Here is a 72089-nt window from a genome sequence, read left to right as displayed (position 1 = left end):
AAGGTGAAGGTGATTCAAGCCAAGCTTTTGGCTGCGCAGAATAGACAGAAGGATTATGCGGACCGCAATGTCCGAGATCTTGAGTTTGAGGAATGTGAGCAAGTGTTGTTGAAGGTCTCACCCATGAAGGGTGTGATGAGGTTTGGAAAGAAGGGCAAGCTTAGCCCGAGGTTCATTGGTTCGTTTGAGATTCTCAAACGCATGGGAGAGGTGGCTTACAAGTTGGCTTTACTTCCGGGTTTATCAGGCGTTCATCCGGTGTTCCATGTGTCGATGTTGAAGAGGTACCACAGCGATGGTTCCTATATCATCCGATGAGATTCAGTTTCGTTAGATGAAAATTTGTCGTATGAGGAAGAGCGCATTGCTATCTTAGACAGGGATGTCTGCAAGTTGAGGTCCAAGGAAATTGTTACACCTCTCGTTTCCATTGTAGGAAAACTGGCGGCTTCCTAGTTGATATGAACCCAACAAGCACAAGGCCTTTCACTAGAAGTCAAGGAAGAGAACTTCAAGAGTTGCAAGCCTTGTTCATGAAAATGGATGTCTTGGAGGAGATTGGAGAGAAGACATCGCGGATTTACAATGTTTGGGAGTTGGCATTGGAAGAGTTGCAAAGTGGCTAGAACCACAAAATGGCTAAAAGTGCAACTATGGGGTTAAGATTGCAATTGGAGGTCATACTTGGAAGTTATGGGGTTAGAATGGCTATTGGAGGTCATAATTGCATTGTATGAGGCTTTGGATGCAATTGAAGACCCGTGTGGGTATTTTTGCAAAAGAGCCACTTTAGGGCCTTTTGGTGTAATAGGCATCAGTATAAATAGTTCTTTTCATCCATATTTGGAAGACTTAGCTTGAATATTGTGTGAATTTATATTTTGAGAGATTTATTTAATAGATAGTTTGTTTGGTTAATTATTGACTAAGTGTAATTTCTTAGTTGTGCATTGAATTACAAGTTACATTCAATTCATATTAGGTTGCTCATTTGTGGAATCATTTGAGTCCTTTCTTTGAATTCAAATTACTTAGGTTCTTAGGGTTGAATCAAATTGGGAGGGATTGGGTTTGATATGCCCAATTTTGCCCATAGATTTACTATCCTTTGGGTCTAGTATCTATCCTTCTATCTCTTCTTTTCCAATTTTTCCAAGCTCTTTTAATTTTCTTTTGTTGTTTTTGAATTCTTAAAGTTTGCTTAGGTTGAATCTTATCATTTGGTATCAGAGCATAGGCTAAGAGATTGTTCTTACAATTTCTAATCGTAGGCTCAAATTCAAAAAAAAAAAAAAAAGAATCTGAAAATAAAAAAAATCGAAAGTACAATTGTTGTTGGATTTGAGTATTTTTGAAGGTAGATTTGAGTTCGTTGTGGTGGAAAACATCTGGAAACGAAATTTGAAGTCATTTGGGTATGGATTGAAGTTTCCACCATTAGAGGTTCAACAAAGCTTTAAGAACTCAAAGTGGGCCTTGTTGATTTGGATTGAAATTGACTTCAATAGGTATTAGGCTTTATTCTCCTATAAAAAAGGAACCTATATCCGAAAGTTGGAGGAAAAAAGAGTTGGAATTAAGGTACTTGGAATTTTGAATGTTCTTCATGTTCTTGAGGACATTCATATATTCATATTGAGGAAGAAGACCAAAAAGGAAGGTTTGATCTAAAATTTTCCAAGTCCAAGTGCAAAAGGTGTTAAAATGACCCAAAATGGTAATTACTAGGTTTTTGTGGGCCCAAGGAAGTCAATAAGGTCAGAAATTCGACCCAAGATCCAAGAAATTCGAATACGAGACGTCATCAGGCGAACTGATATGCGGTCCATTGTGCGGAACGTATAGAATTCTACAGGACGTCTAAATTGCAACGTCAAAATCCATCCAACAAAGTCGCTTACTGTGCCGCGTTGACGGTACAATTGTGCGGTCGTAAAAGTTTCTACGGACCGTCAAATCTTAGCGTAAAAATCAGTCCAGAAAATTTGCTTACTGTGCCGTATTGACGGTATAATTATACGGTCCGCATAATTTCCCGCGGAGCGTCCAAAGTCCACCGCAGAAAGTACAACATTTCCAGAATTTTGACGATCCACTTATACGGTACGTCAAAATTTATACGAACCGTATCAAAACTGATTCCCCAACCGTATAATTTTCTGGGTACGAGTTAACTTTCAGTTTATTTCTTTGATTTCCCATGCCTCAAATCTTGTTCTCAAATCAAAAATTTCTTGAGCCTTGATTGTAAGTGATCCTTATTCCTTAGGTAGGGAACAAAAAAAAAAGAGTATAGAATTTTAAAAAAATTCGTTATTTCAAATTGATACATTGGCTCAATTGAGGCTTCAAGACCCCTTTTTCAAGTTATCACCTACCCGGGCCTGAAATTTCATTTATTTTCAAATTTTAGCATTCCAATTTCTTGTGTCTCTCAACTAGAAGCCATTTAGTAGTTGTTCCAACTTGTGTTTACTAGTTCTTGTGTCCGCATTTCTTTCGTGCTAATTTCTTTCAACCTTTTCTTCGTTTTATCTCGTTGAAACTTTATTGGCTCTCGTCCGTTTTGCTTTGAGTCGTCCGTCATTCATCTAAACAAAAATCCATTCTACCACAAGGATAAGCAACGTGTGAATTTGATTGGGCGAGCGATTCATCAACAACTTCGAACGAGCACGAAGTGTGGTAAGGTTGAGAGTTCAATACGAGTGAACTGAGGCTTTTATTACTAATCTTGTTCGCTAGTTTTGCAGGTCATCATGTCTAACCAAGGTGATAGGATGCAAGAGGTAGTAAATATGTCATCCATAGCAAGTTCATTGGCTATGATCATGAATCAAATCTCGGGTATGCAAGCGGGTATGGAAGAGATGAGAGGAGAGATGAATGGTGTGAATGGGAAGTTGAAGGGTATGGATGAACGGATGGTGAGTATTGAGAAAGTTCAAATGGAGGGTTCGAGTAGAATGGGCACTCCCCGTTCTCGGAATGAAGGTGATGGGGATAAAACACAAGACACTACACTAACCATTACCTCGGGACAAGCTCATGCCTTGTGCAATCCCAACACCACAACCACCTCCACCCAAAGAGCTCCACTATCCCAAACAACCAACCTTCCATCCCAAAACTCCACTTTCCAAAACACCAATCGACAAACCTATCCCCACATTTACCAATACAACCCGAACGAGGAAATCCCTCAAGTAACCTTACAACATACACCCCAAGTCCAAACACAATATCCCTTTCCTAACAAAAACCAATACCAACGCCACTACCAATATCCCATGAATGAAGCGGAGTATGATGACTATCCACAAGGTCGGTGGTGGGATGATAACTGGCAAGGAGGGAGGCGTAGAGGAATGAATAACAGGGGGAGGGGAGGAAGAGGAGGTTTTGAGAGGTTTCCGGGCCATGACCTTAGATTCCAAGGTCATGTAGACCTACGGAGGGCCCAAGGTTATGAAGACCAGGGAAGATGGCAAGATAATGAGTGAAATTTGAACACCATCAAGGTGAACCTTCCTACGTTCCTGTCACGACCCAACCCCGTAGGTCGTGACTAGTGCCCGAGTTGGACACTCATATTATCTGTTAACTGTAGTCATTTGCAATTAGCATGTCATGATCTCATTTGTACATAAAACGGGTAGGACATTATTTTAAAGCTGTCAAGTTGTGTATGGCTTAGACACCTGTCTTCTGAGGAGTTGCACTTTTTAAACAACAACATATATATATATATTCCTACGCAAGCCGACAAGGCTGCCACGATATACAAAATAATAAACATACATATATATGCAAGCCGACAAGGCTGCCATTACGAATGGGTACGCCCCAAACATAAGTCATAGACATAAAACGCATCAACAACTACAAACAGACCCACACCGATGTCCACAGACCTCTAAGAGTAATGACTGTATCATATGGCAGGACAGGGCCCCGCCGTACCCAAACAAACACATATGAATACAACATAAGGGAGTTATACCACAAGATAGACTTCGGAACAAGGGAGCAGTCCAAAATAGCTGAATAGGTATCCTAAGCTGGCGGATCTCCGAAACGAGCGTCTGTACCTGTGGGAATGAACGCAGCCCCCCGAAGAAAGGGGGTCAGTACAGAATATGTACTGAGCATGTAAAGCTTGAAACATAGTAATAGACTTATATTGAGCCAAGGTATATAGGACTCAGTGCAACAACCAGAATATCATAAAAACTTGCCTTTGAACACATTTCGTCTGTATCATTCTCATATCAATGTCATTATAGAGTTTTGTAATCAAAGTTGCATAATCATTCTGTATATAACATATATAACGTGCCCCGGCCCTTTAATGAGGGACTCGGAAATTATAATCATAGCATCATAAACATAAACATATACGTGCCCCGGCCCTTTAGTAAGGGACTCGGTAATAGGAATACATGCCCTCCTGGCCACCATCTCCATATCATCATATCATCATATCATCATATCATCATACCATCATGTCATCATATCATCATGTCATCATATCATCATATCATCATCATATATATATAACGTGTCCCGGCCCTCTAGTGAGGGGCTCGGTGAATAATATAATAAATATGCGCACGAAAACGTGTCCTGGCCCGGGACTCAGTGAAGGATATAGTGATAAGCACGAGCAGAATAATAAGCAACCACATATAAGCCATTCATCTTTTGAGACTCAATAGATAAGCAACTAACCAGCTCTAAAGTATTGGGATAGTAATCATATTCAATTCTTTTCAACTCTCATTACAAGCCATAGCAAGGAACGTTTCAGCTTTCATGTACATGCATCAATTTCCATGATGTAGTTTTTGGAAGTCAAGTATGCTTCTATTCATGCCAATCTTTTAAGAGTAGGAACTTCTATACATCATTCATTAGTCAATCATATGGTAGGCTCGTGACAATAGCATTAAGGAAATATAGAATCATAAGTCATGCATAGAACTAGAGAATAGAATTTACCCCAAGGTTCATATCATTTCATACTTACGTCTAGGACATGCCAAAAGAAAGAAGGAATAGGCTTTACATACCTTTAGCGTTTAGTTGTATTCTAACTTGTACTTGCTGCCCAAAAACACTTATCATCAAGATATGAAGAACTACAATTAGTCTACGAGGGAATTCAATATGTATTTTGACGCTCACAATTCCTTTCTAACATTTAAACGACGTTTCGTTCGCACTCAAACCAACTAGCGTTACAAGCTAATATTGCTAATCGTTCTTTCATATATTAATCAAAACTTGTTTAAACATGACTTAGGGAACTTGGGCAGTCCCTACACCATTCAAACTGTTTCATACACATGGCTAAACAACACACATAGCATTTCCATTCTCACTTAGCAATTTTCCTGTTTTAACTTGCAACAACAACAACACGTTTAATGACATTACTTTCATGATTCTTGGAACTGTTTTAACCTCGTTTTCATTCTTACAACAGCCCACCATCATTTCAGTTTTAACTTGAATCAATGCACTTTACTTTCACTAAACGTTTGCAACAAGAATCAACATTCAACACACACAAATTCACTTCTAACATCAAAAATGTCCACGGTTTTGGACTGCCTATACACTTCAACATAATTCATTTCTTTAACACCTCAATTCACATATTCAACATGCATACAATACACCACAATGTCCATAACAACAACAATCAAAATGTGACACAAAACAGTCCATAATCTCCCCTAAAACAGTCCCCTCACAAGGCTACAACACCACTCCAACAACTTCATGATTTTCATCCATTTATTCATACTACAATACATTCCATCCATTTCCAATACATGTTCAAGAAGATAAAGCATGACTTCATTAGAACCTTCAACACAAGGCTCATTTTCATTTCAACAAAAACATTCCAATATCCAACATGCAACATCATAAACAAATTTCTACAATCTTTGTTCATTTATCTATGTTGATACATATTCAATCCATCAACAATATATGCCAAATGAAATCAGGCATGACTTATCCAATACTCACGGCTCATCCCCTACTCCAACCATAACAACAATCCAACAACAACATGCATGAACTATACACTCAAATCATCATGCAACACAAGAACAATAAGCATTCTTACCTTACAACTTGTTCTTCAACCTTAGCCAAATCTTCAACACTATTAAAATGCTACACCTTCTTGTTTATTTTCAACAACTACTACACGTTCCTATACACTTGATGAGGAGTAGATTTGAGGGAGAATTTTTTTTTTTTTGACCAATGTTTTGAAGCTCATTCTCGGCTAGCTCTTGGCCGAGAGCTTCCCTTTCTCTCTCTATGTGTTATACACTTTGAAATGTTGAAATGAGTTGTGGAATGTGGAGTGAATCAGATTTTTTACATTATGTATTCACTCCATATTTTGGCCATGTGTACTACACTAACTTGGGTCAACAATATTTGACCACTCCATTATTCTACACGGCCAAACATGGCTTTAAATAATGGGCTGATTTTTTTGTTCCCAATCCCACTTATTAATCTAACCATGGTTAATTTAATCCCCATTTTCCATTAATACTTTCATTCCAACGAAATTGTAGGTGAATTGTGACTCGAAACGAAACCGGAAGTTAAAATCTCTACTTCGTATCTTAAGATAGTCTTGTATTTAACTTGTCGCGTTTATTTTAAAACGTCCCAATGTATGAAAATATGGGATATAAAATCCTCCTCCCCCTTTAGAACATTTGTCCTGGAATGTCGATTTTATCCCGTTGGATTCTATAAGAGTTTTGGGAAGGGTTTTCTTTACTGCTAACATATAAATTGGGCAGACAATTAACACAATCAAGCAAGGGAGTTTAAATTACATGTAGATGTGGAAAAAAAGTGAGGATATTTCTTTTTCATCTCCTCCTCAGCCTCCCAAATCACCTCCTCCCTATTATTGTTCCGCCACAACACTTTAACCGACGCCACATCTTTTGTTCGTAACCTCCTGATTTGTCGATCAAGTATGGCAATAGGTTGTTCTTCGTATGATAGCTCCTCAGTTACCTGAATATCATCTGTAGGGAAAACCCTAGAAGGATCGCCTATATACTTCCGAAGCATTGACACATGGAAGACCGGATTTACTGCTTCTAAATCTGCTGGTAGATCTAACTCGTAGGCAACTTGGCCTACCTTACGAATAACCTGGTAAGGTCCAATGTATCTCGGGCTCAACTTCCCTTTCTTTCCGAATCTCATAACACCCTTCATGGGTGACACTTTCAAGAACACCCAATCGCCAACCTGAAATTCCAAGTGTCGACGTCGATTATCTGAGTACGTAGTCCTGACTGGAAGAAAGTGGGCTGATTTTGTCAATCTATCAACAATAACCCAGATAGAGTCATACTTCCGCGGGGTGCGAGGGAAACCTGTGACGAAATCCATATTAATTACCTCCCATTTCCAGGTTGGAATTTCCATCTCCTGCAATAGCCCTCCAGGTTTCTGGTGCTCTATCTTGACCTGATGGCAATTCGGACACTGAGCCACGAATTCTGCTATGTCCTTTTTCATACCATCCCACCAGTACAAACACCTAAGATCATGATACATTTTTGTCGATCCCGGGTGAATAGAATAACGAGCACAGTGTGTTTCCCCCATTACCTGCTGCCGTAACCCTGCAACTTCAGGTACACATAATCTGTCTCTGTATCGTAGTACTCCATCGACTGACATCTTAAATGGGGTCTCCTCCATCTGAAGTGCTGTATCTCTATAATGTACCAGAACAGGGTCCTCATATTGACGCTTCTTTATCTCTTCTACAATAGAGGGCTCAGCAACACCTCTCACCAAAACGCTACCATTATCAGAATCAGCCAAACGAACTCCAAGACTAGCTAGCTGATGAATCTCACGGACTACCCCTCTCTTTCCTGGCTGTACGCTTGCTAAACTAGTCATAGATTTACGGCTGAGTGCATCTGCTACAACATTAGCCTTCCCTGGGTGATACAGAATATCGACATCATAATCTTTCAGCAACTCCAGCCACCTGCTTTGCCGCAAATTCAGCTCCTTCTGCTTAAAGATATACTGGAGACTTTTATGATCTGTATAAATATCAACATGCACGCCATATAGGTAATGTCTCCATATCTTCAAGGCATGTATCACTGCTGCCAACTCCAGGTCATGTGTAGGATAATTTCTTTCATGTTTCCTGAGTTGTCGGGAAGCATAGGCCATAACTCTGCCGTGCTGCATCAACACGCAACCCAACCCAACACCGGAAGCATCACAATAAACAACATAGCCATTTGGCCCTTCAGAAAGAGTTAGGACTTGAGCTGTAGTCAACTTATCTTTCAATAATTGGAAACTCCGTTCACAAGCATCGATCCACTGGAATTTAGCTGCTTTCTGTGTTAGCCTTGTCAAAGGCGCTGAAATAGAAGCAGACTTTTCTACAAATCTCCTGTAATACCCTGCCAGCCCCAGAAAGCTACGTACCTCAGTAGGCGTCGTCGGTCTAGGCCAAGTTTTGACGGCCTCAATTTTCTGCGAGTCTACCCGAATACCATCTGCTCCAACAATATACCCCAGAAATGCTACTGAAGTCAACCAGAATTCACATTTAGAAAACTTAGCATATAATTTCTGGTGCTGGAGTATCCTGAGTACTGTCCTCAAGTGATCTGCATGCTCTTCCTCCGATCGTGAATAGACCAGAATATCATCAATGAATACAATCACGAACAAGTCAAGGAATGGCTTAAACAGCCTGTTCATCAAATCCATAAATACTGCTGGAGCATTGGTCAGTCCAAAGGACATCACTTTAAACTCGTAATGCCCGTATCGGGTCCTGAATGCAGTCTTCGGAATATCTGCTTCCCTTACTCGCACCTGGTGATAACCTGACCGCAAGTCTATCTTTGAAAAACATTTAGCACCCTGCAACTGGTCAAATAAATCATCAATCCTGGGGAGGGGATATCTGTTCTTTATGGTGACTTTGTTCAGCTGCCTATAATCAATGCACATCCGCAGCGACCCATCCTTCTTTCGTACAAATAATACCGGTGCGCCCCATGGTGACGTACTGGGCCTAATAAAGCCTTTTTCTAGCAAGTCTCTCAGTTGCTCCTTCAATTCTTTTAATTCTGCGGGTGCCATTCGGTAAGGAGGAACAGATATGGGTCGAGTGTCTGGCAATACATCTATAGTGAACTCTATCTCACGTTCAGGAGGAAGGCCTGGAAGTTCATCTGGGAATACGCCTGGAAATTCATTAACTACTGGGACAGATTGAAGAGTCGGTGCTTCTGCTTTCAAGTCATGCACACGAACCAGATGATAAATATAGCCCTTTCTAACCATTTTCCTTGCCTTGAGGTATGAAATAAACTTACCCCTCGGCAATGCTGTATTCCCCCTCCATTCTATAATTGGTTCCCTGGGAACTGAAACCGAACTACCTTGCCTCTGCAATCAACGTTAGCATAGCAGGAAGCCAACCAATCCATCCCCATAATAGCATCAAACTTAGTCATATCTAGCTCTATCAAATCTGCTTTGGTACAGCGATTACATATGACTACCGAACAATCTTTATATACTAACTTTGCTAAGACAAAATCCCCTACTGGTGTAGCCACTTCAAATAGTTCTATAGATTCAGATTTTATCCCAATTTTACTAGCAACAAAAGGCGAAATATATGATAATGTGGAGCCTGGATCTATCAATGCATAAACGTCTCGGGAGAAAATCGATAGTATACCTGTGACCACATTTGGCGACGCTTCCTGATCCTGCTTGCTGGCTAAAGCATATAGGCGGTTTGAAGGACCGCCAGAACTGGAAGCCCCTCCACGGCCTCTGCCACGGCCTGCTGGTGTTGGAATACCTTGCCCCATAGGGCGCATAGCAACTGAAGAAGAAGAAGAAGAACCCGCAATAGACCCCGTAGGCTGAGCTGGGCCACCTGCACCACCTCCAAATCGACACTCCTTCCTAGTATGGCCCTGACGGACACAAGTGAAACAAGCACCAGTCATGAAACGGCATTCCCCTGGATGGCGTCTGCCACATCGAGGACACGGGGGCATAGGTGGTCTCATCTGGCCTGAATTCCTGTGCATCTGGAACACTGAAGCCATGGAGCTTTGACCGGCTCCCGAATACCCCGTGCTATCAAACCTCCTACCAGTAAATCGTGAAGGTGCACTCCGTGCCGGCTGGGAAGGATATCTACTATACTGCTGTTGGGGCTGCCTGCCCCGAAAGTCGCCAGAAGAGTACCCCGCTGATCTAGCCCTCTTATGCTGACCCCTTTCCTGCTCCCTATCAAATCGGCGCCCTCTCTGTCGATCCTCAACCCCCTGTGCATGTGCCTGCACTCGGGCGATATCTATACCGGGCTGGGAAGCCATTGCCATACAACTATCAACCAAGTAATTATGCAGCCCCATTACGTAAGGATGTACCCTATCTGCCATGTCAGCTACCATAGCGGGCGCGTACCTTGCCAGTGAATCAAACTCGAGGCTATAATCTCGAACACTTCTACCATTCTGCTTCAGGTGTATAAATCTGTCAACTCTGGCTCGCCTCATCTCTGGAGGTAGGAAATGACCCAGAAAAGCCTCTACGAACTCGTCCCATACTGCTGGTGGAGCATACTCACCCCTGGCCAACTCCCAGGACTCATACCAATTTACTGCTATATCACGCAACTGATATGAAGCCAATTCAACCGACTCAGTTTCGGAAGCCTTGGTCACCCGCAACGTACGCAGCATCTGTCGAATAAACTCCTGTGGATCCTCGGCGGGCTTTGACCCATAGAACTCTAGGGGTTTACAAGTCAGAAAATCACGGACCCTCAAACTGTCGTGTCTATCCGAATAACCACCTCCTAACCCGTGTCTGCGAGCCTGTCCCGATACCAACCTGGTCAATAACTGTACTGCGTCACGCATAGCCCTATCTTCCGCCCCTGGCTAGGGAGCTGGAGGCTCGGGTGCTGGAGCCTCAGGAGCTGGTGGTAATTCTGTTTCCTGATCCGCAACTGCTGCTGCCCTAGGCTCCTCTGATAATGATGGTGTAGCGGAGCTCGCTGACTGAAGCCTAATCTCAGGCACATATTGGGAATAAGCTCTAGTGACCCTCCGGGTCCCACTGGTCTCTCCAACTACCGTCCTGCCCTTCTGGGCGGCCGTCGCCTTCTTTGGAGGCATCTCTGTAAACATAACAATCTGTTAGGGAAAGATTTATCGTGATAATACAGCTCTATCGCACGATCTAGAATGAGAAGGAAAGATGACATCCTAAATGTTCTGTAGCTTCCTGTTTATAAACATGGTGCACAACACATCGATAAACAAGACTCTACTAGACACGGTCTGTGGACACTCCGAGGATTGAACCGCTCTGATACCACTTCTGTCACGACCTAACCCCGTAGGCCGTGACTAGTGCCCGAGTTGGACACTCATATTATCTGTTAACTGTATTCATTTGCAATTAGCATGTCATGATCTCATTTGTACATAAAACGGGTAGGACATTATTTTAAAGCTGTCAAGTTGTGTATGGCTTAGACACCTGTCTTCTGAGGAGTTGCACTTTTTAAACAACAACATATATATATATATATTCCTACGCAAGCCGACAAGGCTGCCACGATATAAAAAATAATAAACATACATATATATGCAAGCCGACAAGGCTGCCATTACGAATGGGTACGCCCCAAACATAAGTCATAGACATAAAACGCATCAACAACTACAAACAGACCCACACCGATGTCCACAGACCTCTAAGAGTAATGACCGTATCATATGGCGGGACAGGGCCCCGCCGTACCCAAACAAACACATATGAATACAACATAAGGGAGTTATACCACAAGCTAGGCTCCAGAACAAGAGACCAGTCCAAAATAGCTGAATAGGTATCCTAAGCTGGCGGATCTCCGAAACGAGCGTCTGTACTTGCGGGCATGAACGCAGCCCCCCGAAGAAAGGGGGTCAGTACGGAATATGTACTGAGCATGTAAAGCTTGAAACATAGTAATAGACTTATATTGAGCCAAGGTATATAGGACTCAGTGCAACAACCAGAATTTCATAAAAACATGCCTTTGAACACATTTCGTCTGTATCATTCTCATATCAATGTCATTATAGAGTTTTGTAATCAAAGTTGCATAATCATTCTGTATATAACATATATAACGTGCCCCGGCCCTTTAATGAGGGACTCGGTAATTATAATCATAGCATCATAAACATAAACATATACGTGCCCCGGCCCTTTAGTAAGGGACTCGGTAATAGGAATACATGCCCTCCTGGCCACCATCTCCATATCATCATACCATCATGTCATCATATCATCATATCATCATCATATATATATAACGTGTCCCGGACCTCTAGTGAGGGGCTCGGTGAATAATATAATAAACATGCGCACGAAAACGTGTCCTGGCCCTCTAGTGAGGGGCTCGGTGAATAATATAATAAACATGCGCACGAAAACGTGTCCTTGCCCGGGACTCAGTGAAGGATATAGTGATAAGCACGAGCAGAATAATAAGCAACCACATATAAGCCATTCATCTTTTGAGACTCAATAGATAAGCAACTAACCAGCTCTAAAGTATTGGGATAGTAATCATATTCAATTATTTTCAACTCTCATTGCAAGCCATAGCAAGGAACGTTTCAGTTTTCATGTACATGTATCAATTTCCATGATGTAGTTTTTGGAAGTCAAGTATGCTTCTATTCATGCAAATCTTTTAAGAGTAGGAACTTCTATACATCATTCATTAGTCAATCATATGGTAGGCTCGTGACAATAGCATTAAGGAAATATAGAATCATAAGTCATGCATGGAACTAGAGAATAGAATTTACCCCAAGGTTCATATCATTTCATACTTACGTCTAGGACATGCCAAAAGAAAGAAGGAATAGGCTTTACATACCTTTAGCGTTTAGTTGTATTCTAACTTGTACTTGCTGGCCAAAAACACTTATCATCAAGATATGAAGAACTACAATTAGTCTACGAGGGAATTCAATACGTATTTTGACGCTCACAATTCCTTTCTAACATTTAAACGACGTTTCGTTCGCACTCAAACCAACTAGCATTACAAGCTAACATTGCTAATCGTTCTTTCATATATTAATCAAAACTTGTTTAAACATGACTTAGGGAACTTGGGCAGTCCCTACACCATTCAAACTGTTTCATACACACGGCTAAACAACACACATAGCATTTCCATTCTAACTTAGCAATTTTCCAGTTTTAACTTGCAACAACAACAACACGTTTAATGACATTACTTTCATGATTCTTGGAACTGTTTTAACCTCGTTTTCATTCCTACAACAGCCCACCATCATTTCAGTTTTAACTTAAATCAATGCACTTTACTTTCACTAAACGTTTGCAACAAGAATCAACATTCAACACACACAAATTCACTTCTAACATAAAAACTGTCCACGGTTTTGGACTGCCTATACACTTCAACATAATTCATTTCTTTAACACCTCAATTCACATATTCAACATGCATACAATACACCACAATGTCCATGACAACAACAATCAAAATGTGAACAAAACAGTCCATAATCTCCCCTAAAACAGTCCCCTCACACGGCTACACCACCACTCCAACAACTTCATGATTTTCATCCATTTATTCATACTACAATACATTCAATCCATTTCCAATACATGTTCAAGAAGATAAAGCATGACTTCATTAGAACCGTCAACACACAGCTCATTTTCATTTCAACAAAAACAGTCCAATATCCAACATGCAACATCATAAACAAATTTTTACAATCTTTGTTCATTTATCTATGTTGATACATATTCAATCCATCAACAATATATGCCAAATGAAATCAAGCATGACTTATCCAATACTCACGGCTCATCCCCTACTCCAACCATAACAACAATCCAACAACAACATGCATGAACTATACACTCAAATCATCATGCAACACAAGAACAATAAGCATTCTTACCTTACAACTTGTTCTTCAACCTTAGCCGAATCTTCAACACTATTAAAATGCTACACATTCTTGTTTCTTTTCAACAACTACTACACGTTCCTATACACTTGATGAGGAGTAGATTTGAGGGAGAATTTTTTTTTTTTTTTGACCAAAGTTTTGAAGCTCATTCTCGGCTAGCTCTTGGCCGAGAGCTTCCCTTTCTCTCTCTATGTGTTATACACTTTGAAATGTTGAAATGAGTTGTGGAATGTGGAGTGAATCAGATTTTTCACATTATGTATTCACTCCATATTTTGGCCATGTGTACTACACTAACTTGGGTCAAGAATCTTTGACCACTCCATTATTCTACACGGCCAAACATGGCTTTAAATAATGGGCTGATTTTTTTGTTCCCCATCTCACTTATTAATCTAACCATGGTTAATTTAATCCCCATTTTCCATTAATACTTTCATTCCAACGAAATTGTAGGTGAATTGTGACTCGAAACGAAACCGGAAGTTAAAATCTCTACTTCGTATCTGAAGATAGTCTTGTATTTAACTTGTCGCGTTTATTTTAAAACGTCCCAATGTATGAAAATATGGGATATAACAGTTCCAAGGGGTAGCAATTTGGAAGAGTTCCTTGAATGGAAATTGCAAAGTGAGCGCATCTTCCTCACGAACAATGTGTCCGAGGCCTTAAAGGCAAAGTATGCCCTTACTCAATTTGAGGGGTACGCTTCTACTTGGTGGGAATCCAAGAAGTTACAAAGAGCTCAACAACACATCTATGATCTCCCAACTTGGAACGACTTGATTGAGCTCATGGAGACAAGGTGGCTTCCACCCACATACCACCAAGATGCACTCAAAAGGTTGTACATGTTTAAGCAAGGGTTGAAAAGTGTGGAAGCGTTATTTGATGAGTTTGAGGACTTGCGGATGAAGTCCAAGATAGAAAAGCATGAAGAGTACACTATTATAAGGTTTGTAGCCAACTTCAATCGAGATATCTCTAAATCAATGAGGCTCAAAACCTATAATAGTCTTGAAGAGGCATTCCATGACGCATCCAAGGTTGAGGCGGATCTAAAAGAAGAGAGGTCCCTATAAAGACAAAAGCAAATCGTCTTCAACTTGGAACAAAGGCAAAGAAACGTGTAAAAATTCCACTTGGGATAATCCCAAGAGCAACACTCAAGCACCTCAAACCAAATTCGATTACAAAGCCAAAGGTGATGACAAGGCTAAAGGAGGTAACAATTCTAAGTGCCAAGGGAGAGGGCACATTGCGAGTGAGTGTCCCAATCGGAGGACTATCACAATAGTGAGGGATGTGTATCCAACCGATGATGAACATGAGGGCGGGGTTGGTCATGAAGAAGAGGGAGAAAGAAGTAAGTGTGAGGGTGATTCCGATGAAGAGCTTGAGATAAGGTATGAACAAGCCTTGAATCATGCTATCGTGGCTAGAAGAGCCATGGGGGCTCTAGCTAGGGAAGAGAGTGACCAAAGGGAGAACTTGTTTCATGCACAGTGCAAAATTGTGGATAATGTGTGATCATTAATCATTGATGGTGGGAGTTGCACGAATGCCGTTAGTCAATTTTTAGTTAAAAGTATGAAATTTGTTACATCCGACATTTTCGCTTATTCAAAAAATTCAAGATAAATTGACTTGTGATGAATAAGGCCACAATTGGGCCTTACTTGGTATGCATGTGTAGGTTATGAATTCAATGGGGTGGAATTACGAAAGGTGGCCAAGGGCAAAATTGGAATTTTGGAAACTTGTTCCATGAATTACCATATGTAACCAACCATTTTGGGCTCAAAAAAAATAAGTGAAGTGAGGCCCAATTTTAAGAGGCCCATTCGGCCAAGACCAACCCAAGGCCCATGGAATTAATTAATTTCCATGTGCTAAATATATATCATCCATATCCTTAAGAACATTCAAGAAAAAAATCAAAGAGAAAGAGTAGAGAGCAAGAGAGAGCATTTCGGGTTTGGAGAGAAAAAAAGAAAGAAAAGAAAGAAAAATTTTTGGAGCCAATCCTTTGGTTTAAAAAGTTCATCTCTTGAGAGATTATTGCTAAGCACAAGATTCTCTACAAGTTGATATAAAGATTGTGGCAAGAAAACAATTTCATCTTCCAAGTGTAGAACTTGAAGAAAGGTAAGGATTTCATGCTTTTGTTGTGTTAAAAATGATGTATGTATGTTGTAGTATGTGTGAATGAATGAAAAATATGGAAATTTGGTGTGTTGGAATTTGGGGTGTGTGGCCGAAATGCATATATGTATATTGCATGTCTATGGTGACTTGAAACTATGTTGAAATCTAGTTGTAGTGTGGTAGGAATTGTATTAGAAATGAAAGTTGAATGAATTAAGGAAAGTTGAGAATTTTGAGGTGTGGCCGTGTGGTGTGTGTTGGTGTTGGAAGGTGAATTGAATCTTGTTAGCATGTTAATTGTGTTGTTATGGAAGATTGGTTATTAAGTTGTTGAAAGTTAGGAAGGGATTGGAAAAGTAGTGACTTGATGGAAAGTTGAATGTTTGTGAATTTTATGAATATCTTATGAATATTATGTGAACATGTTATGGATTCCTCCGATGTGTGTCGTAATGATTTTGATGGATAATGGATATGAAAATAATAAGTTTTGGTTGGAAATGTAAGCTTGAAACGAAAGATGATTCGTCGTGTCGAAAGGTGGCTAATAATGCCATAGCGTATGATTTAGTGTTTATTGATGTTTGTTGTTGTTTGGATGTCTCCTCTGGGTTGTTGTGTTGCTAAATTGAGCCGAGCTAAGTCTCGGGGATGTCGTATATACAGAGGAAATGCTGCCAAAATTTCGGTAGGCAATTATGTGTAAAGTTAGAGTATTGAAAGAATGGAACTAACCAAATGGTAAACTTGACCATTTCCAGATTTTGGACGAAATTTGGATTGACGCCAAGCGAGCATAAGGCGCCATCAAGGTATGTGAAGCACTTCTCTACGTTCCTAGGCATGTTCTGGATGTGGTAGGCTCGGCCGCGAGCCTTAAGTCCGACTCCGTTCCCTGGAATTCGAGACGGAAAACCGCTCCAATTCCTTCAATTCAATTGAACCTATTTTCTTACAAATTGCCCTTAAAGTGAGATTTTGCACAAAATTTCCCCAAACGGAGTCGGAACACTTCCGATTGAGTATGGGTGACCTCATAAGGTCAACTATCAATAATTTACGTATGTAGCCTCGGGTTGGTCCGAGGTGGGCCCACAAGGCCCGATACTTCCGGTACGATTTTAAAATACATCTGTTTTGGTCCGATTTTCTCCAAAAACTTCTGAACTATTATTTTATGTATATTATGGCTATTTTTGTGTAATTTATACATTATGATCTCTGAACATCTGAGAATCCCATTCTGGTAATAATCTGTCGTGCCTTCCCAACTAGGATATGGGCGCGTGCTATGCATACTATCTGGATATTCTGATTTTGGCTCGCCGTTTGGCACCCTTCAGTTTGATTGAGTCTGTATGTTGAGTCTGTAGGTAGGTGGTTTCTCATTTATCGGTTCGTGTCTGTCTCAATGCATTCTTTCACTGCGACCCGGGCCAGGTTCTGTTATCGTGCATATTTCTCTGCATTGTTCACCGCGTCCCTCGGCGTACGGGCCGGGATCTGTATGTCTATATGATCGGTGTATGGGGATGGCGGCCAGGATGGCATATGATCTGATTTGATTCTGTCTGTCCACCGCGTCCCGTACTAAGAGGGCCGGGTTCTGTTACCGCGCCCCCAGACAGGGTCGGGATCTGTATGAATATATGCGTGTGCCATCTGTATTTATAAAGCACACACCTCTGTATGATTTTGTATGACTCTGTGCTACTCTGCATGCATAATTCTGTCCGACATACTACTGTCTGTCCGTCTGTGGTACGACTATTTCTGTATGTCCGTATGGCTTCTGCTTCTGTATGTCCGTATGAATTCAGATTCTGCTCGTCTGTCCGCATTATGATTCCGTCTGTCTGCCCGAACTATAATTCTGTTCATTTGTGTGTGACACGATTCTGTGTGTCTGTCTGGATCATAACTCTGTCCGTCAGTTTGATTTATGATTCTGCCTGTTATATTTCTGTGACTCTAGTTCGGACTATGTTTATATCTGTTACGTTTTTGCTTTACATACTCGGTACATTTTCCGTACTGACCCCCGTTCTTCGGGGGCTGCGCTACATGCCCGCAGGTACAGACGCACCAGGTGATACGCCGCCCGCGTAGGTTTCCGACTCTGCTTTTTGAAGAGCTCCTTTGACTTGGAGCATATCTTTTGGTATATATCTTCTGTCTTCTGTGTACTCCGTATGTTTTTATATTCTGGGTACGGCGGGGCCCTGTCCCGTCATATGACTCTGTATGTCTGTAGAGGCCTGTAGATAGATGTGTGGGTTACGGGTTTCGTCTGTATGTTAGCCTTATCGGCTTACTTGTAAATGTCTGTATGTTCAGGTATATATGTATATATACGTATGGTTGCGCGCGTGCCATATTTGTATCGGCCTATTCCCGTACTTCTGTTTTGAAACGAAAAAAAAAAATCTGTATGGTTCGAATTCGATCAGGTAGGTACGTATGGGTACCCAGTTAGGGTACCAGTCGCGGCCCACGGGGTTTGGGTCGTGACAAAATTCCCCACCCGCAAGCACACTAATCCCTATAAACTCCAATGATTTAATGAATGTGGTGAAATGAGGATCAACAAGCAAGCCATTATCAAATTTAGCATTGGCAAGCACCAAGATGAGATTTTGTGTGATGTGGTACCCATGCAAGCTTCCCATCTATTGCTTGGAATACCTTGGCAATTTGATGTTGATGCCCAACATAGTGGGAGAACTAACAAGTACTCATTTGTGGTCAAGGGGAAGACGTACATTCTTAACCCACTAACTCCTTACCAAGTGAGTGAGGACTATAGAGTGATAAGGGAGCTTCGGGAGAAGTATCAAAGGGAAGAAAGGGAGAAGAGTGAGAGGGAGAGTTTGTTGGTTATAAGTGGAGAGGAAACATCTCAAGATGGTTCCAAGAAATGTTTGTTGGCCAAACCAAGTAATTACTTAAAAGGGGTTGATGAGGGACACTTCATGGTGTGTCTTGTCAACAAGGACCTTCTCTTAAATGCTAACCAAGCTACTAGCACTTTGCCTAGTAGGATATCTTCTCTTTTGCAGGAATATGAAACATTGTTTATAGGAGCAATCCGGAAAAAACAAAAGAATTGCAAAGGCAAGTGGATGAGCTTCTTAAAAAGGGGCTAGTGAAGGAGAGTTTTAGCCCGTGTGCCGTTCTGGTGATTCTTGTTCCAAAGAAAGATGGCACTTGGAGGATGTGCATTGATTGTAGAGCTGTCAACAAAATCACGGTAAAGTATCGCCATCCCATTTTGAGGCTTGATGATATGTTGGATGAGCTTTGTGGCTCAGGTGTGTTTTTGAAGATTGATCTTAGAAGTGGCTATCACCAAATTCGAATGAGCCCCGGTGATGAGTGGAGATTGGCCTTCAAAACCAATTTTGGACTCTATGAGTGGCTTGTCATGCCATTCGGACTAACCGATGCACCTAGCACATTTATGAGGTTGATGAACCATGTCTTGAAACACTTTATCAACAAGTTTGTGGTTGTTTATTTTGATGATATCCTTGTGTATAGAAAATCAATTGAGGAGCATGTAGGTCATTTGAGGCAAGTATTTTATGTCTTGTTGCGTGAGAGGTTGTTTGCTAACATCAACAAATGTGCTTTTTGGGTTGATAAAGTGGTGTTCTTGGGTTTTGTAGTGAGTGCAAATGGTGTGGAGGTTGACGAAGAAAAAGTGGAGTCTATTAGAACATGGCCAACTCCTAAAAATGCAACTGATGTGAGGAGTTTCCACGGGTTGGCAAGTTTCTATAGAAGGTTTGTAAAGGGTTTAGTACAATTGCCTCTCCCTTAACCGAATTAATCAAGAAATATGTTCCTTTTGTTTGGGGAGGTGAGCAAGAGAAGGCGTTTCAAGAATTGAAATCCATGTTGAGTTCGTCACCATTGTTGCAATTACCCAATTTTGAGAAAACTTTTGAAGTTGAGTGTGATGCTTCCGGGGTTGGCATATGTGGAGTATTGATGCAAAAAGGCAAGCCATTGGCTTACTTTAGTGAAAAGCTAAAAGGGGCGTCATTGAACTACTCTACTTATGACAAGGAGTTGTATGCACTTGTGAGGGTCTTTGACCCATTGGCAACATTATTTGTGGCATAAGGAGTTTGTGATACGATCGGATCACGAATCCTTGAAACATTTGAAGAGCCAATCCAAGCTTAACAAGAGACATGCGAAATGGGTAGAATTGATTGAAGCTTTTCCTTATGTGATCCATTACAAAAAGGGGAAGGACAATGTGGTGGCGGATGCATTATCTAGAAGGTATGTCTTGCTAAACACTATGACTTCTAGAATGATGGGATTTGAAAGCCTTAAGGGATTCTATTATCAAGATCCCAACTTTAAGGCGATTTGTGAGGAGTTGACCCAAAGGAGGAGGGTTGATAGGTTCCAACTTGTTGATGGGTTCCTATTCAGGGATGGTAGAGTTGGTGTTCCAATGAGCTCATGGATAGAGTTGTTCGTCAAGGAAGCACATAGTGGTGGAATGATGGGCCATTTTGGAGTGGCCAAGACACTTGACATTTTGGGTGAGCAATTATATTGGCCCAAGATGTGACATGATGTTGAAAAGCTATGTGGTCAATGTTTGGAATGCAAGCAAGCCAAGTCCAAGACTCGGCCCCAAGGTATGTAGACTCCCCGTCCTACTCCTATTGGTCCTTGGATAGACATTTCTATGGATTTTGTGTTGGGTCTTCCAAGAACCAAAATGGGTCATGATAGCATTTTTGTTGTGGTAGATAGGTTCTCAAAAATGTCTCATTTTATACCATTCCATAAATGTGATGATGCATCTCATGTAGCATCCTCGTTTGTTAATCATGTTCTTAACTTACATAGAGTTCCCCGCACTTTTGTTAGTGATGGGGATTCTAAGTTTCGTAGTCACTTTTGGAAGAGTCTTTGGGGGTACACTTGGCACCAAGCTCATGTTCTCTACTTCTTGCCACCCTCAAACGGATGGTCAATCCAAAGTAGTTATAGGAGTCTAGGGAGTATGCTTAGAAGTATGATTAGAGGAAAGCCCACTTCTTGGAAGGGACGTTTACCTTTGATTGAGTTTGCTCCATTCCTCTATTGGCATGACTCCATTTGAAGTATGTTATGGCTTTAATCCTTTGATTCCTTTAACCTTAACCCCTTTGGCTAGTGATGTTGTTATGAGTTTAGAGGCAAAGCAAAGGGCGGCCGAAATGATGAAAATCCATGCCAAAGTAAAGGAGAGCATTGACAAGGTCAACACCAAGGTATCCAAGAGACAAAATCATGGGAGAAGAAAGGTGGACTTCTAACCCGATGATTGGGTTTGGGTTCACTTCCGAAAAGAAAGGTTCCCGTAAATGCGAAAAGGAAAATTGAGTCCAAGGGGAGTTGGACCATTCAAAGTTCTTGAAAGATCAATGACAATGCCTACAAGATCGACTTGCCAACTGAGTATAATGTTCATAATGTTTTCAATGTGAGTGATCTTTCCTCTTGTGTTATAGGTATGCCCTTAGATTCGAGGATGAATCTTCTCCAAGAAGGTGAGGATGATATGTACCCAACAAGCACAAGGCCTTTCACTAGAAGTCAAACAAGAGAAATTCAAGAGTTGCAAGCCTTGTTCATGAAAATGGATGCCTTGGAGGAGATTGGAGAGAAGACTTCGCGGATTTACAACATTTGTGAGTTGGCATTGGAAGAGTTGCAAAGTGGCTAGAAGCGCAAAATGGCTAAAAGTGCAACTATGGGGCTAAGATTGCAATTGGAGGTCATACTTGCAAGTTATGGGGTTAGAATGGCTATTGGAGGTCATAATTTATCACGACCCGACTCGGGGCCGCGATGAGCACCCGGTGCTAGCCCACCCGAGCACCCTCATAGCTTACTCTGATACTTACATCTAGGTGAGCCACATCATTATACATACATTTCCATTCATTCGTCAACTAGTCCCAATTGGACAACAGTACATTTATATCACCATAGGCATCTATGCCACATCAATGTACATGGGACAACGTGGCCGACAAAATGATACACAAAGCATAGGCCGACAAGGCCGGACATGTCTAACCATATACACATGACTACGAGCCTCTAGGAAGAGTATAACATATCACATGAGCGGGACAGGACCCCGCTATGCCCATAATTATATACACAAAATAATAAGTACCCAAAAGCTATGGCTCCGAAGGAAATGGAGCTCCGCTATGCAATCTCTGAATAAGCAGCTATGGATCAAGTCTGTCTCCCTGTGCACCTGCGGGCATGACGCAGCGTCCACAACAAAAGGACGTCAGTACGAAGAATGTACTGAGTATGTAAAGTATGATTAACATCAATATAGAAGCATCATAGACAATATATGAAGTGGCATAGGAGGGAAGACAATAATATCATCATCATGGCACTTACCTGCCTTTCATAGGAACTTTCCATTTTTCATGCGTATTTCATAATAGCGCTCGTATTCGTATACATGCCCCTATTCGCATTCAGATACATAGTCTTTTCACATTCATATTCATATTATATACATAGCCATACACTTATATACATACATAGCGTACCCGACCATAAGGTTCGGTGTTTCATACATACTTGGCAACCAAGGCTCAATGTTATTACTACCTGGCCCTACCAACGCTTCAGGGTTATCCGTACCATCTGCAGATGTGTGCGCGCATTACGTAATTATATACATACATATATATACATCCATATACATATATTCTACCTGGCATTATAAGCTCGGGGTGTCATTATAGTCCTTCATAGGCACATGTGAATATAATAGCCCGTAGGCACCTTTAGCATCATTATTATTACCATCGTCATCACTAACATCATCATTTTCGCTACATCTCTATCTTATACTTACTCGTCAAATGGGGTGCGTGGTACATTCGTAGCACGTATCGAGGATCGTGAGCTTATGAGCTCGGAGTGTCAATCACTTGAATACAACATACTCATATAGAGGATTTAAGAGTTTGGCCAAGGAACCATGCCTTATGAAAGAAGGGTTAGCCTTACATACCTTTGCGTCGGACTATTCTACACTTGCACGCTTCCTTCCAATGCTAGCGTCTATACCCTAATTAATATCATAACAATGGCCATTAGTCATTCACATTATACACATTATTTAGATTCCTTAATTTGCCTCTAATTCACCCATATTCATGGTCATAACATCCAACTTCGTCCATTCGTCTGAAGTGTCTAGTTCATGATCTTAGTACCATTTATAATACATTCATATCACAACACAACAACATTCATGATTCAATTCAAACTATTCCTCAAAATGCCACTATTCATCATTCATGACCTACTTGACCATATTTTCTACAATCCATGTATTTCAACTATTCAATACCTTAATCATCATGTAAAAATCATGAATCTTACCTTAGAAGTTGTAGGAACAAGCTTTGGTTAATAATACTCCACTTTGAGCAAAACCCTAGTTTTTCTCCATTTGCATTTCTTGACTTGAATGGTATTTAATGGCTTCCTTACACTTGCTTCACTTGTTTATGTTGTTGGTGACTTATAATCCTTGAAAACTTATGAAATAAATGTAGAGAGATGATTCTAGAGAGAAGTGGTGTAATGTAGAAAATGAATAAAACAAGTCTTGGTCCTCATATTTAATGAATTGAAATTCTGTGCTGAGGTGTACAGTGGTCGTCCATGGAGGTTTACAGTCCGTATTCCAGTTTACGGACCGTCCCCCGTGGTCGTCTTTAACCTTAAGCAGAACTAGAAACTTTGGCTGCATGCATGGTGATTTACGACCATGGTTTACGGGCCGTAAATCACTTTACGGTCCATCCACCAGGTCGTATTTTACCACTTCTCAACTGGGCAGAAAGTTTGAAACCTTGCATGGCAATTTACGACTGCCAGTTTACGGACCGTATTCCATTTTACGGTCCGTATTTTGCCCTTTACGACCACTGGGCAGTTTTTGCCAACTTTCAACTTTTCACATTTCTCGACTTTTCATTCTAATCTATCTCGTCCATATACGCACATTGCTCATGAAACATTATAAACTCGCACTCCTCGCACACATCACTAGTTCGTTTACTTGCGTACCAACGGAAAATTTTCCGAGGTGTAACATAATTGCAAGTTATGAGGCTTTGGATGCAATTGAAGACCCATGTGGGTATTTTTGCAAAAGAGCCACTTTACGGTCTTTTGGTGTAATAGGCATTAGTATAAATAGTTCTTTTCATCCATTTGGAAGACTTAGCTTGGATATTGTGTGAATTTATATTTTGAGAGATTTAGTTAATAGATAGTTTGTTTGGTTGATTATTGACTAAGTGTAATTTCTTAGTTGTGCATTGAATTACAAGTTCCATTGAATTCATCTTATGTTGCTCATTTGTGGAATCATTTGAGTCCTTTCTTTGAATTCAAATTACTTAGGTTCTTAGGGTTGAATCAAATTGGGAGGGATTGGGTTTGATATACACAATTTTGCCCGTAGATTTACTATCCTTTGGGTCTAGTATCTATCCTTCTATCTCTTCTTTTCCAATTTTTCCAAGCTCCTTTTATTTTCTTTTGTTGTTTTTGAATTCTTAGAGTTTCCTTAGGTTGACTCTTATCACTAGTTGAGTATGCCTTGAAATGGAGATTTGTACCCGAGTATTGAGATGCTAAGTATTTTACCCCGTGTATGGAGGTACTAGCAGGTATTCCATGTATATCACGGGCCTGTAAGTTGAATGGATCAAATTGACGAAATCTGAATAGAATCAGGAAGGTCTGCAGGCACAAGTCACGGTCGACGGACCGTCGATGTGTACCGTCCTTGCGCTTCTGCAATCAGACATTTTCAGGTGTGAGTCGACAGAGCCAGTCGACGGACTGTCGACAGGTCGACCCGCTCGTCGAACCGACTCTCTGGAATTTTCCGGTTTCGGCTATAAATAGACGAAGCATGCTCTTATTTTTCAGATTTCACTTTCTCTTTAAGTCTTGGAAGCTCTAAAATATTCTCTCATCATATTATCATGAATCCAAGGGAAATCAAGGATTAAACACCAAGGATTAGTAAAAAAATCAAGTGTATGGATGCTCACTAGGGTTTGCAGAGATCAAGAAACCCTTTTGTCTTGAAGTAGTGTTTTCTCCAAGTGGAGTATTCTCATCCAAAGTCCATTCCTACATCATCCAAGGTGAGTTTTATGTTCAATTCATGTTTTTTTTTTAAAGAAAACCACCAAAGTGGTGGATATTTATTAATAAAAAGGGACAAAAGTCTGTACAGAACTAGCCAAACAGCTAGTTAGAAAATAACAAGAGACAAAGATGCAGTGAATAAAATATATATAAAACAAAGCTAGAATTCATGTAGTCTTGACTTGCATCCATCTATCTCATCTCCAAGCTCTCACTTGATGAAGTGGATTCAAATCACTTGAAATTTTCTTCAGACTGCAGGTTTGTAGCCTCACGTCTTGTAATTTCCTGCTGCAAATGTAAAAGAACATATCTAATGTGTGCTGTCTTTGGTATATGAGCTGCATTTAGCCTCATCTGTTTAAGTTATCGAGCATGGGGATGAGCATGCATGCCCACTAATACCACCCATCCTGAACTTCTCAAGTAGCTAGACTAGATGCAGGAATAGCAGTCCCACAGCCTTGCATCATACACATGCTAAAGAAAACAATTTATAAGCAAATCAGTTGCTTGATCTAGTGTTTGATGCATATCTGATTCTCAGATTTGGAATCTGAGCCTTATCAATTTTCAATAGTTTCCTAGCCATAGAAGGTAGCTCCTGAAAAGTGTTAAATTGCTGTGTACCTGCAAAATCAAAAACATAGTTAGCTAAAAAATCTGCCAGGCAATTTCCCTCCCTATATATATGCTCCACTTCAACAGTCTGCCCTCTTATCAATCTGTTCATGTCCTTTAAGATCATAATAATACACCATGGAACTTCCCATGTTCCTCTAATGAACATCTTCATGGATAAGGAATCAGTTTCCACCAATAAAGGATACAAATGATGATCCATACAATACTGAATTCCTTGCTTGATGGCCACAGCTTCAGCAACCAAATTTTTCCCATCTGCAATCTTTTGAGCTGCTGCATAACCAGATCACCATTGTCATCTCTAATGCAAAAAGCCACTGGACTAGGACCTGGATTTCCTCTTAAAGCACCATCACTATTGCACTTATACCAACCACTTGCAGGCACTCTCCATGTCACAGTTGTGTACTTCAGGCTTGGTCCAAACTATTCAAAGTAATCTATAATATGAGGCCACTTATGAGGGATGTTCTGCTAAGCTGGATACCTTACTTTGCATAGCAAGTGAATGTTCTGAGAAATTTCATGGTTCACCCTATGCATAGACATTGAACCTCCATGAAGCTTTGTGTTTCTCCATTTCCATATTTTCCACATGATCATTCCTGGTACTACTTTTATGATAGGTTTCAGCTTATAATGATGTCACGACCCAACTCCGTGGGCCGCGACCAGTGTCCGTGCTGGACACCCGTACGTACCCAATAACCCAAACTAGCATATAAACAAAATATACAGATATAGAAGGCAATTGGCGTTACTAATTACCACAGATAAACAGATATAACGCGGGGAAGCCGATAAGGCTATCGCAGAACATATCAACCCAAGACATATACACAACCCACAAGTATGTCTACAAACCTCTACGGAACAATAACAGAATCATAAGACGGGACAGGGCCCCGTCATACCCCTGAATAACATATATATGTACAATAGAAAAAGTCTGTATCAAAATGTAGGCTCCGGACGAGAGAGCACTCCAAGACAGCTGAATCAAATCCTAAACGGGCGGATCAGCAAATCGGTCATCTGTACCTGCGAGGCATGAAACGCAGCCCCCGAAGAAAGGGGGTCAGTACGGAATATGTACTGAATATGTAAAGCCTGGAGTATAGTAATAAAATCATAATCGGAACAGAACGTACAGAAAATGAGTGTAATGTCAAGAATATCAAATGCATATTTACAAAACATAAATAGTGTATGCAAAATCATATGCCATATCCGACCCCCGTCAAGGGACTCGGTGAACCGAACGTGGTCGCCACCCCGACACTGGTGCCACAACACATCATACTCCAGAGTAGGGAATAACTCCGTAACATATCATATCATATCAAATGGCCATATCGTATCGTATCATATCATATCATATCCGAATAGGCGTACATGGCACAGCATACTCCACAACCCATGTACATGTATACCTGCCCCCTCACATCGAGACACGGCCAACAATGCAGTGGAATACGCTTGATAACATATCTTGGCCCGGGCTCAGTGAAGGAAACATTGAGGCATCCACGAGTGGAGTAGTGAGAAACTAAATGCAGTATAAAACATAATACATTTACAAGGGCTCGATGGAATATCTCGATAACAAACCCTAATAATGAAATCGCACGATAATCACAGTGCATGTATTTCGGATACCACAATAGGTTACGTAAAAATAATTTTGTTTTGGAATTGTTTCCATGTTCCAAAATAGTTTATAAGACTCAATGGAATATTTAAAACAATTGTGGTTTAGTAGTTAGAAGGGTAGCTAAAACTTTCCCTTTTGAAATCGCTTGAAAATAAGTCAATACACAATAGGAGAGGAATTAGGAATAGTGGGCCCACCTCGGGTCAATTGAGGTGGTGGGCTCAAATTATGTACATTAAGCCTATGGAATCATCTATGAAGGTGTTAGGGCAATCTCATATCCTCTTAGGTAATTTATAGGCATTTACACCATTCTTTCAACAAAGCATAGAACATATGATTCAATTCTATTAAATGAAAAAGGGTTAAATTCAAACTTGGATTTCTAGGAATAGAATCGTCCCCGAGGCTCGTATCTAAACCTATTAGGTCTAAGACTGTCACGACCCAGCCCCGTGGGCCGCGACTGGCACCCTACCTGGGTACCCAGACCGAATCACACGTTCATTTTCAAATCCAAACTTATTTCATAATTTTTCGAAATCATATCGAACATAATTTATATCGAGTATGTCTTAAGCGGTCGTGCCAAATCAAAATATCATATCAAATACAAACTGAGCGGCGGAATGGACATCGCCGGTCAAAAGTGCAAATATAAGCATAAGGGCCATTTGGGGCCGGCATAACAAACAGACCGCCTTAAGACCAGAAAACGGAATCAGACAAACATACATAGGACCCTCGCCCCACATATATGACTACAGGCCTCTACGAACTCAAAACAAAGACATATGGCGAGACAGGGCCCCGCCGTACCCAAATAGTCAAATATACCAAATATATACAAAGCAAAAAGAGTCTGTACCAAAAGTGGACTCCGGATCAAATAGGAGAACTCCGGAATAGCAAGAAGTGAAGCCTACTGCGGAGGATCACCGATATCTGCACCTGCGGGCATAAAACGCAGCCCCCGAAGAAAGGGGGTCAGTACGAAATATGTACTGAGTATGTAAAGCACGGAGTACAGAAATATGGATCAAAACTGAAAGTAAATCAAATGTCAAAGTGGAGTACAAATGGGTAGATCAAAATCTATATCGAAATCATATACTTATACATAATGCAATAAATCATGCAAACGCTTAGGAACGTGGTCGCCACTCCGACGCTGGCGCCACACACAGCATAACACCATAAGGTTTCAAATCTCCGTACATCCCCGAACACAAGCATAATCATAGGTGAGCGTATCGCATCACAAGCCATATCACAGCATAACTCCGAACGGAACCCGACCCTATGGCGAAGCCTCGGGAACCGTAACACAGCATACAGCCGAATTGTCATAAGGCGCACGAATCAAAACCGGCCCGGGAACCGGTGAACGAAGTCATAATAAGGCACGAGCGGAGTCGTGAGCAAACCAATGCAATTCGTACTTCAGAATAGTTTTCCAAAACGAAGTAAACCCATAAGTCATATCATAATGCAAAATAGTCGGGTACTTAGCCGATATAAAGTTTCATTTCACAAAACATTTCCAAATAGTACGTATAGCTCAAAACGTAACTTAGCGTATTATAATGTTCAAAATACATCTCATAGGAGGGAATTTCACAATCGAAAGTATCGTATCCAACTTTATTCACAAAGATAGCCCAATAAGGCAAATAGGGCGTTTCAGGGTAGCGGGCCCACCTCGAGTCAAAGTGAGGTGGCGAACTTATCTTTACGAACATTTATATGCCAAAGGTCATACATGGTCGTTTCTAGGTTACGCGACCACATTTCGATAGGTTTCGGACGAGCGGTGGCATTCTAGCCAAAATAGAGCCCTTAGGCTTCAATCGAATTGAATGGATAGTAACTTTTCTGTGGATCGGGTTTCGAGGAGCAGAAATGCTCCGGAAGTTCTCATATTCGTCTAACACACTAAGCTATGCCAAATGAAGGAGTGGGAAGCTTTACATACCTCACAGACGTCGTAAGCTCTCCCGAAAGTCCAGTCCCGTTTCGTCAAAAATCTGCAAATGGTCAAAGTTACCAATTGAGATTCTTAGGCTTAAAAATGCCTTTAACTGCAATTTTGCCTACCGAAATTTCGGCAGCGTTTCCCCTATAAATCTAACATCCCCGAGGCTTAGCTCGGCTCAAAATACATCAATCACAACAGCCCACACGTCAGCAAACAACACAAACAACAATCAAGCCATTCTAGCTTTAAAGTTCTACTTTATTACCTAAGTTGGCAACTTTCATTCAAACTTCCAAAATTCCAATTCTATATCTACCTATTTGTATTCATTCCCACATTCAAACTTATACAACCACATTCTAATTACAATTCAAATCATACACGAACTTGCACCAAAATCAATTATTTCCCTAAGTCTTCAAAACATCCAAAAATGCACTACGAACATTCTAACTCGCATTGTTTCATTCCGAATTCGCCAACATCGTTATAGATTCATATTTAAAGTCTATAGCACCTAAAATATACATTGCTATACATAAAGATACCAAGGATATACACTTTCCGATAATATCCGAATTCGTTTTCCACCGCCAATTTACTTCAACAATCAATCATTTACGACATAAGGGTCACAACAACACATTATACCAACTTAAACAAGATCAATTCAAATCATTTTGTCTCTCTATGGCTCACGGCCAACAACCAACTTACACACACACCCATAGCTTTCTATTTAAATCAAAATTACGGGATTCCCATCTATTCTCAATCCTTAACACATTCATATCAATTCTATAACATAAAAGGGGCAAAATTCTTACCTTTCCTTGAAACCCCGACTTGTCGCAAACGTCGTTCTTACGCCAAACTAATTATACTCCGATGAAGAGGGCCTTGAGTACTTCACAAATATGTGAAAACTTGGATTTTTGGATCACTAATCAAACTTGGAAATTTTTCTTTCTCTCTTCTTTGTGGGTTCGGCCGAAACCCCTTTGGGGTGGTTCTTGAAATTTTTTGTTGGTTTTTTTTTTTTTAAAGGTAAGTCTAAGTGTTGGCATGGATATATATATCCTTTTAAGGGTCATGTGCTATGCACATGACCTCAACTTAATGGGTTTGGGCTTGCCAAGGCCGGCCACCCTTCCAAAACCTTTGGGCTTTATTTTGTATTAAATTTTCTTGGCCCAATTCGAGAAAAGTCCCGTTTTGTAATTCCCGAAACTAATTTCCGAAATTCCAAATTTATTCTCGGCCTTTCCCGAGGTATTGACATTAATAATTCCATAACCAACATAATCATATTCACTAAAATCAAACTATGTCCTTATAACACACAAGTCGTAATTATTTCTCGATTTCCAATTATACGAAAACACGGGACATAACATTCTCCCCCCCTTAAGAACATTCGTCCCCGAATGTTAAATTAATCTTATAAGGTCTTATGATCAAGGCAGGAGTGTCCCTTTTTAATAATGACATACATAATTCATTTTATCAATCAACACAACAAACTGAAAAAGAAATTAGATTACCTGTGGATGTCGGAAACAAGTGGGGATATTTCTTCTTCATCTCGTCCTCCGCCTCCCAAGTCATCTCCTCCCGATTATTGTTGCGCCACAGGACTTTGACGGAGGGCACTTCTTTAGTGCGTAGTCTCCGCACCTGTCGATCCAGAATAGATACAGGCTGCTCGTCATAAGATAACTGCTCCGTCACCTGAATGTCATCTACTGGGAATATCCTGGCAGGATCACCAATACATTTCCGCAACATAGACACATGAAACACCGGGTGTACGGCCTCCAAGTCGGATGGTAAGTCTAGCTCATAGGCGACCTCGCCTATCTTTCGCACGATCTGATACGGTCCAATGTACCGGGGGCTCAACTTACCCTTTTTACCGAATCTCATGACACCCTTCATGGGCGACACCTTCAGGAATACCCAGTCGCCAATCCGGAACTCTAACGGTCGACGTCGCCTATCTGCATAAGCTTTCTGTCGACTCTGAGCAGCCAATAATCGTTCTCGAATAAGCTTTACCTTATCTACAGCCTCCTGGATCACATCTGGCCCAATCAACTTAGTCTCGCCCACGTCAAACTAGCCAATAGGAGACCTTCATCTCCTGCCATAAAGGGCCTCGTACGGAGCCATCTGAATGCTGGAGTGATAAGTGTTATTATAGGCAAACTCAATAAGCGGCAAATGATCATCCCAGCTGCCCCTGAAATCAATAACGCAGGCCCGCAACATATCTTCGAGCGTCTGAATAGTGCGCTCGGCCTGCCCGTCGGACTGAGGGTGAAAAGCTGTACTGAGGCTCACCTGAGTCCCTAATCCCTCCTGAAATGACCTCCAGAAATTAGCTGTAAACTGGGTACCTCGGTCAGTAATAATAGATATAGGGACTCCGTGAAGTCTGACTATCTCTCTGATATACAATCTGGCATAGTCCTCAGCCGAATAAGTAGTCCGAACCGGAATGAAATGGGCTGATTTCGTCAGCCTGTCAACAACAACCCAGATAGAGTCGTACCTGCGTGGCGTGCGCGGTAATCCAACAACGAAATCCATATTAATCATCTCCCATTTCCAGGCTGGAATTTCCATCTCCTGTAATAATCCACCGGGCTTCTGATGCTCGATCTTAACTTGCTGGCAGTTCGGGCACTGACTAACAAACTCAGCAATATCTTTCTTCATGCCGTCCCACCAATACAAACACCTGAGGTCCCGATACATTTTAGTGGAACCAGGATGAACAGAATACCGTGCATTATGGGCCTCGCCCATAATCTGCCGCCGTAAGCCCGCAACGTCCGGTACACAGAATCTGCCGTCATATAATAATACTCCGTCAGGCGAGATCTCAAACTGAGTCTTTGATTTACTAAGGGCCACATCTCTGTACTGAATCAAAAGAGGATCCTCAAACTGGCGCTGCTTTACCTCCTGAATAATAGATGACTCAGCAACTGGACGAACAGAAATCCCAGAATCTCCAGAATCCACCAAACGAACCCCGAGGCTGGCCAGCTGATGAATATCGCGAACCAAATCCCTCTTATCAGATGGAACATCAGCCAGACTGCCTACGGACTTGCGGCTAAGCGCATCAGCTACCACGTTGGCTTTCCCTGGGTGGTACAGAATATCGACGTCGTAATCCTTTAGTAACTCAAGCCATCTCCGCTGCCGCAAATTTAGTTCCTTCTGCCTAAAAATATACTGGAGACTCTTATGGTCCATATAGATATCAACATGGACCCCATATAAATAATGCCGCCAAATCTTCAAAGCATGAATCACCGCGGCCAACTCAAGATCATGAGTGGGATAGTTTTTCTCGTGCGGTCTGAGCTGCCGGGAAGCATAGGCTATGACTCGACCGTGCTGCATCAATACACATCCGATCCCAATACCAGAGGCGTCACAATAGACAACATACCCGTCAGATCCCTCTGGAAGAGCCAGAACTGGTGCTGTAATCAATCTCTCCTTCAGCATCTGAAAGCTGCGCTCGCAGGCATTCGACCACTGGAATTTTGCTGCTTTCTGGGTAAGCCTCGTCAGTGGTGCTGAAATAGAAGAGAAATCCTCCACGAACCTGCGGTAATACCCAGCCAATCCAAGAAAACTACGCACCTCTGTCGGTATAGTAGGCCTGGGCCAATTCTGCACAGCCTCAATCTTCTGCGTGTCGACCCGAATACCGTCTGCGCCGACAATATGGCCCAAGAATGCCACAGAAGTCAACCAGAACTCACACTTAGAGAATTTTGCATATAACTTCTGCTGGCGGAGGATGCGAAGTACCTTCCTCAAATGATCTGAATGCTCCTCGGCTGATCGCGAGTAAATTAGGATATCATCAATAAACACAATAACAAACATATCCAGGAAAGGCCGAAATACCCGGTTCATCAGATCCATAAATACTGCTGGAGCATTAGTCAGCCCGAAAGACATAACTCTGAACTCATAATGCCCGTACCGAGTCCTGAAAGCAGTCTTCGGGATATCTGACTCCCGTACTCGCACCTGATGGTAACCAGAACGCAGATCTATCTTTGAAAAATATCTAGCACCCTGCAGCTGGTCAAACAAATCATCAATCCGGGGAAGGGGATATTTATTCTTAACAGTCACCTTATTCAGCTGCCGGTAGTCGATACACATCCGCAATGACCCATCTTTCTTTCTGACAAATAGTACCGGCGCTCCCCAGGGTGATGTGCTGGGTCTAATAAAGCCCTTATCCAGCAAATCTTTCAGCTGCTCCTTCAACTCCTTCAACTCAGCTGGTGCCATTCTGTACGGAGGAATAGATATAGGCTGCGTATCCGGCATCAACTCAATAGTAAAATCAATCTCCCGCTCAGGCGGAAGGCCAGGAAGCTCGTCAGGAAAAACATCTGGAAACTCGCTGACGACCGGAACAACCAAATGATAGATATACCCCTTCTGGATCATCTTCTTAGCCTTGAGGTATGAAATAAACTTACCCCTCGGCGATGTTGTAGATCCGAACCACTCTATGACTGGTTCCCCTGGAAACTGAAAACGGACTACCTTTTTCTGGCAGTCGACATTAGCATAACAGGAAGACAACCAGTCCATGCCCATAATGACGTCAAACTCAAGCATGTCTAACTCTATCAAATCAGCCTTAGTGCTACGATCGTAAATGGTCACAGAACAATCCTTATAAATCTGTCTCGCTATAATAAAATCCCCAACTGGCGTAGCTACCTCAAATGGTTCTATAGGCTCAGACACTATCCCAATCTTACTAGCAACGAGCGGGGAAATATATGATAAAGTAGAGCCAGGGTCAATCAATGCATACACAGATCTGGAGAAAACCAGCAATGTACCTGTGACGACGTTTGGCGAAGCCTCCTGATCCTGGCGGCTGGCCAAAGCATATATGCGGTTCGAGGGACCGCTAGAACCTGAAGTGCCACCGCGGCCTCGACCGCGTCCTGCCGGTGCTGAAATACCTCGCCCTCCAGGGCGTGCAACTGATGGAGCAGAAGAAGAACCGGCGGCTGACCCTGTCTGCTGAGCAGCACTACCAGAACCGCTAGCCAATGGACAATCTCTCATAAAGTGGCCCTGACCACCACACGAAAAGCAAGCTCCAGTCGCTCGGTAACACTCCCCGGGATGAGACTTCCCGCAATGAGGACATCGGGGTCTGGGTGGTCTGGCCTGGCTGGGACCCCTGGGTACCTGTGAACCTGCCACTCTGGAGCTCTGACCGGCCCCATACGGTCCTGTACTATCGAATCTCCGGCTGCCTGACTGAGTACCCCGGCCGGAGGGAGGAAAATGCCTGTCTGACGGCTGCTGCTGAGGCTGTCCGCCTCGAGAATCTCCAGCATAACCTGCGGACCTAGCCCTCTTGGGCGGCCTCCTATCTCGATCTCTACCAGAATGATCAGACCTGTGACGATCCTCCATACCCATCGCATAGGCCTGAAGTCGAGCAATGTCCATATCTGTCTGCAATGACACTGCCATGCAGCCGTCAATCAAATACCGATCCAATCCCATGACATATCTGTGCATCCGATCGGTCATGTCTGCTACCACGGCCGGTGCATATCGGGCCAGAGAATCAAACTCAAGGTTATACTCGCGAACACTCCGACCCCTCTGCTGCAGACGTAAGAATCGATCAGCCCGTGCCCGCCGTAACTATGGTGGCAAAAAGTGGCGGGTGAATGCTGTCACAAACTGATCCCAAGTGGCTGGAGGGGCACCCTCTCCTCTAGACAGCTCCCAAGTCTCGTACCAGTGGGTAGCCACATCTCGAAGCCTGTGCGAAGCCAGCTCAACTGACTCGGTCTTTGAAGCCCTGACCAAGTCCAGTGAGCGTCGCATCCCCCGAATGAAGTCGTGGGGGTCCTCGTCGGGCTTAGACCCGAAGAACTCTGGAGGGCCACATAGCAATAACTCCCGAACTCTCAGGCTGTCCCGCCTGTCATCATCATCGTCGTCCCTCCGCCCGCGCCTGCGAGCCTGTCCTGCTACCAGTGTAGTCAACAGCTGTACAGCCTCCCTCAGGGTCCTATCCTCCGCCCCTGGCTGAGGAGCTGGAGTCTCAGGTGCGGGTACACGGACCTCTGGAGCTGCTGAAGGTCCTGCTCCAGGCTGTACTAGTGGGGGTGTAGCAGACCCCTCAGAATGAGGCACATCCTCAGGCAAATCATAGACACGAGCCCGAGTAGCTCGCTGTGCCTGGCTAGTCTCTCCAATCCTCGCCTTGCCCTTCTGGGCCGCCGTTGCCTTCTTCGGAGGCATCACTGTAACCACAAAGGTGAGTCAGATCATAATCATCCTAATAGCACAGCTCTATCGCACGATCTAAGATTTCAAAGAAGGTAACATCCTAAATGCCCTGTAGCTTCCCGTTTATAGATGTGGTGCACAACACATCGATAAACAAGACTCTACGAGACACGGCCTGTAGACATTCCGAGGACAAACTGCTCTGATACCACTTTTGTCACAACCCAGCCCCGTGGGCCGCGACTGGCACCCTACCTGGGTACCCAGACCGAATCACACGTTCATTTTCAAATCCAAACTTATTTCATAATTTTTCGAAATCATATCGAACATAATTTATATCGAGTATGTCTTAAGCAGTCGTGCCAAATCAAAATATCATATCAAATACAAACTGAGCGGCGGAATGGACATCGCCGGTCAAAAGTGCAAATATAAGCATATGGGCCATTTGGGGCCGGCATAACAAACAGACCGCCTTAAGACCAGAAAACGGAATCAGACAAACATACATAGGACCCTCGCCCCACATATATGACTACAGGCCTCTACGAACTCAAAACAAAGACATATGGCGAGACAGGGCCCCGCCGTACCCAAATAGTCAAATATACCAAATATATACAAAGCGGACTTATAACACACAAGTCGTAATTATTTCTCGATTTCCAATTATACGAAAACACGGGACATAACACAGACATGCCAAGAGAAGGAAAGGTAAAGCTTTACATACCTTATACGCTCCTTATGCCTCTCCATACTCAATTCCTGTTTCCTCCAAAATCTACAATTGGTCATAATTACCAAATATCAATTACAAGCCTTTAGGAATTCAATCTTAACTCATACTTGTCTACAGAAATTTGGGCAGCATCTCCCCGATACATACAGCATCCCCGAGAATTTAACTCGTCCAAAATGTCAACAACAACAACCACAACAACACCAACAACATCAACAATCTAATTAAAACGCATTCTAGCATGAATAGTATTCCTTTCTAAATAGTGCGACAACTCCTAATCTAACTTCGCACTTCCAATCCAATATCAATGTTTTCATAGTCATTTACTAATCAAGATCATTCCAATACAATTCATAAGCATTTCATATCCTTCTACAAAATATTTACAAAATATACAAAAATTCCACCAAAACCATAATTTATCCGAAAATTCTAATCTTCGACATAAATATTCATAACACATTTTCATCTTCCAATTTCATTAACAATAATCATAATTCGCACCTTAACAATTTCATTTTCATCATTACATAAATCTACCATAAAATCACAAAACTTCCCATAACAATTTAACAACCAATCTTTCATGCTAATATGGACTAGCATTCTTCCATTGACACCACAAGGCTACAACAACACAATTAACATCATAAATAAAATTGGTTCATCCTTCTACACATACATGCACACCCACGGCTCACCCCCCTCATTTCCAACTTCAACCAAAACCTTTAAACTTTCATTTCCAATGTAGAGTTCACAACAACCACAACTAGAATACTACATAAAATTAACTCATTTTTGCCTACACAACAACACATGCACACAGCTATATATATATGTATATTCATCATGCAACTTCCATATTTTCATGAATTCTTCTCCTTTCTACATTCCACAACATAAATAAAACCTTCATAACACATAAAATGGAATTAATTCTTACCTTTTCTTCCTAGCTTCTTCACTTGACCCAAGTGCCAAATCTACGAAACAAGCGACTTATCTCCCGAAATAACTACACCACGTTGTAGAGGACCCTTGAATTAGTAGAAATACCACAAGAAAAAAAAATTTGAAGCAAGATTTTAAGGGGCAAAATTTATGGGTCTTGGCCGAATGGCCCTTTTTTTGTGGTGTTCTTGCTCTTATTTTTCTCCTTTCTCAACTTGTCTTGAAAGTTCTAATAGATGAAGCTAATTTAATCACATGGAAATTATTTAAGAGTCATGGGTTTGGGCTAGACATATGGCCGGCCACCCATGCTCCATTTGGGCCTCATCTTTTTTTTTTTTTTTTTGAATTTTTCTAGCCCAATTAATTGTGGCCCATTTTGTAGTTCCCGAAATTAATTTCCAGAATTCCTGATTTTTGCCCCTCACCTTTCTCGCTATTTCCACATTAATGTTTCATGAAAAACACACACGTATTAGATAAAATCAAACATGGCCTTATTTCTTTCAAGCCCAAATTATTTCAATTTTTTCCAAGTAGACAAAAACACGGGTTATAACATCCTCCCCCCCCCCCCCTTTTGAACATTCGTCCTCGAATTGTAAATTAATCTTATAGGGTCTTGTAAGTATTTTTGGGGAAAGTTCCTTATATGGGCAGCACATACAACTTATTCATTAATCGGTATAACCAGTTACGGAATTTAAATTACCTGTAGACATAGGAAACAGGTGAGGGTACTTCTTCTTCATTTCCTTTTCAGCTTCCCAGGTCATCTCCTCCCTGTTATTGTTCCGCCACAATACCTTAACGGAAGCTACATCTTTATTGCGCAATCTCCTCACCTGGCGATCCAGAACGGCTATAGGTTGCTCTTCGTAAGACAGTTCCTCCGTCACTTGAATATCATCTACTGGAAATATTCTGGAAGGATCACCAACACATTTGCGGAGTATAGATACATGAAATACCGGATGTACTGCTTCCAGATCAGATGGTAGATCTAGCTCGTAGGCGACATTCCCAATCTTTCGAACAATCATATAAGGCCCAATATATCGCGGACTGAGCTTTTCCTTTTTACGAAATCGCATTACGCCCTTCATAGGCGACACCTTCAGAAATACCCAATCACCAACCTGGAACTCCAAAGGTCCACGTCGTTTATCAGCATATGACTTCTGTCGACTCTGGGCTGCTAATAACCGCTCTCGAATGAGTTTCACCTTGTCAACCGCCTGCTGGACTATATCTGGGCCGATTAATTCAGTTTCGCCAACATCGAACCAGTCGATTGGTGACGTGCATTTTATGCCATACAAAGCCTCGTACGGTGCCATCTGGATACTGGAATGGTAGCTGTTGTTATAAGCAAACTCAATCAGCGGCAGGTGATCATCCCAGCTCCCTCTGAAATCGATAACACAGGCCCGCAACATGTCATCTAACGTCTGTATAGTGCACTCGGCCTGCCCGTCGCTCTGAGGATGAAATGATGTGCTCAGACTCACCTAAGTTCCCAATCCCTCCTGAAATGATCTCCAGAAATTCGTTGTAAACTGGGCACCTCTGTCAGTGATAATAGATATAGAAACTCCGTGAAGTCTTACTATTTCTTTAATATATAGTCTGGCATAATCCTCAGCTGAATAAGTAGTTCTGACTGGAAGAAAATGGGCTGATTTTGTCAGCCTATCAACAATAACCCATATGGAGTCATACTTCCGTGGAGTGCGAGGCAAACCTGTAATTAAGTCCATATTAATTATCTCCCACTTCCAGGTCGGAATTTCCATTTCTTGTAACAGTCCACCCGGCTTTTGATGTTCAATCGTAACCTGCTGACAATTTGGGCACTGGGCAACGAACTCTGCGATGTCCCGTTTCATGCCATCCCACCAATACAAACATCTGAGGTCATGATACATTTTCGTCGATCCCGAATGAACAGAATACCGGGCATAGTGTACTTCGCTCATAACCTGCTGTCGTAGCCCTGCAACATTAGGTACACACAATCTGCCTCGATATAGCATTATTCCGTCTGGTGTAAACTCGAATGGAGTCTTCTCCTTTTCGTGGGATGTGTCTCTGTACTGTACTAAAATAGGATCTTAATATTGGTGCCGCTTTATGTCTTCCCTAATAGATGATTCAGAAACCCCTCGGACAGAAATCCTCGTACCTCCAGAATCGGCCAGACGAACTCCAAGATTTGCCAGCTGATGAATATCACGTACTATCTCTTTCCTCTCTGGTTGCAAATCTGCCAAACTACCCATAGACTTGCGACTGAGTGCATCTGCTACAACATTAGCCTTTCCCGGATGATACAGAATATCAATATCATAGTCTTTCAACAGCTCCAGCCACCTCTTCTACCGCAAATTCAGCTCCTTCTGCTTAAATATTTACTGGAGACTCTTGTGATCTATATATATATATCAACATGGTCGCCGTATAGATAGTGTCTCCATATTTTCAAAGCATGGATCACCGCTGCTAGCTCTAAATCATGGGTAGGATAATTTCTTTCATGCTTTTTGAGCTGCCGGGAAGCGTAGGATATAACTCTGCCATGCTGCATTAATACACAGCCTAACCCAACGCCGGAAGCATCACAATAAATAACATACCCATCTGGTCCCTCTGGAAGAGTCAGAACTGGGGCTGTAGTCAACTTCTCCTTCAGCAACTGGAAGCTTCGCTCGCAAGTATCAGTCCATTGGAACTTGGCTCTCTTCTGAGTTAGCCTCGTTAAAGGCACTGAAATCGAAGCAAACTTTTCCACAAATCTTCTGTAATAGCCCGCTAATCCCAGAAAACTGCGTACCTCAGTGGGCGTCGTAGGTCTAGGCCAATTCTTTACGACCTCAATCTTCTGTGTGTCCACCCGGATGCCATCAGCTGCAATATATGTCCCAAGAATGCCACTGAAACCAGCCAAAATTCACACTTGGAGAATTTTGCATATAGCTTCTGATGCCGAAGTACCCCAAGTATCGCTTTCAGATGATCTGCGTGTTCCTCCTCTGACCGTGAGTAAACCAGAATATCATCAATAAATACAATCACGAACATATCCATGAATTGTCTAAATACCCGATTCATCAGATCCATGAATACCGCTGGAGCATTACTCAGCCCAAAAGACATCACTCTGAATTCATAAAGCCCATATCGGGTCCGGAATGCTGTGTTAGGAATATCAGCCACTCGTACCTGCACCTGGTGGTAACCGGACCGCAGATCTATCTTCGAAAAACACTTAGCGCCCTGCAACTGATCAAACAAATCATCAATTCTGGGGAGGGGGTATTTATTCTTTATGGTTACCTTATTTAGCTGCCGATAATCAATACACATACGCAGCGACCCGTCTTTCTTTCTTACAAATAATACCGGGGCTCCCCAAGGTGAGGTGCTAGGTCTGATGAAACCTTTTTCTAATAAATCCTTCAGCTTCTCTTTCAATTCTTTTAATTCTGCAGGTGCTATTCTGTACGGGGGAATAGATATAGGCTGAGTATCTGGCAACACATCAATAGTGAACTCTATCTCTCGCTCCGGAGGAAGACCTGGATGTTCATCTGAGAATACATCTGGAAATTCATTGACCACTGGGACTAACTGAAGAGTCGGTGCTTCTGCTTTCAAGTCTTGTACCCGAACCAGATGATAAATATACCCTTTTCTGATCATCTTCCTCGCCTTAAGGTATGAAATAAACTTACCTTTCGGCGATACTGTATTACCTACCCACTCTATAACTGGTTCCCCGGGAAATTGGAAGCGAACCACCTTTTTCTGGCAATCAACGTTAGCATAACAGGAAGCTAGCCAATCCATGCCCAAAATAACATCAAATTCAATCATATCTAACTCCACCAGATCTGCCTTATTATCTCGGCCACATATAATTACAGAACAATCTTTATATACCTGTCTCGCTATAATAAAGTCCCCAATTGGTGTAGCTACTTCAAATTGCTCTATAGGTTCGGGCGTTATACTAATTTTACTAGCGACGAGAGGAGAAATATATGACAAGGTAGGACCTGGATCAATCAATGCATATACAGACCGAGAGAAGACCAATAATGTACTTGTAACCACATTTGGCGATGCCTCCTGATCCTGGCGGCTGGCCAAAGCGTAAATGCGGTTCGAAGGACCGCTAGTACTGGAAACTCCACCACAGCCTCTGCCGCGACCTGCTGGTGCTGGTGTACCCTGCCTCGTATGGCGCATATCCACCGAAGAAGATGATGACCCCGCGGCTGATCCGGTAGGCTGCGCTGCACCTCCCAAATTACCCTTATACGGGCACTCTCTCACAGTATCGCCCTGGCAGCCACAAGAAAAACAAGCACCTGTAGCACGGTAGTACTCTCCAGGGTGGTACCTCCCACAATGAGAACACTGAGGCCTGGGTGGCCTCGTCTGACCGGAACTCCTGTCTACCCGCGAACCTGAAGCCTTGGAGCTCTGGCCTGTTCCTGAATACCATGGGCTATCAAATCTCCTGCCCGAGAATTGTGGAGGTGTGCTCTGTGCCGGCTGGGAAGAATGTCTGCTAGACTGCTGCTGCTGCTGAGGCTGCCTACTGCGAAACTCCCCAGAATACCCAGCTGATCTGGCCCTCTTGGGCTGCCTCCGGTCCTGACTCCTGTCAGGCTGATGCCCCTTATGCCGGTCCTCCATACCCTGGGCGTGCGCCTGTATACAGGCAATATCTATCCCGGGCTGAGCGGCCATCACCAGACAACTATCGACCAAATAACGGTCCAGCCCCATAAAATACCGTTGCATCCTATCAGTCATAGTAGCTACCATGACAGGTGCATATCTGGCCAATGAGTCAAACTCCAGACTATAATCTCGGACGCTGCGGCCCCTCTGTCTCAGCAATAAAAATTTGTCGGCCCTAGCCCGCCGTAGCTCCGGAGGCAGAAAGTGGCCAAGAAAAGCCTCAGTAAACTCGTCCCATACTGCTGGGGGAGCGCCGTCGCCTCTGGATAACTACCAGGACTCATACCAATTAGCTGCTACATCGTGCAACCGATATGAAGCCAACTCAACTGATTCGGTCGCAGAAGCCTTAATCAACCGTAACGTATGCTGCATCTGCTTGATAAACTCCTGGGCGTCCTCTTCGGGCTTTGTCCCGAAGAACTCTGGAGGATTACAAGTCAGGAACTCACGGGCCCTCGAACTATCATGTCTGTCTGCACGATCACCCCAAAGTCTGTGCCTATGAACCTGCCCTGCTATCAACCTGGTCAACCACTGGACCGCATCCCTCATGGCCCCATCCTCCGCCCCTAGCTGTGGAGCTGGAGGCTCGGGCACTGGAACTCCGGGAGCTGGCGGTGGAGCCGCCCCCTGATCTGCAGCTGCTGCTGCTCCAATCCCCTCTGGTGGTGGCGGTGTAGAGGAGCCCTCTGACTGGGGCATAATCTCGGCACGGGCCCTAGTAATCCTCTGGGCCTGGCTAGTCTCCCCTGCTGCTACTGACTTGGCCTTCTGGGCCGCTGTCGCCTTTTTCGGAGGCATGGCTGAAAACATGACAATTTGTTACGGAGAAGTCATCCTGATAATATAGCTCTATCGCACGATCTAAGATAAGAAAGAAGGGTAGCATCCTAAATGTCCTGTAGCCTCCTGTTTATAGATGTGGTGCACAACACATCGATAAACAGGACTCTACTATACACGGTCTGTAGACACTCCGAGGACGAACCGCTCTGATACCACTTTTGTCACGACCCAACCCCGTGGGCCGTGACTAGTGTCCGTGCTGGACACCCGTACGTACCCAATAACCCAAACTAGCATATAAACAGAATATACAGATATAGAAGGCAATTGGCTTTACTAATTACCACAGATAAACAGATATAACGCGGGGAAGCCGATAAGGCTATCGCAGAACATATCAACCCAAGACATATACACAACCCACAAGTATGTCTACAGACCTCTACGGAACAATAACAGAATCATAAGACGGGACAGGGCCCCGTCATACCCCTGAATAACATATATATGTACAATAGAAAAAGTCTGTACCAAAATATATGGTCCGGACGAGAGAGGACTCCAAGACAGCAGAATAAAATCCTAAGCGGGCGGATCAGCAAATCGGTCGTATGTACCTGCGCGGCATGAAACGCAGCCCCCGAAGAAAGGGGGTCAGTACGGAATATGTACTGAATATGTAAAGCCTGGAGTACAGTAATAAAATCATAATCGGAACAGAACGTACAGAAAATGAGTTTAATGTCCAGAATATCAAATGCATATTTACAAAACATAAATACTGTATGCAAAATCATATGCCATATCCGACCCCCGTCAAGGGACTCGGTGAATCGAACGTGGTCGCCACCCCGACACTGGCGCCACAACACATCATACTCCAGAGTAGGGAATAACTCCATAACATATCATATCATATCATATGGCCATATCGTATCATATCATATCATATCATATCATATCAGAATAGGCATACATGGCACAGCCTACTCCACAACCCATGTACATGTATACCTGCCCCCTCACATCGAGGCACGGCGAACAATGCAGTGGAATACGCCTGATAACATATCCTGGCCCGGGCTCAGTGAAGGAAACATTGAGGCATCCACGAGTGGAGTAGTGAGAAACTAAATGGAGTATAAAACATAATACATTTACAAGGACTCGATGGAATATCTCGATAACAAACCCTAATAATGAAATCGCACGATAATCACAGTGCATGTATTTCGGATACCACAATAGGTTACGTAAAAATAAATTTTTCTGGAATCGTTTCCATGTTCCAAAATAGTTTATAAGACTCAATAGAATATTTAAAACAATTGTCGTTTAGTAGTTAGAAGGGTAGTTAAAATGTTCCCTTTTGAAATCGCTCGAAAATAAGTCAATACACAATAGGAGAGGAATCGGGAATAGTGGGCCCACCTCGGGTCAATTGAGGTGGTGGGCTCAAATTATGTACATTAAGCCTATGGAGTCATCTATTGAAGGTGTTAGGGCAATCTCATATCCTCTTAGGTAATTTATAGGCGTTTACACCATTCTTTCAACAAAGCATAGAACATATGATTCAATTCTATTGAATGAAAAAGGGTTAAATTCAAACTTGGATTTCTAGGAATTGAATCGTCCCCGAGGCTCGTATCTAAACCTATTAGGTCTAAGACATGCCAAGAGAAGTAAAGGTAAAGTTTTACATACCTTATACACTCCTTACGCCTCTCCAAACTCAATTCCCGTTTCCTCCAAAATCTACAATTGGTCATAATTACCAAATATCAATTACAAGCCTTTCGGAATTCAATCTTAACTCATACTTGTCTACAGAAATTTGGGCAGCATCTCCCCTATACATACAGCATCCCCGAGAATTTAACTCGGCCAAAATGTCAACAACAACAACCACAACAACACCAACAACATTAACAATCGAATTAAAACGCATTCTAGCATGAATAGTATTCCTTTCTAAATAGTGCGACAACTCCTAATCTAACTTCGCACTTCCAATCCAATATCAATGTTTTCATAGTCATTTACTAATCAAGATTATTCCAATACAATTCGGAAGCATTTCATATCCTTCTACAAAATATTTACAAAATATACAAAAACTTCACCAAAACCATAATTTATCCGAAACTTCTAATCTTCGACATAAATATTCATAACACATTTTCATCTTCCAATTTCATTAATAATAATCATAATTCGAACCTTAACAATTTCATTTTCATCATTACATAAATCTACCATAAAATCACAAAACTTCCCATAACAATTTAACAACCAATCTTTCATGCTAATATGGACTAGCATTCTTCCATTGACACCACAAGGCTACAACAACACAATTAACATCATAAATAAAATTGGTTCATCCTTCTACACACACATGCACACCCACGGCTCACCCCCCTCATTTCCAACTTCAACCAAAACCTTTAAACTTTCATTTCCAATGTAGAGTTCACAACAACCACAACTAGAATACTACATAAAATTAATTCATTTTTGCCTACACAACAACTCATGCACACGGCTATATATATATGTATATTCATCATGCAACTTCCATATTTTCATGAATTCTTCTCCTTTCTACATTCCACAACATAAATAAAACCTTCATAACACATAAAAAGGAATTAATTCTTACCTTTTCTTCCTAGCTTCTTCACTTGACCCAAGTGCCAAATCTACGAAACAAGCGACTTATCTCCCGAAATAACTACACCACATTGTAGAGGACCCTTGAATTAGTAGAAATATCACAAGAAAAAAAAATTGAAGCAAGATTTTAAGGGGCAAAATTTATGGGTCTTGGCCGAACAACCCTTTTTTGTGGTGTTCTTGCTCTTTTTTTTCTCCTTTCTCAACTTGTCTTGAAAGTTCTAATAGATGAAGCTAATTTAATCACATGGAAATTATTTAAGAGTCATGGGTTGGGATAGCCATATGGCCGGCCACCCATGCTCCATTTGGGCCTCATCTTTCTTTTTTTTTTGAATTTTTCTAGCCCAATTAATTGTGGCCCATTTTGTAGTTCCCGAAATTAATTTCCGAAATTCCCGATTTTTGCCCCTCGCCTTTCTCGCTATTTCCACATTAATGGTTCATGAACAACACACACGTATTAGATAAAATCAAACATGACCTTATTTCTATCAAGCCCAAATTATTTCAAATTTTTCCAAGTAGGCAAAAACACGGGTTATAACAAATTACAATTAGTGTTCCACCATATTTGCACTACTTGTTTCACCTGAGAGCAATTCTTTTGTATACTAGCAGCGCTGCTAAAAACCTTCCAGATATATTGTGCAACTTCACCATTCAGAAATAAATGATCAATGGTTTCCTGCAGCAACAACACCTAGATACTACATTTATTTCAATGCTAACTAGCACCTCATAAACAGGTAGCTTAAACTTCCATAATCTCCATAAGAAAAAGGATATCTTGAAAGGGACCCCTTTTATCAATAGGTGTTTATACATCGTAGAGATATGGGATTTTTGTCTAAGCAGACTCTAGGCACTTGACACAGTAAACTTCCCAAAACTAGTCATCATCCACCATGCCTTGTCCCACAAAGTTGAACTTTCTTTCATCAGAAGCTCCTCTTGAATATAATTAACAATTTCACCTGGAAGTAGTTGTTGTAGCTTATGGACATTTCAATCATTTCCATCTATTAGTTCAGATACATCTTCCACACTTTCATCTACGTCTTGATCAGGTAATGTATAGTACAAGGCTCCTAGTCTTGTCCAGTTGTAAAACCAGACATTTGCAGTTCCACTCTTAGTTTCCCACCATATTTCCTGTTCTATACTATCTCTTGCTTCTAACATTATCTTCCAAACCTGTGTACCTCCCTTCCATTGGACATACTGAGGGTATTGCCTCTTGCAGTATTTGTTCCATAGGTAATTGGCCCATAGTGAGTTTGAGGTTCTAAAATTCCACCATAATTTAGCACATAATGTCTTTGACACATCAAACAAAGATCTGAAGCCCAAACCACCCACCTCCTTAGGAAAAGACATATTAAGCCATGCAGCCCAATGCCTAGATTTGACATCTTCCTTATTACTCCAGAAAAATTTTGCAAAATTTTGATATATTTCCTTGATAACACATTTTAGAGGTTTCATTGCAGATAATAAATGTATAGGAACACTTTGAAGTACACTTAATATCAGCACAACCTTTCCTCCAGGTGATAGTAACCTCTCTTTCCAAGCTTGCAGTTTATCCTTCACCTTTTTAATAAGTTCAGAATAATCTGTTTTCCTCTTCCTAGCATGAGAAATTGGGCATCCTAAGTACACAAATGGAAATGAACCTCTTGAAAATCCTGTAGTTTTTTCCACCCCTTGTACAATATTCTGTGAAACTTTAGAAAAAATGTAAAAGGAACTTTTCCTTTTGTTAATCAGCTGACCAAACACCTTCTCATACTCCTATAACACCTTCATGATCAAGTTTAGTGAATCATTGTCTGCTGAGGCAAATATTATGGTGTCATCTGCATATGCCAAGTGGTTAAGATTGGCATTCCATTTTGGCATCCCATAACCTTTAAACTCGGTGATTTCAAACAAATCATTTTGTCAGCACCTCTGCTGATGAAATGAACAAAGCAGGTGACAAAGGGTCACCTTGCTTGACACCCCTAGTTGAGTGAAAGAAGCCATGAGGGTGACCATTAACTAGCACAGAATACACTGTATTAGCCAACAATCTCCATACTAAGTCCACACTCCTTTCTGCAAACACCATCTTCCTGAGTACCTTCGTTAAAAATAACCATGATACTCTATCATAGGCCTTAGTCATATCAAGTTTCAAAACTACATTTGCAGGTTTTCCTCTCAATCTAATGTCAGAAACAATTTCCTGAGTCAACAAGACATTTTTAATGATGTTTCTCCCTTTAACAAAACCAGACTGATTAACTGAAATGAGCTTAGGAAGAAAATGATCAATATTTTCATGTAACACTCTAGATATTATCTTGTTTATGAAGTTGCTAAGACTTATTGGCCTCATATCAGAAAAAGTCTCAACTTCATTCTTCTTAGGCAACAATACCAGATTTGTGTGTGTTATGGACTTAGGAAGAGTATGGCCCTCAAAGTAAGCCTTCACAACCATATGCACATCAACACTAACTATATTCCAACATGACTGGTAAAACAAACCAGATAAACCATCAGGGCCACTTGCACTATCCCCAGCTAGTTCAAATACAACTTGCCTAACTTCTTCAAGACTTGGAATGCTACAAAATAAATCATTATCCTCCTATGTCACCAGCTTTTGAATATGCTCCAATAATGAAAAATCCCCCTGCTGAGACTCTTGAATGAATTGCTTCTAATAAAAGGAAATTACCTCATCTGCTAGATTGTCAGTCCCTTCAATCCAAGTACCATCAGAGTTTTTTATTCTTTTGATCTGAGTTCTCTTCCTTCTGCCCTTGACTATATTGTGGAAGAATCTTGTATTTCTATCTCCTTCTGCAAAACAGTCAAAACCAGCTTTTTTCTCTAAAATTCTTCCTCATAATGCATATATTTCTGTCACGCCCCGAACCATGGCCTGGGCGTAACACGGCACTCGGGCCTTGCTTGCATGTGTCATAGCGAAGCTAATGGCTTGCTTGCCAACATGGGCATCAAAACAATACAATCTCTATGATGCAATTTAAATGAATCATGAAAGGTAATTTGCGGAATAAAGTCTTAGAATTTTCTCATAACATGAAATATCATGAAAACATAATAGTCTGCCAACATGAAAGCATAGCTGACTCTGTGAACTAATATATGTCTATGAAACCTCTAAAACATGTTTGAATACTAACTACCAGGACATGGCCCTGGACTACCATAAACTGAATACCAATGCAGACTCCATGTTGAACCCCGAGAGGAGTGGGGCTCACCAATAAGCTGATAACTGAAGTGATCCTACTGCGCAGGTGCATGCTCCTGAAAACCGGTATCTGCACCGTGAAGTGCAGGCCCCGGGCAAAAGGGACGTTAGTACATGGTGAATAGTACTAGTATGTAAAACCTGCTAAAATGAAGAACATGGCACAACATAGGTACAGGACATGAACCGAAACTGAATGTAACTTGAACATGAGCATGAAACGTGAGTAAAGTCTGGAAACAGTAAATCAATGGAAAATACATGTATGTAAAACTACTTGTAACGTGGGGAATGCTATAGTATAACCGACAACATGATCTGGTACTTGCGTCCTACCAGGAGAACACTCACACCTTGCTAGGGATATGATATTTAAATGATAATAAGCATGTAAGAATCCAAACTGCATAATGAAGGTGTTGCCTCCTTGCTGACAACCCTTAACCTACGGTGGCAACGTAGTTTCAGGCTATCTGAGCCTTCTCGGTTAACTAAGCAATTCCCAAAAACATGAACATGATATAGTTGGCTAAGAAGCCCATGATTTTCGTGAAATAACTTGTAAATAACTTGTAATCATGATTTCATGAAATAACTTGTAACATGGTTTCATGAAATATCTTATAATATGGTTTCGTGAGATAACTTGTCACAGTCTTGCAAACATGTTCTTGATTCATGAGTAATAACAATAGTTCATAAGTATATATATAATTGACTTGAAAACATGCTTGTAACTTGCAAGATAAAATCATAATGTTTCATATAAACGTAATGAGAACACATGAGGAAGAATTCATGATTCATGGATTAAGCTAGGGTTCCTAATAACCGTAATGGAAGATTAGAAATACAATAACGAATATAGATACAAAATTCATGTACATAAATACATAAATACGGGCTACCAATATGTTGGGTTTAATGCCCTAGGATTTGAACTTCATGAATATCAAGAAACGGAGCATGGGGAAGAACTTAGAGATTCTCACACGTGGATGGAAGTTCTATACCTTAATTGCTCCAAAATCTTGAATTAAAGACTTGAATTTTGGAGAAGATTTCCTAAATCTTGATTCTTGAACCTTGAGATGGGTTTTCTTGATAACCCTAGATTAGGAACAATGATTTCTTGCTTAGATCATTAGAGTATATGTTAGAATTGTGTTGGAAAGGTTTACTCAAGTTAGAAAGGGATTAGGGACTTGAATTCAACATAGAATCATGATGAAACTTACCTTGGAAGGTTCTTGAGGTTTGGGACTTGTTCTCTATGAATTTAGGGTGATTTTTCGTGACTAGGGGTGATAGGGAAATAAACCTCAAGCTTAAATATAACTTAAAACGCGAAATCCCGACTTTTGACCCGAACCCGACCTGTTACGCGATGGGTCCGCAATGCGGGGCCATCACGTGACATTCTGCAGGTCGATACTCAGAGTTGTGCGATCGGCCCGCAATGCGGGGCCATCGCACGCGCCCTCACGCACCCGCACGCGCCCTGCAAAGCGACGTGTGTCGGTTCTACGCAGTGTTCGGTAAAATGGTCATAACCACTTGTACAGAGCTCTATTTGGGATCCACAATATACCGTTGGAAATATATTTCAAAGAGCTACAACTTTCATGTTTTAAGTTTTCTCAAATTCCTAACGGATTTTCATGAAATTTGACCGTAAGGCAGACATATCGAAAATTTAGCCGATTCTATAGAATTTTAAGTGCCTTACTATTAGCCATATTGAGACGATCATATCTCCTTGCTCCGATCTCTGATTGGCCTAGTCCTTATATCGTTAGAAAGGTATTTCTACGTACTACAACTTTCATTCAGGGTACTTTCCCAAATTCCCAACTAATCAAGGAGTTATCCCTGCCCGAAGTAGGCCTATCAACCATTTCCGCAAGACGTTCAAGCCTTCAGTTTTTCCACTAAAACTCTAATGATATGAGTCTAACCTTAGTTCCAAGATACGGGGTGTAACATTATCTCCCCCTTGGGATCATTCGTCCTCGAATGATGGGTCATGGTTAAGAATATGGCTGGACATGGCTTGTCTACATGAACGTGAAGGAAACATAACATGAAACATAGAGACTGAAATAACATGACATGGTTACATGGAAATGTGAATATTGAGACATGAGCATGGGCACTGGATACATGACATGAGCGTGAAACATGAGACATAGCATGACATGTGCTATGAAAATTTACCTTGAGAGTTCTCTGCTTTCTCTTCAAACAAAAATGGGTACTTGGACTTCATACCCTCCTCGGCTTCCCATGTAGCCTCCTCAACCTTCTGACTCCTCCACAGGACTTTTACTGAGGCTACTTCCTTAGTTCTCAACTTACGAACCTGACGATCAAGAATGGCTACGGGAATCTCCTCATAGGTGAGGCCCTCCTTAAATGTTATAGTATCAGCAGGAACAACCAACGAAGGGTCTCCTACACACTTCCTCAACATGGATACATGAAACACTGGGTGAACAGCAACCAACTCTTGTGGCAACTCAAGTTCATAAGCTACTAGACCGACCTTTCGTGAAATGCTGTAAGGTCCAATATATCTGGGACTAAGCTTCTCTTTCTTGCCAAATCGCATAACACCCTTCATGGGTGAGACTTTAAGGAACACCCAATCATCAACTGAAAATTCTAAGTCCCTTTGCCTCACATCTGTGTAAGACTTCTGGCGACTCTGAGCCGTTTTCAAACGCTCCTATATTAACTTGACTTTCTCTATAGCCTGGTAAACCAAATCTGGTCCTAACAACTATGCTTCACCAACTTCAAACCAACCAATTGGTGATCTACACCTTCGCCCATACAGAGCTTCAAACGGTGCCATCCCAATGCTAGCATGATAACTGTTATTATAGGAAAACTCGATGAGAGGTAAATGGTCATCCCAATTACCCTTAAAATCTATGACACATGCTCTCAACATATCCTCCAGGTTCTTAATAGTGCGCTCTGCCTGGCCATCTGTTTGTGGATGAAAAGTTGTGCTGAGGTTCACCTTGGTACCCAATCCTTTATGAAAGGATTTCCAGAAGTTCGCTGTGAACTGAGCACCACGATATGAAATAATAGACATTGGGGTCCCATGCAATCTGACAATCTTATTAACATACAGCTTGGCATAATCTTCTGTTGAATATGTGGTCTTAACTGGCAAAAAGTGTGCCGACTTAGTAAGCCGATCAATGATCACCCAAATAGAGTAATGTCTCCAAGCTAAACAAGGCAGACCTGATACAAAATCCATATTGATAATTTCCCATTTCCAGACAGGAATATCAATATTCTGAGCCAAGCCGCTAAGCCTCTAGTGTTTGGCTTTCACTTGCAGAAAATTTGAGGCACTTATCCACAAACCCTGCCACATTCTTTTTCATATCGTTCCACCAATAAATCTCATTAGGATCATGATACATCTTCGTGGGATCTGGGTGAATGAAATACTTGAAATTGTGAGCTTCTGACATAATCCGCTCTCTAAGCCCATCTACATCTGGAACGCATAATCTGCCTCGATATCTCATGGTACCGCCATATCCCCCTTGTTCAAAAGCTGAGGCTTTATGTTTGTGAATCCCTTCTTTCCTCTGCAACAAGTAGGAATCACCAAACTGCTTCTCTCTAACTTTGATGACTAAAGAGGAATAAGCCATGTTCTGGGCAACAACTCCACCCACTTCGGAGTCTGAAAGTTGAATTCCTAGCTTGGATAAGCGGTGAACTTCTTTCACTATAGTTCTCTTGTCTGCTTAAATCATGAGTTGTACTTCCCATACTTGATTTTTTTTCTTCTGAGATACTTCCTAAAATACTCATAGTACTATTGTGCGTTAAGTCTTTGACTAGCACCTTAAAGATTAGAGTCTCGTGCAATGGCACTACCCTTGTGACACATAACTGGGCATGATCTTATAGATTTTCTGTGATCGCCTAATCGATAATAATTGAACTTGACACGATTCGTTCGATGATCATTCTACTCATTTCGGGTTTCCTCTAAGTTGAGGCATATTCCTTATGGAGACTATCTCATTATGCCAACCTGACTGAACTAAGATTCTTCATATCTCATACTAACCCTTTGGGTCTTCAATTATCTCACTGGACTTATTGGCGATTTATACATCTCCCCCTTAGACCAAGGCTAGCATCTTATACTTACAAATTCTTCTCTTTTGATGGGATCCAATTAACATTCCTTATCTTCTATAATTCCTTTGTACTCTACAACACTGACGCCAATTTTTTTTTTCCGACTCACTTCTGAGCAATTTCTCATTGGGAAAAACTAAATTACTTACATGAAGGGGTTGCTACTGTATTCATAACTGGCATACTCTATCTTAACGATTTAACTCTGCTCACACTATAAATCTTAGGACAACTCCTTTTTGACAACTCTTAAAGGCTATTCTTCTGTAGTTTGCTCTCTTATAGCCTAGCTGATTTCTTCTTCCACTGATCACTCTACTCCGAATTTAATTTAATCCCTTGGTTTCTAACACACATTTGGATGTATCCGAACTGTCACCCACTTAAGGTGTTCATCTGACTAAGGAAATCAAATCATACTTCTACTAGTTCTGCTGAAATTGCTAATGCATTGTATCTACTCAAAACTTACATACTATTTTTCTGTTAATCACCCGCTAGCTTCACATTTTCTTATTCTGCTCTGAATAACCTAAGTTATTTCTAACTCTCCCTCATCATCTGATGCTATTCTATGGTCATATACTATCTTTTTTTGAACTATGGATCACACTTAAGAAACTTTCAACTATCTTATATGAAAGATTAGAACAACTAAACCCAAACTTTCTATACACTTCAAAATCATATCAGACTATACACATTTGGGATAAACACTTACTCACATAGCTTAAGAGAGAACTGTCACATCTCCTTATCTCATAATAATAATTACTTCTTATAGCAACTTACAACCATCGTACTCTCTAACTCTGATCTGACTAAACTTAACAAACTAAAACCATTGCCGAAAATTTAATATCGTCTGCTCATGGTTCTTATTTCATACACATCTCTTTTATTAACAGGCATAGTTCATACGAAAATTTCATCTATGGTGATAACTGGGGATGCCTCTTAGTCCTGACGACCTGCTGAAGCATCCAAGCAGTCTTCACTGAAAATTCAAATACCATGCATAGCTGTATTACAACCTGACTGGGCTTGAGAATTAAGAGGAGCCACCGAAACACATATTAAGGCCCAAACGATACACCCCTTGGTGTCTCCTATAATACTTGTTGCATATAAAATTCTAAAAACTTCTGTGGCTCACACTGGTATGTCACTGAGAGGTGTGCTCTTAAAATCTGTTTCTAGTTGAATGACCCTTTTGATCATATCTAGACCTCGAGACTAGTGCAGTAGCTGCAAATAGAGTGGGTCCTGACGAGCAACTATAGAATACTGTCTGCCTCCACCTTCCCGAGATCCTCCATGATTTACGTTTCCTGTAGACTTAGCTCCTTTTCTAATTTCTCTATTATCCTCTTCCTGCTGTCTATCATTCTCCTTTCTCAAGAACGTCATTATCATTCAACATACCATTCATTCTACTACACCCCTTCTCGGGCAACTTACATTGTATTCCACTTTCAATAGCACTTGAAGTCTCATTCGTTACCAGTAAGTACTGCACAATTGTACCCCCTATGGGTAAACATCCTTACTTTGACCTTGAATTATCTGTTCGTCGCCTGCGTATTCGAAACGTACGTAATTTGATTGGAAGAGAAGGTTACTTATTACTCTAAGACATGGCACGATCTAGAGTAGAAAGAAATGAGAAAATCCTGAATGTCTTGGTGGTCAACTATTTATATGTATGGGGCCCTCACACAAATAAAAGTGACCCCACTGGACACGGTTTCATAGACTCCCTAAAGACACCTTAACCTAGGCTCTGATACCAAGCTTTGTCACGCCCGAAACCATGGCCTGGGCGTAACACGACACTCGGGCCTTGCTTGCATGTGTCCGAGCGAACCTCATGGCTTGCTTGTCAACATGGGCATCAAAACAATAAAATCTATATGGTGCAATTTAAATGAATCATGAAATGTAATTTGCGGAATAAAGTCTTAGAATTTTCTCATAACATGAAATATCATGAAAACATAATAGTCTGCAAACATGAAAGCATAGCTGCCTCTGTGAACTAATATATGTCTATAAAACCTCTAAAACATGTCTGAATACTAACTACCAAGACATGGTCCTGGACTACCATAAACTGAATACTAATGCAGACTCCATGTTGAACCCCGAGAGGAGTGGGGCTCACTAATAAGCTGATAACTGAAGTGATCCTACTGCGCATGTGTATGCTTCTGAAAACCGGTATGTGCACCGTGAAGTGCTGGCCCCGGGCAAAAGAGACGTTAGTACATGGTGAATAGTAATAGTATTTAAAACCTGCTAAAATGAAGAACATGGTACAACATAGGTACAAGACATGAACCGAAACTGAATGTAACTTGAACATGAGCATGAAACGTGAGTAAAGTCTGAAAACAGTAAATCAATGGAAAATACATGTATGTAAAACTACTTGTAACGTGGGGAACGCTATAGTATAACCGACAACATGATCTGGTACTTGTGTCCTACCAGGAGAACACTCACACCTTGCCAGGGATATGAGATTTAAGTGATAATAAGAATGTAAGGATCCAAACTGCATAATGAAGGTGTTGCCTCCTTCTGACAACCCTTATCCTACGGTGGCAACGTAGTTTCAGGCTATATGAGCCTTCTCGGTTAACTAAGCAATTCCCAAAAACATGAACATGATATAGTTGGCTAAGAAGCCCATGATTTTCGTGAAATAACTTGTAATCATGATTTCACGAAATAACTTGTAACATGGTTTCATGAAATATCTTATAATATAGTTTCATGAGATAACTTGTCATAGTCTTCCAAACATGTTCGTGATTCATGAGTAATAACAATAGTTCATAATTATATATATAATTGACTTGAAAACATGCTTGTAACTTGCTAGATAAAATCGTAAAGTTTCATATAAACGTAATGAGAACACATGAGGAAGAATTCATGATTCATGGATTAAGCTAGGGTTTCTAATAACTGTAATGGAAGATTTGAAATACAATAACGAATATAGATACAAATTTCATGTACATAAATACGGGCTACCAACATGTTGGGTTTAATGCCCTAGGATTTGAACTTCATGAATATCAAGAAACGTAGCATGGGGAAGAACGTAGATATTCGCACATGTGGATGGAAGTTCTACATACCTTAATTGCTCAAAAATCTTGAATTAAAGACTTGAATTTTGGAGAAGATTTCCTAAATATTGATTTTTGAACCTTGAGATGGGTTTTCTTGATAACCCTAGATTAGGAACAATGATTTCTTGCTTAGATCATTAGAGTATATGTTAGAATTGTGTTGGAAAGGTTTACTCAAGTTAGAAAGGGATTAGGGACTTGAATTCAACCTAGAATCATGATAAAACTTACCTTGGAAGGTTCTTGAGGTTTGGGACTTGTTCTCTATGAATTTTGGGTGATTTTTCGTGACTAGGGGTGTTAGGGAAATAAACCCCAAGCTTAAATATAACTTAAAACACAAAATCCCGACTTTTGACCCAAACCTGACCTGTTACGCGATGGGTCCACGATGAGGGGCCATCGCTCGACATTCTACAGGTCGATACTCAGAGTTGTCCGATCGGCCCGCGATGCGGTGCCATCGTACGCGCCCTCACGCTCCCTGCAAAGCGACGTGTGTCGGTTCTACGTAGTGTTCCGTAAAATGGTATAACTTCTTGTACAGACCTCTGTTTGGGCTCCACAATATACCGTTCTCAAATTCCCAACGTATTTTCACGAAATGTGACCGTAAGGCAGACATATCGAAAATTTAGCCGATTCTATAGAATTTTAAGTGCCTTACTATTAGCCATATTGAGACGATCATATCTCCTTGCTCCGATCTCTGATTGGCCTGGTCCTTATATCGTTAGAAAGTTATTTCTACGTACTACAACTTTCATTAAGGGTACTTACCCAATTTCCCAACTAATCAAGGAGTTATCGTTGCCTGAAGTAGGCCTATCAACCATTTTCGCAAAACGTTCAAACCTTCAGTTTTTTCACTAAAACTCTAATGATATGAGTCTAAGCTTAGTTCCAAGATACGGGGTGTAACAATTTCTTCAGTTCAGCTTGTGCTCTCTGAAGGATCATTCTATTACCTTCTGTAGGAAATTCTTCAAACAAGTCCTCTTTGATTCTAACTATCTCCTCTCTAATGCTTAGCAGTTTGAAAATATCCCCAAAAGTATATTTACTCCACTGTGATAGAGCAGATTTCACACTTTTCAATTTCTGCTTAAAAGCCAGAAAAACATCAGCTGAATCACCTTGCCAATGTTGCCTAACTACCTCTGGAAAATTTGCATGCTCAGTCCAAAATTTCAAAAATTTGAAAGTTTTAAGAAAAGTCTGAGTTTTATCAGTACAGGATAGTAACAAAGGTGCATGATCAGATCCAGTCCTTGATAGGTGATCTACTTCAATTTGACAAAACCATGATTGAAAAGGATCATTAACAAGGATCCTATCCAATCTTTTGAAAATGCATTCTCCATTTGTTCTACCATTCCACCATGTAAAAGGGTTGCCTTTGAAGTTAACCTCAAACAACTCACAGGAATTGACACAACAAGCAAAATCTTCATATTCCTAAGGGAAAACAGGCAAGCCTGCAATCTTCTCTTTTTCATTCAGAATTACATTAAAATCTCCACCTATTAGCCATGGCACTGACATAGTGGCTGATATATTACACAAACAGTCCCATAAATTCACTCTTTCCACTTCATCACACATGGCATACACCATAGTAACTACCATATTTTTGTGCAATTCCTGGAAAAACAGCTTAACAGTAATTTGTTGTGCAGTATCCTCTAAAATCTCCATATCAATGTTTTCATTCACAAAAAACCATATTTTACCATTGCAATTATCCTTGGCATACTGCATACCAATTTTTCTTCTATATTGATCAATATGTCTCAAATGTTGAAAAGGTTCCATAAAAGCTATCAAGAAAAACTTGTGGTGCCTGTGCAGCATCTGCACTCTATGAAAAGCCTTTTGAGTTCTAACTGATCTAATATTCCAAAACATTAGCATTTATAACTAGATTTAAAAGAACCGCTTTTTGGCATCACCCTTACAGGTTGGATTTCCTAACCTACTTGTTTCTTGGCATGTTTTATACCTTTCACCTGAGACTTAGGTGATAGGTCTGCTTCTTTTATAACCTGATTCAATACAGTAGCAATAGCTTCTTCGTCATCTAAACAACTGATATCTTCTGCCTTTTTGCCTACTGTATCTGATCCTACCTCCAACTCTACAATATTATGAGATACCAGATCATGTAACTCCCTCATAGGAGAATTTCCCCTTATCTTTGTAACCTGTTGATCCTGAGGTATTTCTGTCAATCCACCTGAATTTGACCCTTTAAGTTATTGTTTTCCATCAAGGTCAAATCCATCAACTCCTAGTTATTGTTTTCCATCATAGCCAAATTGTTGTTTTCTATCAAAGGTTGTTCTTCCACTAATCTTTCCTCATTAGAAGGTTCCACATCAAAATCAGTCAACCCCTCCTCACCTCCATTGGTACCTCCTTATGCAGAACTTCGTTACCCTTTACTAATGTAGTTGCTTCTTTTCCATTATTCACTACCACACTGGAATCTTCTACAATAGCTTCAGTCTCCTTTGGCTGTACCACTACACTTTGATCAATTTGCTATTGTATCTGGTCATCCTTTCCTTGTATTAATTGAGAATGTCCAATCTCTATGTTGATCACCTCTTCATTCTGGACCACACTATCAGCATTGATCACCTCAATGGCCTGCTCCTCTTCTTGTAAGGCATCAAACTTGTTATGAGTAACTATATCATCAGCCTGTTGACTTTGTTTTTGAGTAGTTTCATTTGTACTTGTAGATGGTGGCTCATCAAACACTCTATTATCTTTCACTACATTCCAATTTCCAGGATCACCAAGCAATTTTCCACTAACCAATAATCTAGCATTAAATCTCCTTCTATTATTATGTTGATTCTTCCTTTTCTTCTCAGGGATTGGATTTTGAGGCAATTCCTAATGAATCATAGTTTTTCCTTTTCCAGAATTACCAGGCATGTCTTGTTTAGTAACCACAACAGATGAGCTCCCCTTATCTTCACTTATAACCACCTGTTTTCAATTCTCCTGAATATCAGTACCCTTCTCCTCATCATCAACATATGCTAATTCAGGGTGTAAATTCCAGCATTCATCTTCAGCATGACGTTTTAACTTGTATTCACAGCAATACTTTGGCAAATAATCATATCTTATCTTTACCTTATCCACTCTAACTCCCTGAGTTTCATCATCTTCAATTTCCATATTCACATAGGAAGGAAGATCAGACAACAAGTCTAGCAAAACTTTAACTCGTGCATAGCTTGGTCTAGTTCTATTCTCAGTTGCTTTATCCAGGTGTAGAGGAATTCCAATAGCAGAAGCAAGTGAAAATAACGACTCTTGACTAAAGAATGTTGGCATAAGATCTGGGAATGAGATCCAAGTAATCACCCTAGATGTTTTTTCATCTATTTTAAACTTAGTATCATAAATTAATGGCCTCATTTGATAACATCCGTCCCTCGACTGTATATAATATGACCCTTTGGAACATAGATTAATAAAGTCCTCTGTAACACCCCGTATCTTGGAACTATGTTTAGACTCATATCATTAGAGTTTTAGTGGAAAAACTGAAGGTTTGAACGTTTGCGAAAATGGTTGATAGGCCTATTTCGGGCAGCCATAAATCCTTGATTAGTTGGGAATTTTGGAAAGTACCCTAATGAAAGTTGTAGTATGTAGAAATACCTTTCTACCGATATAAGGACCAAGCCAATCAGAGATTGGAGCAAGGAGATATGATCGTCTCAATATGGCTAATAGTAAAGAACTTAAAATTCTATAGAATCGGCTAAGTTTTTGATACGTCTGCCTTCCAGTGAAATTTCGTGCAAATCCATTGGGAATTTGAGGAACCTTAAAACATGAAAGTTGTATCCCTTTGAAATAGCCTTCCAACGATATATTGTGGAACCCAAACAGATCTGTGTACAAGAAATTATGTCCAGTTTACCGAACGCTGTGCAGAACCGACACACGTCGCTTTTTCAGGCGCGTGGGGGCGCGTGCGATGGCCCCGCATCGCGGACCGATCGCTCAAATCTGAGTATCGACCTATATAACATCGCGCGATGGCCCCGCATCACGGACCCATCGCGTAACAGGTCGGGTTAGGGTCAAAAAGTCGGGATTTCGCGTTTTAAGTCGTATTTAAGCTTGGGGTTTATTTCCCTAACACCCCTAGTCACGAAAAATTACCCTAAAGTCAGAGAGAACAAGTCCCAAGCCTCAAGAACCCTACAAGGTAAGTTTTATCATGATTCTAGGCTGAATTCAAGTCTCTAATTCCTTGTAATCTAAGCAAGAAATCATTGTTCATAAACTAAGGTTTTCAAGAAAACCCATCTCAAGGTTCAAGAATTCAAGATTTGGGAATTCTTCTTCAAAGACTCAGACTTCTCTTCAAGTTTTGGAGTGATTAAGGTATGTAGAGTTACTATCTATGTGTGGCAATATCATTGTTCTTCCCCACGCCTCCTAATCCATAAAGTATGAAACTTTATAAAACTAGGGTTTCTATTCTATACTATGCTCATGATAACCCTAGGTCCATGTCTATGACTATATTATGGTTGAATTGATATTATTCTATCATTGTGTTCTTGATACTCATTATGATTATTGAGAATCTATCCGTAATCCATGAAAACCCATGTCTCGTATTCCATGGGTTCTTGCATCATGTTGTTAAATAAAAATGATTATTTCATGAATTACCTACATGTCTACAAGTTTTCATGCAACTATATTATATAATTACTTTCATGCAATGATACAAGATACATACATACTAAATACAAGTTATTTCATGAAACCATATTTACAAGTTATTTCATGAAACCATGTTTACAAGTTATTTCGTGAAATCATGATTTCAAGACAAGTACAAGTTAATTCACGAAAGTCATAGGCTCCTTAGCCAACTATATTATGTTCATATTTTTTGGAGTTGCACGAATTACCGAGAAGGCTCAGATAGCCTGAAACTACGTAGCCACCGTAGGACAAGGATCGCTCCGCCCAGATAGGACAATACCTTAATTTTACATTGAATGGATCCATTAGGCATGTTACCAACTTATACCCTGGCAAGGTATGAGGGCTCTGCTGGTCCGGCGAGGTACCAGACTCCACGTACCCACGTGGTGATATCACATGTCGGTTTATGAAATGCTCTCCCTACTTATCATGTTTTACTTATGTTATATATATATATGTACTCATGCTCATGCTTATGTTCATGTCTAGGTTTTCAGTTACACTTCTTATCATGTTATTCCATGTCCCATGTTATTTCATTCAGTTGCTTTACATACCAGTACATTCAATGTGCTGACATCCCCTTTTGTTTCCCGGGGGCCTGCATTTCACGATGCAGGTACTGATCTACAGGACGACACATCTGCTCAGTAGGACAGCATTCGTATCAGCTTATTGGTGAGCCCCATCTCATTCGGGGTTTAGTCAACTTTTGTTTTATGATTAGTTATGCATCTAAGGTATGCTGGGGCATTGTCCCAGTAAGTATGTTTTCCAGTCAGACTCATGATAGAGGTTTCATAGACTAGACAAGTCAGTTATGTTATGTCAGACATTCGGAGTCGTATAGCCATTTTGGCTCATTCATGTTATTTCCGCACTCATGTTTAAACAAGTATTTTTATTAAGTAGTATGACTTACTACGTTTTATAAAGACTCATCATGAATTCACGCTATATCCCGCTCATGTTATGCCTCATGATGATTCAACAAGCCATGTGGTTCACTCGGTCACGTGCAGTAAGGCACTGAGTGCCGTGTTTCGCCCAGGCCATGGTTCGGGGCGTGACATCCTCCCTGAGGGATAAACGTATCAATACATGCCTATCTCTAAATAGACCAATTTCACATTGTCCTTTAATCCCACATTGCGCAGGCACAATGGTACGTAGTTCTTCTATCTCTGGCCAGCCGTAGGAAAACTTACCAATGACGGCATATTGTTGTTTCTGCATTCGTTCCATTTGTTCAACTTCATTTTGTTTCCAACGTAATACTGATACACCATTGCAAAGGGTTACATCTTCAAAGGAATAGTTGACGTAGGGTTAAGGTTTTGCTTGAGGTTCAAAGTGTGTGGTTTAAATAATTCATTTTATTTGGTCTTTGATGTTTCTAAGTGAGTTGGAATATTGTCTATGATGGTGGTGGATGTGTAAGCATCTTGGCCAGCCATCAATGACGGCTGACCAGTGGCCAATATGGCCATCTTCTCGTAGAGACGACTAGGTTAGGGTTTGCATGTAGGGTTTAAGAGAGAGAAGAAAGCTTTTTTTTAGAAGAGTTTGAGATTGTTCAATTCATGTTATTAAGAGTATTGAGAGGTTAAAAGACATAGATTATGGAAGGAAGGAGGACATGGAGTGCAAATATGAATATAGTAATATTCTTTAATTATGACTTGACTTGAATTATAGTTCTTGGCATGTTGTGAGTATGATCTTGTTGTAAATGATGTTAAAGAAGCATCATATGAGGATGAATGTGGTGTTCTATTATAGCTATGGTTATGGATGACTTTGAAATAGAATTGTGAGAATTTAATGATGTATAGCTCGGTGAAGATCATTGATTTCGATATTGTGGATGTTGCTATTGCTATTTGGGGAATTGTTACAGTCGGAGAAGGTTGTTGAAACAAAGGGGATATTGCCCAATTTTCGTTAGCTCTTAGTCGCTCTAGCTTTAGCTTAAGTATGTCTTCTATTATCTAATCTTATGTACGAATTCTCTTGAAGGTAGAATCGCAAGCTTGAGAGGAACGCAATTAGACGATAGAGTTGAAGAGATACAAAGGTATGTAAGGCTAGCCCTTCCTTCAAAAGCATGATTCTTTTATATATTGTAACTCCTCTCCGGTAATTCCCATGACTTCTTACATTCCAAAAGATGAAATCTAAAGAGTATTAAAAGTTTTCTACGAGACATAGATGATGCTATTATGATGTTAATGATCTTTACACGATTCCTTGATACTATTTATTGTTGATAGCCTCACCTTATAGTGCTAGTTCCTCTAAGGTGAGACATGTCGATCATGATGTTCCATAATGTAATCGGAGGTTACCGACCTTACGCCACTCCGACAGAGTTACAGTAGTTACTTGAGCTCTTATGCATACTTCAGGATAAGTATATATGTATAATAACACCGTGCCTAGATGGTCGGGCATGACACCGCTAAGGCGGGCGGCTTATGATAACATTATGCCTAGATGGCCGGGCATGACACCGCTAAGGCGGGTGGCTTATGAAAACACCGTGCCTAGATGGCCGGGCATGACACCTCTAAGTCGGGCGGCTTACGATAACACCGTGCCTAGATGGCCAGGCATAAAACCACTAGTGGGCGGCGTGATATGATTACCCCGGACGCGGGCTAATGATGTGATAGATGCAGACAACTTACGTGTCTATATATATATGTGTGTGTGTGTGTGTATGAGAGATATGTATTAAAGGTAAAAGTGAGCATGCATGATTCCGCCTCAAGAGGCAAGCAGTGACAATTATCTTTTTCTCCTTATGCTTTCTATATTTCCTTATTATGTTATTATATGTGCCTTACATACTCTGTACATTGTCCATACTGACGTCCTTCTCTTTATGGATGTTGTGTTCATGCCCACAGGTAGACTGGGAGACGGTGCAGACGCTTAGGAGCTTACTCACCAGTCGTACAGGAGCACCTCACTACTTCAGAGGTGTAGCTTATGAGTTTATTCATTTGTGTACATATTTTGGAGGCATGGCGGGGTCCTGTCCCGTCCTTATGATTTCAGTTTCTAATTAGAGGCTCGTAGATCCTTACATGTGGATTGTAGGTTCTATGTGCCCCGTTTTCATTACATATTCTGTATATCATTTCTGTAGCCTCATGGGCCTATTTTATATACATGTTTTGGGAGATATTTGGAGGTTTTTTCATGATTGGTCTTGTGTTGAGGATGATGTATGTCTGGGGTAAGCATGATAGACAACATGATGAACGGTGCTCGATAGTCAGCTCTGGGTACCCGTCATGGCCTACTGGTTGGGTCGTGACAGAAATAGCCTCCGTAAAAGTTCAGTGGAAGAATCGACCAGTGGAAGAAGCTACTTGGGAGACAGAGTCGGATATGCGTAGCACATACCCTCAGCTTTTCGCCGAGTCAGGTAACTCCAACCTAGATTCTCATCTTTGTCCGTTCGGGGTCGAACGATGTCTTAATTGGTATCTAGTGTGACGATCGTCGTTATGGGAATTTAGGACTCCATTGGGAATTCTGAGGCCGCGGGTGAATTTATAGGGCATCTTTTTGTATGTATGTATGTTTTGTGTTGTGTCTTTGAAGCCTTAGATGAAATATGAGGTGATAGGGGGAAGGTTGGACAGAAAATCGAGCTAATGCCCAAAATGCACCGCTGTGGCGGTAGGAGTACCACTGCAGCGGTACTGCTGTAGCGGTGGGCTGACTGCTTCCAGCAGCCATCCATTTTCTATTGGGGCCGCTGTGGCGGGCCATTGACCGCTATAGCAGAGTTGTGTCCGCTATAGCGGTGAAGGGATTTATTATGGGACCGCTATAGCGGTGGCTTGGCCGCAATAGCGGGACCGCTGCAGCGGCGTAATGACCGCCGCAGCGGTCGACGGAAAGCAGTAGCCGGATTTTTAATGCCTTAGTTTCATTTTCAAGCTAGGGCATGACAACCTTGAGAGGTAAGTTCTATTGCTTTTCATTCCATCATTCCTTTCCTCTTCATTATTGTAATCATCTTCATGGGTCTTTAATGGTGAAATTGAAATAAAAACCCTAGAATGGTAATAAAGCTCCTAAACTGATGGGTTAGGTTTATTATAGCATATTTATCATCTAAATGCGTTGGTTAGTTGTTATTTGTCATAAATTGAACATTGAGGATCATAAAATAAGTGATTGAGACCTAGGTTCTATAAAAATAGTGTCTTTATCATAGAAAATTGTTTGTAATGGGAATGTTGGATAGAATGTGGTAGAAATTGATGGTTTATGAATATTAGGGGCTTTTGATAAGTTGTTTATCACCTATAAATCATCTACCCTTAGAATGAGGAGAGGGAAGGGTATTCTTGCCTTGGAAATTGTAAATTGAGCAATGTGACTCATTGAGTCTGCTATTTCTAGACCATGAACGTATTGAGGCTTTGAGGAAAGGAAAGTTTGTGGCAGAGTGACAAATATTGTTCAAGCTCTACTCTCAGGTAGGTTACGGTTTGCTTGAGTTAGACTTTGGTTAGTTGAATGTATGTTTGTGATTTCATTAGGAGAAAGCATGTCTAGTGTTCATTACTTTATATTGTGTGATTAGGCTCCTATGTGCTTGTGATTGAGTATTGTGTAGGCTTTATGCCATTATTCCTGTGTGATTTAATCTGCAGTGGATGTATTGTGATGAGAAGTTAATATAGTCTTCTTGATGAATGATGAAGAAGATCAAGTAATCCAAGAAAATCAAGAAACACAAGACTGAAATTCAAGAAAAAGAAAAGTCCAAGAAGCTCAAATTTGAAGATTATTTCCCATTCTTATTTCTTGAATCATTTTCTAAATAGGTTTCTTGTTTCTTGATTTATATTATAGTAGGATTTAATTTCCTATCATTAGTAGGATATTTATCCTAGTTCTAGTAGGAATCTTGTTTTCTTTATTCTTTTCCTTATAGAATAGGGATTTTACTTTCCATGTTTTTAGCTATTTCCTTTCAAGAGTAGATGTTACACCTTGGAAAATTCCCCGTTAACGTACAGTGAATAGGCTAGCGAAGAGCGCGATGTATATGATGTTTTGATAAGTAAGAAATAACATTTGATAACTCCAAATGAGGTTTCAAAGACATTTGACGTAAGGGAAGAAGGTTGTCAAGGAAAGTAAGGGATATGTTGCGTGTCGAGTAAGAATTATGAGCGACGAGTTAATGATGGAATAATGATGTCTTGGAGACGAGTGATAATGTCCCTTAAATTGGTATTGAGGTGTTAAACAAGTGTCAAGAAGGTTCCATAAGGATTGGAGATCAAACGAGTCGACGAGAATGAGTTTCGGAGAACTGGGCATTATACGGCCAAACAAACTGGCCGTATAAAACATACGGACCGTATGTCTTAGCCATATGTCTTGCCCAGAATAAGGGTCCTCACTGGACCAAACATACAGCCAGACATACGGGCCGTATAAAATGTACGGACCGTATGTTGGTCCATATGTTCTGGTCGGGGCAGATTCCAAGTTAATATAAGGACCCTCTCTCTCATTAATTCAGTTCATTTCCACTCTCCACACTTCAAGAAACCTCTATAATTCTCTCAACTCTTCAACCACAAGAAACCAAGAAAAATCCATGATCAACTCCATCAAATACACAGGATCAAGTGTATGAAACCTATTAAAAGTTCATCTACATCAAGAAATCTCAAGGGAAGAGAGTTAGGATTTTTTGTGCAAGAAGAGAATTTCCACTCATGGTTTATGCTTCCATGATCTAAGGTGAGTTTTAAGATCATTCCTTGTTGTTTAAGGTGTTGAAAGTTAAAAACACTTGGATTGTAGAAAGATATAGGAAATGGGTTATGAATGTGTGAATAGTGTCATTGTTGAGTAGTAGTTTGGGGTGAATTATGAATATTGGTATGTTGTGATTATAAGTCCGCTATAAATGACATTTAGAACATGGTATAAGTATTATATGCGAGAAAATGCAATAATGAACTATGACCATGATTATGGAGAAATTGGAGTGAAATTGTGAAATGCGGATAATATAGATGGATGATGAGTGTTGCTTGTGATATTGTGAATGTTGTTATCAATGTTTGAGAGTTGATATAGAATATGGGGAAAGTTGTATAAACGAAGGAAATGCTGCCTAATTTTCCCTAGAAATAGTAACACGTTCATGTAATCGATTAACTAATGTTTATACGAATCCTCTTGAAGGTAGAAACGCGAGCATCGAAGGAGAACGATCAAGCGATAAATCTGTTAAACGAAAGAGGCATGTAAGGCATGATGCGATGATACATGTACTATGATTATATAAATATACGATATATGTATGAAATGTATTCACTTATAGAACACATGCAGGTTATATCCTCCTCCTGTGGCTTATGATTCTTCTAATATGCTCATTTCATTCATGTCGTACATACTCAGTACAATGTTCGTACTGACGTCCGTTTTCTTTGGACGCTGTGTTCATGCCCACAGATAGACAGGGAGGTGAGCTTGATCCAAACTCGTAGGAGCTGTTAGCTGACTTGAGAGCACTCCATTGTTCCGGAGGTGCCTTTGATTATTATTTTGTGTACATATGTATATTTTGGGCACGACGGGGTTCTGTCCCGTCCCTATGTCTAGCACTCTAGTAGAGGCTCGTAGATACGCAAGTCTGGGCTATATGGTCTCACGATGTTGCTATTATGTGTGTATATATATATATATATATATTATTTTGATAGCCGAAAGGCTTGTGTGTATAAAAATTAATTATGTTTTCAAATGAAAAATGGTTGTCTTATGATTATGAGTATATGAATGGTAAAGAAGTGTATAATGACTATGACGAGTAAGGAAATGAGTGGTGCTCGGTGGTTAGCCCCGGGTACCCGTCACGGCCCCTAGTCGGGTCGTGACAAAAGTGGTATCAGAGCAGTTCAGTCCTAGGAAGTGTCTACGAGCCGTGTCTAGTAGAGTCTTGTTTGTGGTGTGTTGCGCGCCACACTAATAAACAATAGGCTACAGGGCATTTAGGAAAAATGACCATCTTTCATCTTAAGAGATCGTGCGATAGAGCTGTTTTATAAGATTTTCTCCTCTCTTATAGTGTGCTATGATTTCAAAAATGCCGCCAAAGGGAAATGCTACAGCCGCCCAGAAGGGCCAGACTATGATGAAAAGGCGGGTAGAAAGAGAGCCTCCAATGAATGTAGATGAGGGCGAATCACATAACGAGGCCCCATCTAATACTTCCTCCACCCCACCTAATGTAGAAGAACAAGGAGGAGCTTCAGCTCCAGTTCCTCCACTGGTTGCTTCGGGTCCACAGGTAACCGAGGCTATCCATTTATTGACACAGTTAGTTGCTGCCCAGGTACAGCAGCAGAATGTGAGTTCAAGTGATCGGGAAGCTAGTACCAGAGCCCGTGACTTTTTGAGCTTGAATCCTCCAGAGTTTTTCGGGTCAAAGCCAGATAAGGACCCGCAAGGTTTTATTGATGAGATGCGGAGAACATTGAGGATTATTCATCCCTCCGAAACTAAATCTGTGGAGTTGGCATCTTATAGACTCCGAGATGTGGCGGTATTGTGGTACAATAATTGGCTAGCATCAAGAAAAGAAAATGCGCCTCCTCCCGTGTGGCAAGAATTTGTAGATGCTTTCATCCGTCACTATTTGCCATCTGAGGTCCGCCGAGCTAGAGCGGATAGGTTCTTAAATCTAAAGCAAGGAAATTTGAGTGCCCGGGAATATAGCCCCCAGTTTAATTCATTGGCTACATATGCCCCGACTATGGTGGCCGATATGGGTGATAGGGTACACAGGTTTGTGAGTGGCTTGGGGCCACATTTGTTCAAGGATTGTTTGACGGCTTCGTTGCAGGATAGGATGGATATTTCCCTAATACAAGCCCATGCCCAGAATATAGAAGGAAAACAGCCTCCACAAAGGGTGATCGTGATATTGACAGAAGGCAAAGTAAGAGGGCCAGATCTATGGGGGCAGGACGTGATTATAGAGGGGGATCAAGGCAGACACATCCTAGACACTCAGGCCAGTCGGTGACTAGTGCGCCTCCACGATTTGCACGTAGTATATTTGATCGCTCATTTCCTTCAGGACAGGGTCAGAGTTCGAGAGTTTCAGGTTCCCAGTTTGGGGGTGATTATAGTCAGAGGAGACAACCAGTTCCAAGATGTACCCAGTGCAAACAATTACACTCGAGGCCATGCCGCCAGGGCACAGATGCTTGCTATGTTTGTGGACAGAATGGGGACTTGATGCGAGATTGTCCCTCGAGATATGGCAGAGGTGGGGCTCAGCCCACAGGATCAGCAACTGGTTCTTCTTCAGTGCGCCCGGTAGGACAGACTCCCCATATTTCAGTAGGTCGAGGTAGCGGCAGAGGGGGAGCATCTACTTCAGGTGCCACTCAGCCCCGTGTGTATGCTTTTGCCGGACGACAGGATCTTGAGTCCTCCCCGGATGTGGTTATAGGTACATTATAAATATTTTCCCATGATGTATATTCATTGATAGATCTGGGTTCTACCTTGTACAATATTACTCTGTATGGTGCTGGTCGTATTGGGGTGAAACCTGAGCCAATCAAACCTTTTGAGGTATCTACTCCGGTTGGTGATCCCGTGATAGCTAAACAAGTGTATAAAAATTGTGTACTTCTGATATGCAATCGACAGACCAAAGCTGATTTAATTTGGCTGGAAATGTTAAATTTCGATGTGATTATGGGTACGGATTAGTTGGCCTCATGTTATGCTAATGTTGATTGTCGGATGAAAATAGTTCGACTCCAATTTCTGGGAGAGCCCGTGCTTTAATAGAAGGGTAATACAGCATCTCCAAAAGGTAGGTTTATTTTCTACCTTAAGGCAAGAAAGATGATAGCTAAAGGCTATATTTATCATCTAGTCCGAGTTCATGTCACCGAAGCAAAGTCGCCAACGTTCCAATCCGTTCCGGTAGTGAATGAATTTCCGGATGTATTTCTAGATGAACTTCCAGGCCTTCCTCCAGAAAGAGAGATTGATTTCGCCATTGATGTGTTGCCAGACGCCAAGCCTATTTCTATTCCTCCTTATCGAATGGCTCCGGCAGAATTGAAAGAGCTAAAGGCACAGTTGAAAGATTTGCTTGAAAAGGGGTTTATTAGACCCAGTTCATCACCGTGGGGAGCACTAGTCTTGTTCGTGAGAAAAAAATATGGTTCCCTATGAATGTGCATCGATTATAGGCAGTTGAATAAGGTAACAGTAAAGAACAAATATCCTCGCCCAAGGATTGATGATTTGTTTGATCAACTATGGGGTGCCAAGTGGTTTTCTAAAATAGACTTGAGGTCGGGTTATCATCAAGTGAGAGTTAGGGAAGCAGATATTCCTAAAACAACTTTCAGAACAAGATATGGCCATTATGAATTCCGGGTAATGTCGTTTGGGCTGACTAATGCTCCGGCAGTGTTCATGAATTTAATGAATAATGTATTCAGGCCTCTCTTGGATTTATTCCTGATAGTATTCATTGAAGATATTCTGGTATACTCTCGCACAGAATCAGAACATGCAGATCATTTACGTATCGTTCTTGGAATTCTTCGAACCCGAGAATTATATGCAAAATTTTCAAAGTGCGAATTTTGGCTGAATTCTGTAACATTTCTGGGCCATGTTATTTCAGATGATGGTATTCGAGTCGACACTCAGAAAATTGAAGCTGTGAAGACTTGGCCAAGGACTACGATGCCTACAGAAGTCCGTAGTTTTCTGGGTTGGCAGGGTACTATAGAAGATTCGTGGAGGGATTTTCCTCTATTTCAGCCCTATTGACGAAGCTAACCCAGAAGTCAGTTAAATTTCAATGGAATGATGCTTGTGAACGCAGCTTCCAAGAGTTGAAGGACGGATTAACCTCAGCTCTGATCTTAACACTTCCAAAAGGGTCAGATGGTTATGTGGTGTACTGTGGTGCTTCCGACGTTGGGTTAGGATGTGTGTTACTACAGCACGGTAGAGTCATTGCTTATGCTTCGAGACAGCTGCGGAAACATGAAGAGAACTATCCAACTCAAGATCTCAAATTGGCTGCAGTCATTCATGCATTAAAAATATGGAGACATTACTTGTATGGTGTGCATGTCGATATTTATACAGATCACAAAAGTCTTCAGTACATTTTCAAATAAAAGGAGTTGAATCTGCGGCAGAGGCGGTGGTTAGAACTATTGAAAGATTATAATGTGAGCATTTTATACCACCCCGAAAAAGTAAATGTAATAGCTGATGCGCTTAGACGCTGATCAATGGGCAGCCTATACGAAGTTCCTTCGGAAAAGAAAGAATTGATTCATGAGCTCCACCAACTAACTAATCTTGGAGTACGTTTAATTGATTCAGGTGGTGCAGGAATAGGTATTCAGGATCCCATAGTTTCATCCCTGAATATGGAAGTGAAAGAGCATCAGTATGAAGATCCTCATTTGTGCCATTACAGAGACATATCTCATGAAAAAGGGAAGTCCCCATTTGAAATTCCTATGGATCGAATTCTTAGATACCGAGGTAGGCTATGTGTGCCGAATGTCGCAGAATTGTGCCGTCGAATTCTAAGAGAAGCCCATTATTCTCGGTATTCTATTCACCCAGGTGCAACAAAGATGTATCACGATCTCAAATTGATATATTGGTGGGATGGCATGAAGAGAGACATAGCAGAAT

At 41.2% G+C, this 72089-nt stretch overlaps 2 protein-coding genes across 2 annotated transcripts; one reads left to right on the top strand and one right to left on the bottom strand.

The window, feature by feature from the left end:
- Nucleotides 1–18817: 18817 nt before the first annotated feature.
- Nucleotides 18818–19387, top strand: LOC132628711 (uncharacterized). The gene has a single exon (XM_060344476.1). The coding sequence runs from the start codon at nucleotides 18818–18820 to the stop codon at nucleotides 19385–19387; it is 570 nt and encodes a 189-aa protein (XP_060200459.1).
- A 6587-nt stretch (nucleotides 19388–25974) lies between these two features.
- On the bottom strand, nucleotides 25975–59936 carry LOC132628710 (uncharacterized). Its single transcript, XM_060344475.1, has 12 exons — nucleotides 59733–59936; nucleotides 59190–59486; nucleotides 59021–59099; nucleotides 58585–58830; nucleotides 58092–58468; nucleotides 57551–58040; nucleotides 48715–48839; nucleotides 47938–48624; nucleotides 47022–47780; nucleotides 46576–46671; nucleotides 26321–26540; nucleotides 25975–26099 (listed from the first exon to the last, which is right to left on the bottom strand). Exons 1-12 carry the CDS (start codon nucleotides 59934–59936, stop codon nucleotides 25975–25977), a joined length of 3705 nt encoding a protein of 1234 aa, XP_060200458.1.
- Nucleotides 59937–72089: the final 12153 nt, after the last annotated feature.

This window comes from Lycium barbarum, chromosome 2 (genome assembly GCF_019175385.1).
Source record: "Lycium barbarum isolate Lr01 chromosome 2, ASM1917538v2, whole genome shotgun sequence".
Lineage (NCBI taxonomy): Eukaryota > Viridiplantae > Streptophyta > Magnoliopsida > Solanales > Solanaceae > Lycium > Lycium barbarum.
Note: the sequence above shows the minus strand (reverse complement) of the source record. Positions and strands in the feature narration are given on the sequence as shown.

Coding starts and splice junctions, on each gene's coding strand:
- LOC132628711 (XM_060344476.1), top strand. CDS start 18,818: ATGAGGATCAACAAGCAAGCCATTATCAAATTTAGCATTGGCAAGCAC.
- LOC132628710 (XM_060344475.1), bottom strand. CDS start 59,936: ATGCCAACATTCTTTAGTCAAGAGTCGTTATTTTCACTTGCTTCTGCT. Junction 58,041..58,091: donor TAATAGGTGGAGATTTTAAT/GTAATTCTGAAT, acceptor GTTTTCCCTTAG/GAATATGAAGATTTTGCTTG. Junction 46,672..47,021: donor TAGATGAAAGTGTGGAAGAT/GTATCTGAACTA, acceptor TTGTTGCTGCAG/GAAACCATTGATCATTTATT.